This window comes from Oncorhynchus clarkii, chromosome 12 (assembly GCF_045791955.1).
Source record: "Oncorhynchus clarkii lewisi isolate Uvic-CL-2024 chromosome 12, UVic_Ocla_1.0, whole genome shotgun sequence".
NCBI classification, from domain to species: Eukaryota; Metazoa; Chordata; class Actinopteri; order Salmoniformes; family Salmonidae; genus Oncorhynchus; species Oncorhynchus clarkii.
In genome coordinates, this window is record NC_092158.1 from 73933132 (window position 1) to 74005220 (window position 72089).

The 72089-nt window shown below is 41.7% G+C and overlaps 1 protein-coding gene across 1 annotated transcript; it reads right to left on the bottom strand.

The window, feature by feature from the left end:
* Window positions 1-19001: 19001 nt before the first annotated feature.
* Window positions 19002-52706, bottom strand: LOC139422223 (protein shisa-9B-like). Its single transcript, XM_071173391.1, has 4 exons — window positions 51946-52706; window positions 49861-49973; window positions 30328-30486; window positions 19002-19420 (listed from the first exon to the last, which is right to left on the bottom strand). Exons 1-4 carry the CDS (start codon window positions 52464-52466, stop codon window positions 19002-19004), a joined length of 1212 nt encoding a protein of 403 aa, XP_071029492.1. The 5' UTR covers window positions 52467-52706.
* Between the last annotated feature and the right edge of the window lie 19383 nt (window positions 52707-72089).

The following is a 72089-nucleotide window of genomic DNA, read 5'->3' on the forward strand; positions in this document are numbered from 1 at the left end:
TGTCTGAGAGGACTGGTGAAATGCTGAGTGGTCTGATTGAATGTCCAGAGAGACCCCCCTGCCCAGATGGAATGAGCTAGCCTGTAATGAATGGGGAGTGGGGAGAAAAGTTACTGCCTCCCTTGGGGGGGGGGGGTCAATTAATAATAAGGACTTTGAAAGAATATTCTGACCCCCAGCCCTGCCACGTCTTAACATTTCTTCACATGTTGTCACTCCATTAGGTAGCAGTAATTTTGGATTTCACAGGGTCTTGCACTGTTATGCATTGGAGAACCCCCACCCCCCATGTTTGTACTTGTTTTGGCACATATCAACCCACAGTCTTTTTATAATTTGACTGTATTACACTGTCTTTCAGTGGGCAAAAACAAAGCATATTTATTTTGCAGTGTTAGCAGGGTCACTACAGATCTGGGTTCGATACCAGGCTGTGTTTCAGCTGGCCGCGACTGAATATCCGACTTATATATATATACAGTTGAAGTCGAAAGTTAACATACACCTTAGCCAAATACATTTAAAAATAGTTTTTCACAATTCTTGACATTTAATCCTAGTAAAAATTTCCTGTCTTAGGTCAGTTAGGATCACCACTTTATTTTAAGAATGTGAAATGTCAGAATAGTAGTACAGATAGTGATTTATTTCAGCTTTTATTTATTTGATCACATTCCCAGTGGGCCAGAAGTTTACATACACTCAATTAGTATTTGGTAGCATTGCTTTTAAATTGTTTAACTTGTGTCAAACGTTTTGGGTAGCCTTCCACAAGTTTCCCACAATACGTTGGGTGAATTTTGTCCCATTCCTCCTGACAGAGCTGCTGTAACTGAGTCAGGTTTGTAGGCCTCTTTTGCTTTCACACGCTTTTTCAGTTCTGCTCACAAATATTCTATAGGATTAAGGTCTGTGCTTTCTGATGGCCACTCCAATACCTTCACTTTGTTGTCCTTAGGCAATTTTGCCACAACTTTGGAAGTATGCTTGGGGTCATTGTCCATTTGGAAGACCCATTTGCGACCAAGCTTTAACTTCCTGACTGATGTCTTGAGATGTTGCTTCAATATATCCACATAAATTTCCTACCTCATGATGCCATCTATTATGTGAAGTGCACCATTCCCTCCTGCATCTTCACAAGGTCCTTAGCTGTTGTTCTGGGATTGATTTGCACTTTTCACGCCAAAGTACGTTCATCTCTAGAAGACAGAACGCGTCTCCTTCCTGAGCGGTATGACTGCTTCGTGGTCCCATAGTGATTGTCCTTGCGTACTATTGTTTTTACAGATGAATGTGGTACCTTCAGGCATTTGTAAATTCCTCCCAAGGGTGAACCAGACTTGTGGAGGTCTACAATTTTTCAATTGAGATATTGGCTGATTTCTTTTGATTTTTCCATGATGTCAAGCAAAGAGGCACTGAGTTTGAAGGTAGGCCTTGAAATACATCCACAGGTACACCTCCAATTGACTCAAATTATGTCAATTAGCCTATCGGAAGCTTCTAAAGCCATTACATAATTTTCTGGAATTTTCCAAGCTGTTTAAAGGCACAGTCAACTTAGTGTATGTAAACTTCTGACCCACTGGAATTGTGATACAGTGATTTATATGTGAAATAATCTGTCTTTAAACAATTGTTGGGAAAATGACTTGTGTCATGCACAAAGTAGATATCCTAACCGACTTGCCAAAACTATAGTTTGTTAACAAGACATTTGTGGAGTGGTTGAAAAAATAGTTTTAATGACTTCAACCTAAGTTTATGTAAACTTCCGACTTCAACTGTATATATATACTGTATATAAAATAACATATGATGGAAAAGTGACTTACGGTATGTTTCACGTCAGTCATTTAGCAGACGCTCTTATCCAGAGCGATGTACTGGAGCAATTAGAGTAAAGTGTCTTGCTCAAGGGCATATGGACAGATTTTTCACCTAATCGGCTTGGGGATTCGAACCAGCAACCTTTCGGTTACTGGCCCAACTCTCTTAACCGCTAGGCTACCTGCTGTGTGCGAACACCTTAAGCAATTCTAGCCATTAAAAGAAAATATACATAATGACATGTCACACACACAAACACACACATACACAGATGCACCTGGGCGATAAATTTATATTTTACAGGGCTTTGGATTACGCAAAACTACTGCTATATGTGACCCTATATACAGTGGGGCAAAAAAGTATTTAGTCAGCCACCAATTGTGCAAGTTCTCCCACTTAAAAAGATGAGAGAGGCCTGTAATTTTCATCATAGGTACACTTCAACTATGACAGACAAAATGAGGGGAAAACATCCAGAAAATCACATTGTAGGATTTTTAATGAATTTATTTGCAAATTATGGTGGAAAATAAGTATTTGGTCAATAACAAAAGTTTATCTCAATACTTTGTTATATACTCTTTGTTGGCAGTGACAGAGGTCAAACGTTTTCTGTAAGTCTTCACAAGGTTTTCACACACTGTTGCTGGTATTTTGGCCCATTCCTCCATGCAGATCTCCTCTAGAGCAGTGATGTTTTGGGGCTGTTGCTGGGCAACACGGACTTTCAACTCCCTCCAAAGATTTTCTATGGGGTTGAGATCTGGAGACTGGCTAGGCCACTCCAGGAACTTGAAATGCTTCTTACGAAGCCACTCCTTCGTTGCCCGGGCGGTGTGTTTTGGATCATTGTCATGCTGAAAGACCCAGCCACATTTCATCTTCAATGCCCTTGCTGATGGAAGGAGGTTTTCATTCAAAATCTCATGATACATGGCCCCATTCATTCTTTCCTTTACACGGATCAGTCGTCTTGGTCCCTTTGCAGAAATACATGATGTTTCCACCCCCATGCTTCACAGTAGGTATGGTGTTCTTTGGATGCAACTCAGCATTCTTTGTCCTCCAAACACGACGAGTTGAGTTTTTACCAAAAAGTTCTATTATGGTTTCATCTGACCATATGACATTCTCCCAAACTTCTTCGGGATCATCCAAATGCTCTCTAGCAAACCTCAGACGGGCCTGGACATGTATTGGCTTAAGCAGGGGGACACGTCTGGCACTGCAGGATTTGAGTCCCTGGCGCCGTAGTGTGTTACTGATGGTAGGCTTTGTTACTTTGGTTCCAGCTCTCTGCAGGTCATTCATGGTTCTGGGATTTTTGCTCACCGTTCTTGTGATCATTTTGACCTCACGGGGTGAGATCTTGCGTGGAGCCCCAGATCGAGGGAGATTATCAGTGGTCTTGTATGTCTTCCATTTCCTAATAATTGCTCCCACAGTTGATTTTTATTCAAACCAAGCTGCTTACCTATTGCAGATTCAGTCTTCTCAGCCTGGTGCAGGACTACAATTTTGTTTCTGGTGTCCTTTGACAGCTCTTTGGTCTTGGCCATAGTGGAGTTTGGAGTGTGACTGTTTGAGGTTGTGGACAGGTGTCTTTTATACTGATAACAAGTTCAAACAGGTGCCATTAATACAGGTAACGAGTGGAGGACAGAGGAGCCTCTTAAAGAAGAAGTTACAGGTCTGTGAGAGCCAGAAATCTTGCTTGTTTGTAGGTGACCAAATACTTATTTTCCACCATAATTTGCAAATAAATTCATTAGAAATCCTACAATGTGATTTTCTGGATTTTTTTTCTCATTTTGTCTGTCGATAGTTGAAGTGTACCTATGATGAAAATTGCAGGCCTCTCATCTTTTTAAGTGGGAGAACTTGCACAATTGGTGGCTGACTAAATACTTTTTTGCCAAACTGTAACAACACATTTCACTGCACTACATTATGTGACACTAAAACATATTTTTTGTTTTTTTTCTGTAAAGTGCTGTACATTTGTGAAATGTGTTTCTGCATGGCTGGGTAGTCAGTTGGCCTGAAAAATGAACAGTGTTCACACTGATGATAGCTCCATTATGGGAGCTCCTTGGAGAGGGACAGCAGAAACTCAGGTCCTCCTTGCTGGCTGCAGCTATTTATTACACTCCATCTAAATGGCTCTCTGGGGGAAGAGGATGATGAAGAGTACTAGAGGGGGAAGCAAATATTAAAATACAATACATAAGACTTGTGGGTAGACCTAACAGTTCAGGCAACCTCAACTTGGGATGCCTCAATGAGAGCATTAACGGGAGGGTTTCATCTCAAGTCCATTACAGGAATACCTTATATGAATGTGATCAAATAATGACCCTAGTAATGTCTGTTATTATAATGTCCTATTCAATCATACCACTCTCTCCACCACCAATCTTTAATGAGAACATGGAGCTTATATTCCCCAAAAGTTCTTCAGTCGATGATGAAACTATTTTTCCTAGTAATGGGGGTGAATCCTGAATCTAGAATGTCCAGTCAACAAGTTTCCAAAATAAATGTGAGCCTAGCGAAACATGGCTAAAGGGCTGAGAGCACATTTTTAATTCATTTAACCCAGAAGTAGCAGCTTGTCCTCCCACCCTGCCATCTGTGTGCTGGCCACCGGCCCGCTCCTCCAGGCAGACAGCAGGACCAGGTCGACCAGGCAGGTCCACAACACTACACTGTGTTCCTTCTCACAGAAACACTAGCTTTACATTGACGTGATGTATACTGTTCTCTTGATGTCATGCTGTTCTCTTGATGTCACTGTAAATACAGGGACTCTATGGTGGTGGACTCCCAAGGGGTCTTAACTGAGGATGAGGAAACTGTTGCTCCAAGCATTTAAAAAAAAATAGATATAGATTTTTAATTTAATATTAAAACATACAGTCTACCTGCTCAACATTTACATTACATTCAGTCATCTAGCAGACACTCCCATCCCGAGCAACCCGCAGGAGCAACCTGGATCCCCGCCCACTCTCCGCCCAAGTGAAATTGGGAACCCGGACCAGCGACCTGTTTTTTTTATGCGCCATATATCTTTCAACTAATGCTGTGATGTTTAACATACAATTTGCATCTATCTAATCGAATAGAATCCACAGATTGTGAGTTGAAGATAAATAATTTTACTAAGAGTATTAGTATATTAGTAATTGACTGACCAGGTCTCTTCAAATCTCCCAACAATGCTATTTCTAGGGTACATTTTAGATTAATGTTATGCTATTTCAGCCATTCCTGAACCTGAGACCAGAAACCTGAGGGCAATAACAGAATAAATGATCTATTCATTCTGTATCCTCACAATAAAATCTGCAGAGCTGCGATGATTGTATACCACTGATATTCAATATTGTTTTGGTGGCAAGAATTCTGTACAATAATTTTAGCTGAAAGGCACGAAGTCTTGAATCTTGTGTCATTTTATATATCAGCTCAAACACCCTGTGCCATGGAATCAGTACATCAAAAATCCATTACCAGCTATTTTGCACAGCTGCACAGCTGTCAACCTCCTGGTCCTTAAATGAAACTGGTATACGTTCCTATTTATGCTATTTTTGTTCCTCTGCCAGTTTTGGTCCTTTATATTGGGCAGACAGACCAGTATCCTACCTCCTCCCGCTGCCACCTGCCTCCTCCATTTTTGGGGTAATGCTGTAATCAATTGGTTGTAATATTGGATTGGATAGACCTTCCCATACAATTCCAATAGCTCCATAAAGGACATACCATTACCATTCCAATTTACAATATAATTTTAAAACAAAATACCCTTTTCTGTTACATAAATTCCAGTCTTTTATCAACCAGCACATTTGAGTTCAACCATAATATTTGTTGTAATATATTTTCTGGGGGATGAAATTGCAATTGTAACCAGCTCTGCAATGCTTGTTTGAAAAGAGAGATACTTTGAACAAGGTTTCATTTTCAATTAATTGAAAATGAGGCATGGCAATCTGCACAAAGGCAAAAATGCAATTTTTAACAAAGGATGAGCTTTTCTTAGTAATCTACTTGAGAACCATTTTGGGTTCAAGTAAAGCTATTGTATTCGTGAAGCTTTTAGAGAGCGGTTTAGTGCTTTGGTATTTAATAATCTCAGTCCAACCAGTTCATATCACTAAATAGATAGGCATGCTTTATCTTGTCTGGTTTAGCATCCCAGATAAAGCAAAATATGTAATTTTTCCATAAATAGACAGGTATTTACCTCTCCATGGGTGCTGGATCTTGTCAAATTTTTACTAGTTTTCTATTGGAATTCATTGTGGAGAGCTCATTTATATATTTTGTGATATGAATACTAAGTATGTCTACTTCACCGTCGGCCCATTTTATAGGTAAACTGCAGGGTACTGTAAAAGTTGTGTTTTTTAAAGATATATATGTCACTTATCATATTTTATGTTTCAGTTGAGAGACATTGCATGGATCTAGCTCGCAGACTTAATATAAAACTTGAGTCATTGGCATACATGGACGCCTTTGTTTTTGAGCCTTGGATTTCTAATCCTCTAATGTTGTTATTTGATCAAATGTTAATAGCTAACATTTCGATGGCCATTACGAATAGATATGGTGACAGCGGATACCCTTGTTTAACTCCTATTGACAGTTCAAAACTCTGAGAAGTAGCCGCTATTTACTATTTTACACCTGGGGTTGCTATACATTACTTTTCACCATTGAATAAGAGACTCACCAAAATGTATTTATATAAGAAATACAATCTTACTGCATCAAAGGCCTTTTCAAAATCTGCTATGAATAACAGGCCTGGCTTCTTAAATGTTTTGTGTTGTTCTATTCTGTATGTTTCCTAGTTGTGTTGTAAAGTTTTGACTAACTTAAGAGCAATCAGATCAGAACCAGAATATCAGTTGAATCCAGTGTATACAGTAAATTCCATTATTTTGGACAGACTTTCTGTTACTAACTATAACTTTCAGAACATTCCCAACTAAATGTACAAGAGTATAGTTACTCATCTAATGTGTGGCTGAGACATCTTACAAAATGAGAGGGAAAAAATCTTGTCAATAATGCATGCGTACTGACATTTCATGAAAGTAGGATGATCAAAGAAGACTGGCATCCACCAGGATGTTTACTTGTTTAACGGAAGGTCAGCAAATCAAAGCCCTGATGAGCTTCAATGCCATTGATCCTGTGGTGCAAATTCCACCCATCCCGGAACTTTAATGGCTTATCTCAATCAAGTGAACCTACACATACAATAATCATTTTGAAGTCACTCAGGTTTAAATTCAAGCACCTGCTGTCAGAGCATCAGCTTGTGAGCACATTGTCCAATGTTAACATAGTAGATATAACTACAACTGCTGCCATTCTGACAGACAGAAGGCTCACACTCCGATGTTCACCAAGTCCAAAGCACCATTATTTCTCAGTGTACATGATTGGACAGAACTAGCTTGCCAGGGGGATCATGCTCTCGATCTGAAAGCAACTCTCCATATAACCTGACCTGCACTCTCCCTCAAAATACCTGTTTGTTCCTCTCAGATACAGTACATCTTCCATTTTACTTCATTAGTCTGGATTTAGCTCTAATTGTGCAACTGCAGAAAATATTGGTTAAAAAATAGATGGATGAGAAAGTGACTTTCGGAAGGCAGGAAACTGCCAATTTTAGTCAATTTCAGGAAATCCACTTCCACGCAGTCTTTTTCTGTACATCATCCTGATCCGCAGAAGAAATTGCTTCTCATTTCAGGAATTAGGATGTTCCAATCAAATGAAATCTCCAAAGGCCCTGTGTGTGAGTGAGACAATAGAAATTATATAATTTCTAAATGGCTCCCCAGTAGAGTTCTTCATAAAATTGAAATTTTTCCATTGGGTACGGGTCGGATCTGGGTCTGATTATCCTCGGCTCTGTTCGAGTCCAGATCCAACTTTTTGGACCCGAGAAGACCTCTACTTCATGTAAACCACACAGTACATCCCCCAAGGAGGTGTCACACATTCATCTGCATCTTTATTCTGCTGCTATTCAACAATATCATATCTCAGTCATCTACATTATAGCACGTCAAATCAAATCAGATTGCATTTGTCACATGCGCCGAATACAACCTTACAGTGAAATGCTTACTTTCAAGTCCTTAACCAACAATGCAGTTTTAAGAAAATACCTAAAAAAGTAAGAGATAATAATAACAAATGATTCAAGAGCAGCAGTAAATAACAATAGCGGGGCTATATAAAGAGGGTGCGGGTACAGAGTCAATATGTGGGGGAACCGCTGTCGAGGTAATTAAGGTAATATGTACATGTAGGTAGAGTTATTAAAGTGACTATGCATAGATATTAATAGAGAGTAGCAGCATTTTAGAAGAGGGGGGGGAGCAATGCATATAGTCTGGGTAGCCATTTGATTAGATGTTCAGGAGTCTTATGGCTTGGGGGTAGAAGCTATTTAGAAGCCTCTTGGACCTAGACTTGGCACTCGCCGTGCAGTAGCAGAGAGAACAGTCTATGACTAGGGTGGCTGGAGTCTTTGACAATTTTTAGGGCCTTCCTCTGACACCGCCTGGTATGGAAGTCCTGGATGCAGGAAGCTTGGCCCCTGTGATGTACAGAGCCGTACGCACTACGGCACAGTACCTTGCGGTCGCAGGCCGAGTGCCTTGCGGGCGGAGGCCGAGCAGTTGCCATACCAGGCAGTGATGCAACCTGTCAGGATGCTCTCGATGGTGCAGCTGTAAAAACATTTGAGGATCTGAGGACCCTCGGACAATGTTAATTTGTTGGTGATGTGGACAACAAGGAACTTGAAACTCTCAACCTGCTCCACTACAGCCCCGTTGATGAGAATGGGGGTGTGCTCGGTCCTCCTTTTCCTGTAGTCCACAATTATCTCCTTTGTCTTGATCACGTTGAGGGAGAGGTTGTTGTCCTTGCACCAAACGGTCAGGTCTTTGACTTCCTCCCTATAGGCTGTCTCATCGTTGTCAGTGATCAGGCCAACCACTGTTGTATCATCGGCAAACTTAATGATGGACTTGGAGTTGTGCCTTGCTGTGCAGTCATGAGTGAACAGGGAGTACAGGAGGGGACTGAGCACGCACCACTGAGGGGCCCCCATGTTGAGGATCAGCGTGGTGGATGTGTTGTTACCTACCCTTACCACCTGGGGGCGGCCCGTCAGGAAGTCCAGGATCCAGTGGCAGAGGGAGGTGTTTAGTCCCAGGGACTTTAGCTTAGTGATGAGCTTTGAGGGCACTATGGTGTTGAACTCTGAGCTGTAGTCAATTAATAGCATTCTCAGATACAGTGGGGAGAACAAGTATTTGATACACTGACGATTTTGCAGGTTTTCCTACTTACAAAGCATGTAGAGGTCTGTCATTTTTATCATAGGTACACTTCAACTGTGAGAGACAGAATCTAAAACAAAAATCCAGAAAATCACATTGTCTGATTTTTAAGTAATTAATTTGCATTTTATTGCATGACATAAGTGTTTGATCACCTACCAACCAGTAAGAATCCCGGCTCTCACAGACCTGTTAGTTTTTCTTTAAGAAGCCCTCCTGTTCTCCACTCATTACCTGTATTAACTGCACCTGTTTGAACTCGTTACCTGTATAAAAGACACCTGTCCACACACTCAATCAAACAGACTCCAACCTCTCCACAATGGCCAAGACCAGAGGGCTGTGTGCAGGTCTACAATTTTATCCCTGATGTCCTTACAAGGCTGGGATGGGCTACAGGACAATAGGCAAGCAACTTGGTGAGAAGGCAACAACTGTTGGCTCAATTATTAGAAAATGGAAGAAGTTCAAGATGACGGTCAATCACCCTCAGTCTGGGGCTCCATGCAAGATCTCACCTCGTGGGGCATCAATGATCATGAGGAAGGTGAGGGATCAGCCCAGAACTACACGGCAGGACCTGGTCAATAACCTGAAAAGAGCTGGGATCACAGTCTCAAAGAAAACCATTAGTAACACACTACGCCATCATGGATTAAAATCATGCATTTTCGGTTCAAACTCTACTCGCCGTGTTTGGAGGAAGAAGAAGGATGAGTACAACCCCAACAACACCATCCCAACCGTGAAGCATGGAGGTGGAAACATCATTCTTTGGGGATGCTTTTCTGCAAAGGGAACAGGACGACTGCATCGTATTGAGGGGAGGATGAATGGGGCCATGTGTCGCGAGATCCTGGCCAACAACCTCCTTCCCTCAGTAAGAGCATTGAAGATGGGTCGTGGCTGGGTTTTCCAGCATGACAATGACCCGAAACACACAGCCAGGGCAACTAAGGAGTGGCCTAGCCAGTCTCCAGACCTGAACCCAATAGAAAATCTTTGGAGGGAGCTGAAAGTCCGTATTGCCCAGCGACAGCCCCGAAACCTGAAAGATCTGGAGAAGGTCTGTATGGAGGAGTGGGCCAAAATCCCTGCTGCGGGCTTGTGAATGTTGATCTGTTTAAAGGTCTTACTCACATCGGCTGTGAAGAGCGTGATCACACAGCTGAACAGCTGATGTGCTCATGTATGTTTCAGTGTTACTTGCCTCGAAGAGAGCATAGAAGTTATTTAGCTCGTCTGGTAGGCTCGTGTCACTGGACAGCTCTCAGCTGTGCTTCCCATTGTAGTCTGTAATAGTTTGCAAGTCCTGCCACATCCGACAAGCGTCGGAACCGGTGTAGTACGATCTTAGTCCTGTATTGACACTTTGCCTGTTTAATGGTTCGTTGAAGGGCATAGTGGAATTTTTGCTCCTTGAAAGCGGCAGCTCTACCCTTTAGCTCAGTGCGAATGTTGCCTGTAATCCATGGCTTCTGGTTGGGATATGTACGTACAGTCACTGTGGGGACAACGTCATCGATGCACTAATTGATGAAGCCAGTGACTGATGTGGTGTACTCCTCAATGCCATCGGAAGAATCCCGGAACATATTCCTGTCTGTGCAAGCAAAACAGTCCTGTAGTTTAGCATCTGCTTCATCTGACCACTTATTTATAGACATATAGACACTGATACTTCCTGCTTTAATTTTTGCTTGTAAGCAGGAATCAGGACGATAGAATTATGGTCAGATTTGCCAAATGGAGAGCGAGGGAGAGCTGCGTTCGCGTCTCTGTGTGTGGAGTACAGGTGGTCTAGAGTTGTTTTCCCTTTGGTTGCACATTTAACATGCTGACAGAAATTAGGTAAGTGATTTAAGTTTCCCTGCATTAAATTCCCCGGCCACTAGGAGAGTCGACTCTGGATAAACGTTTTCCTGTTTGCTTATGGCGGTATACAGCTCCTTGAGTGCGGTTTTAGTGCAAACATCGGTCTGTGGTGGTATATAGACAGCTACGAAAAATACAGATGAAAACTCTCTAGGTAGATAGTGTGGTCTACAGCTTATCATTTCATACTCTCAGGCGAGCAAAACCTTGAGACTTCCTTAGATATCGTGCACCAGCTGTTGTTTACAAATATACATAGGACCCCACCCCGTGTCTTACCAGAGGCTGCTGTTCTATCCTGCCGAAATAGTGTATAACCCGCCAGCTGTATGTTATTAACGTCGTCGTTCAGCCACGACTCGGTGAAACACAAGATATTACAGTTTTTAATGTCCCGTTGATAGGATATACGTGCTTTCAGTTCGTGCCATTTATTTTCCAGTGATTGAGCGTTAGCTAAAAGTACGGATGGCACAGAGAGATTAGCCACTCGTCGCCTGATCCTCGCAAGGCACCCCGATCTCCTTCCGCGAAATCTCAATTTCTTTCTCCAGCGAATGACGGGGATGAGGGCCTGTTCGTGTGTTTGGAGTATGTCCTTCCTGTCCAACTCATTAAATAAATATTATTTGTCCAATTTGAGGTGAGTAATCGCTGTTTTGATGTCCAGAAGCTCTTTTCGGTCATAGGAGACGATAGCAGCAACATTATGTACAAAATAAGTTACAAACAATGCAAAAAAACAAACACGGTTGGTTTAGTGCAAATAAAACGGCAGCCATTCTCTCCGGCGCCATCTTTCTAAGAGCAAACAGGGATTTGACTTTGAAGTCTGTAATCTTAAAACAACTCATGATGGAGAATGAGTTGCAGTGTAGCATCCAGTTGGACTTTCCCTCTGCGGACTAATTTTTGCCATACAATAGAAATGATGTTAAATGTTGGAAAGTGGAGTAAATTGCTTTTCTTTGACAGCCTACTGGGAGTGCAAACCTTAGACCGTTAGCTGTTATGAATTACATTGGCCTATTTAAATGAACTTTCTGTTGAATCCATCAGCACTTAGGTGCTTTTGTTTGAACATTTTTCTGTCCAAAATAGTGAGTGGCCCACTTCCTCTCACTGAAAGGTTGTCCTTTTATTAGACTGGACGTTCAGATCTGGAATGCTGCTTTGGCCTACATACAGTACATTCAAGCACACACACACACACACACACACACACACACACGCGTTTGTGCTGGGTCACTATATTATTTCAAGAATAGTTTTTCTTGGAAACACATGCCTTTCATCTATGTTCTTTCTCTCTCTCTCTCTCTCTCTCTCTCTGCAGTCAAATGAAACACGTCAGTCTTTCTTCCACTTCTGACGTGAGATGTCATGAAGGTTATCCTGCACCTGCAGAGCCTGAGATCAATGAACAAACAACCACAGAGATGCACTTCCTTTCTTTTTCCAGAACGACATATTTTTATTCTTTGGAGCAGATAGTTCTAGCAGAAAAAGTTGAATACTTTACCAAGATCAACAATAAGATGTCTGTGCTAAGGTTGTTGTTGGAATGTTATATCACAGAAGATATTTTAAACTATGAAGTTTAATCCAAAGTTGGAACCTCAGTTTTGGTCAGTGAACCTATAACCTACCCACTATACACAGACGTCAGTTCAACTTCTAGTTTTGATTTACATTTGGTTGAGTTGTTGAATTCAACGTGAAATCAACAACCATAAAATCACCATGTCATTGGATATAGGTTAAACGTTGAGTGAAAAAAAATACTAAATTCCCTTATGTTCATTACTTTTTTCAAATCCAATTAGTTTTCCATGTTTATTCAGCGTTATCACATTGACTTTTTTGTTTGAAATGAGGTGGACATAACGTTGATTCAACCAGTTTTTTCCCAGTATCTTCACTCCGAGGCTAGAAGATATGAAATACAATGGGAAGCCTGGGTGTCAGCATCACAACTGAAGCGGTACATTATAATACAGTAACACCTGCTTCAGTGTGGCCTTAATTACTAGAACATTAACTGTAGTAATTAAGCCAAGCCCACAGCAGGTGAGACAGGGGCAGTTTGAAGGTTGTCTGGTGTCACGTCATTGTCATTGTCATTAAAGAGGGTTTGTTTAAGAAATGATAACAGGCTGTCACACTGTTGATATACAATGTCTTACTGGGTTTCTAGGTTAATACTCAAGTGTTCTGCAAAATGAAACGAAAATAGCATGGCTTTAGAACAAAAACATCCTTTACATATGGAAAATCATATTTGAGGAAAGAGAGACTTCCAGCTCTATTTCATTTGCTTAGCTTTTGAGCGAGGTCGGTTCTTTGAATGTAGTTCCATGATAAATCAGTTTCACCTAATAAGAATCAATGACACAGCCTCATTACCCTTTATGACCCTTAACACCTCTCAGCGAATTACACTTGACCTTAGTGGGACGTTTGTCAGCAGCAGACATTTAAAGTAAAAGGGATGACAAGCAAATGTGCCAAATTCTAAAATTGAGCATAGATGTGTGGACATGAGTCACGGATGCCAAAGTAGTTCTGTGAACAGTGAAGTTTCATTGCGACATGATTAATCAGATGAGCCGTCTGGATTAGTCTGAGTCGGGTCTCTGTTGGCAGCATCTGTGGTCTTGCTGAGACCAGATAATGGTTCTTGAGCAGATGTCCTTGTTTCATAAGCACAGATAGCAAAACAAGGTATTCCAGATGGTCTCAGAACACAACCACTCATAGCATTAGAATGACTGTGCAACCACTTGCTAGTCTCAGCAAGCCTCTTCCAACATATGGGTGCTAAAGGGATGTTTCAGACAAATTATGAAATTTCATATTTGTTTCCTTACTTTGAAAGCAGTCTACGGACAAGGAGGGACTGCAAAAGAATCCACGCTATGGGTTTGTTTACCTAGCCACTGCCACCAACTGCTAATAGTTACTGGGAGTCCTGTCCTGCACAATGGCATCCCGTTAAAGATAAGACATGGAAAGATTTTCTTTGACTAATTTGACTAATTGCCGTCCAGGTGCCGACTACTCAAGACTGAAGTGCACTTGCGCTAGTCAGTCACACTCGGATCCAGCCATTTAAACAACTACATTGTGACATCCACAGGCTCATTGTCTGCTGGGAGCCACAGGAACGATTCCAGGTCTATATTTATCCAAGCTGAAGCAGGAGATTAGCTCGTACTGACCACTTCACATGAGAGTGACATAGGCACTTCAACAGCTGCCATCTCCATCTGTAATAAGACTGCAGTCAATATTGGCTAATCTCCTATACGACTGGCTGGATGGTGGAGAATTTAAGAGGCTCCTACAGTTTTAGCCAATGGTAATGACTCAGTCAGGGGAGTTAAGTCTGCAACTGTTTCGAAAATCATCAGTTAAACGTCTCAAAATGTTGCTCACTGTCTTAGAACATTTTTAAAAAGCAAAACTTTACTCCAAATAACTTTATTGTAAAAAGTCCAATTTAATCTGATTAGCTAGATAAACTGGGTTAAAATCGGTAGAAGAAAAACAATTCTAAACTTACCCCACTCAATGGCCAATTTGAAGATGGAAAAGAATGAAGCTGAGTGTCCTAATGGTACCTCTAAAGTACCTGTAAAGACCTTCTGTTTGAGCAAACATTTAATGTGTCGCTGACACCATCGCCTCGCTGCTGATGGATGGTGTCGAAGGAGAACAATCTCCATAGAAAGGTCAGCAGAGTTTTGTGTGTTAATAAAAACGTCCAGGGACAGATTGGGCTTTAATGAAGAGCCATCTCAACATGAAGAGAAAGGCAGGGCTCTTCTCCTGCTGATAGATGAGCTAACAGGGCTGCTAAATGATCACGCTAGACAGCCAGGTTAACTCTGACTACAGGGAACAAGGCGTGGCATAGGACGACTGGGGTTTTATTAGTTAAGTTGAATGCATGGGAACACAATCAGTCTACACTGAATGGTGCAAGTGGATGCTGTTCAAAGGAATTTCTGCAAGTTTACGATGATCTATGTTCTCTAGAAACGTTAACTGGATGAATGACCGATTGGGTTCTACGTGTTTAGCCCTCTAAGCTAAAGCCTAATCATAGTAAGATCAAGAGAAATGCAACATTCAAATAATGCAACCATGGATATACTGTACCTCACCACAAAAATCTTGTAAAGAAACAGATTTATTGTAAATATGATTTTAGATGTGTACAATACAATGGAGTTTCCTCTTCCCAACTTGCACATACATATATGACAAGTAATATTTCATTTTGTTAGAATACAAAATCAGTTGTGCTTCACGAATAACATGATCCACTGACAAAGAGCACCATCGTCTTCCCACTCCTAAAGGGTGGAACCAAGACCACTAGCTGCATCATGAATGCAATTCAGCCTCAGCCAGGGGCACAATTTAGTTCAATGCGGATTAGGTAAATAATGTTTTTATTTAGATTGAGAAATGAGCAAAGTTTGAATGTAAATAGTTAAATAATTTCATAGGGCATGATTTAGAATCAATGGCCATTGTGTTATTACTTTACAGTATGCCATTATGTAGCATGAGGACCAGTCAGCTGAAATGTTAATCTACACGTCATGTACATGTTTTATGCTATTATATCAGTGGAAGCTATTTGAGTGAGGGAGTTATACCTCACTACTACACATAGAAGTGTTACTGTAGGTTCCCTCCGTGACTAAAATTATGACAAAATATCTTATTCAATGCACTGTGGATGCATACAGTATAATAGGTGCACTCTATCTACAATCAATGGAGCTGTGGACTTCTGCACATGTTTTAACACTGAGAAACCAGATACATTATCTGGTGATTATAGTTTTTAAAACAATGAGCTCTTGTTGGATATGATATTGTTATTGAGAGGGTCCTCTGAAGTGGAACAGTGATTTCATATCATGCTATACAGTATAATATTATGCATCAATCTGTTCATAGACCAGTCAGTATTTGGACAATTAAATCAGGTGCACATTTAATTTGGACACAAGGCACAGACTTATTCTATGGCCCTACCAAAACATCACCTTAACTATGTACTGGACAGCCATACTAAATATGTCTCTATATTTATGACCTAAAGAACCAGCCCTTTTGCAGTCAATGCAAATTTGCAGTACTTTTCCTTGCCATTTTCATTGTCGGACATTGTTTTGTATAGACAAATGTCATACCCAAATACATGTGTACCTTTTTTTTGCATCACTTCACACACATTGGTATTCTGAAGTCTTCTGTCTTATTGGTGCAAATGTTGAACTGATATGCGTTGCATATATGCCAAAAACGGCATATATGACAAGTCTAGTCTAGACAATTCTACATACAAGTGGCTTGCGTGATGAAACAACAATACAACGTGTTGCAGTTTGTGTGACTGTGAGTTACGTCAAGCAATAACAAAATAAAGATTTGAACATATTCATTATGAGAAATGGTTGTTAGCATATAGCAGCAATCTATAGTATTGGTGCAATACGTTTCACTGACAATGTGATAACACACTCAAAACATATAGTTGTGTGCCTGACTATACAATACATATCTGGTTCAAATGTGTTTAAAAATACAAGCACTTATCGTATAGTAGGCCTTAGCAAATCAGTATTGAGGATTGTTCCCTTAGTCTAATCCAAAAATGTCGACTTTCATACTGTACCAACCACAAAATAAAAACTTTTTGTCCACCTCTAATGCTTTCCAAAGTTCTAAGAGTAGGGAATGTGACTCACGTCAATTCTGACCAGATCTCATGTGGTGAGTAAGAGAATGAACGTCAAGCTGCTGGCTGTCACTACTCCAGCCATTAGAGACACTTTGTCACTAGTAGACAGACAAATGGACAGTGGAAAGCTATGGAAAGTTGAGAGACATGATTAAGACATACGGACAACGTGTGGGCTGCTCTTGAATCAGTGGGCAGTGACAAACACAACACATGGCAAATTGCATCAGAAGCCCTTTATTTAAAACACTTTTTTTGGTAAGTGTGGCATGCTAATGCACTGTGCCGCTCGTGTGGGCTCCCAAGAATGGAGTGTTGGGAGAAAAATGTACTATTTTTCATCTGATGACGCACAACTAGCCCAATGGAAAAGACAGGCACATCTTGACCTGTGTGTTTGTTCATGTGTACTCTGAGATGTTTTAGTAGGCTACTCCAGATATTCAAAATGAACACATTTTATTTTTATGTGTATATCTTCTAAAGTTGATGAAAATTGATTTTCTTTTTTAAATAATAATAAGAAAAATAAGAAACAAAATAATACTTTTTTAAAAATCAATAATTTATACATAACGTATTGCAATTTCTCTTTTACAGATAGTTAAAGTTTGATTTGTGCATGCAATGACATCAACTCATGGTGATTTCAGAGGACCTTCTCTGTCTTAATCCAGGGGTTGATCTCATACTAAATGAAATCCATCCACTCTATTTACCCAGGCTTTACCTTTCATGGCTGTTTCAGGAACATCCACAACCCTTTATCAACTCTCTGGGTAGCCGTAAAGGAGCCCTCAGTAGTTTTCTACTGCCACAACAGTCTGAGCTTGGGGCCTGGCTCTAGGCCATGTAACGATTTGGTAGTATTGATGGAGGTGGGTGAGAAACAGGTACCACTGCACAATATTAATCCCATACTAATCAATTTTGGAATTATAGGCAATATATTCACTCATTTATTGGCAGTGACGTTACATGTATGGAAAGGACACAATTCCTTCTGTGTTTTCTCTATCATTGTTCTAAGGTACCAAGGTAAACACACACACGCACGCACACACACACACACACACACACACAATGCATTGTCGAATGGAAACAGAAATAAAGAATGTTAAGTGATAGATGCAACTCACCGTTTTCAACTGACCGCTGTGGACCTGTTTGCAAGATTAAGACATTTAAATAAATTCCACAACTTATGCAGTGGTTTATAAGACGAGCTCTTTGATTTGAACAGTATTTCATAGTTTTCTCAGAGAAAGGCACAGCCCTAACACTAGAGAGAGCAGAGTAGGGTGTGTATAACGTTGTGGCTACAGAACTGGTTTGGTGCAGTCTCATCCACCTCATGCTCTGTAGGCTATGAAGGAGAATATACAGTCCATATCTGAAATGGTTACTGTTTCCCTATAGATGTAATCATGAGCCTGAGGTTCCCGAGCATGAGCATTACCAACAAGTCCCCGCACAGTATATACACTACACAACATCTGAGGAAATGTCAATCAATGTTGAGGAGAACAATGTATCCCGTTACTATCGGCTGCTCCACTCATCTGCTCCACTGCGTCTAGTTCAAACCCACTGGCTTATCCAAGGCGGATTCAGTGGAAACTACATGAGATGATACACATTTTCAGGCCCTTTGAGATCTCAGTTAATACTGACAATAGGAAAAGTCTATTGCCACTGGGCTTTTGTCCAGTTCCAGTCTCTTCCACCGCTGCATGGCTCCAGACTCATCCTGGCTAATCTGTCCATCAGAGGTCAATCAATGCTATGCTCTGCTCATTGATGTTAGTCTGACTTGCAGTATATGATTTGTTTGTATTAGTTGCAATATAATCATCAATATAGTGATGACCGAAAACTTGGAGGTTTGGAGTATGTTGTTCGGGTCACTCTCCTCCCACTGGCAGGAGTCCCACACATGCCTGTCACATGCACAGTCAGCCACACGCATTAGTAGACACACAGCACCCATAGAGAGGTGCACTCAATCTAAGACCGCTGTCTTATTTCAGCCTCTCTCTCTCTCTCTCTCTCTCTCTCTCTCTCTCTCTCTCTCTCTCTCTCTCTCTCTCTTTCTTACAGCTGGGGTTATAGTGGTTATGGTGGTGGGGTGGGTTCTCAGATCAGACAGTCACTTCTGTCTTGCTGTTGCTGACAAAGTAGGGCTGCGGAGGCATGTAGTGCTGGCTGCGCGAGGTGCTGTGCATCTCGTTCACCTGCTCTATGGTGCAGTGTTTCTTAGTGCCGTGGCTCTGCCGGCGGCCCACCGTCTCTGAGCAGTCCCAGTTCTTCTGCATCCCCGGGTTGGCGATGGTGTTGGAGCCATAGGCCAGGGTATGGGAGCTGCTGCTGTGGCTGCTGTGGCCCTTGTTGCTTTTGGACTTGTGTCCGTTCTGCTTTAGGGAAGGCTGTAAGGGAGGGCTGTAGGGGTTGCTGGGCTCCTGCTCTATGCGATGCATCGGGTGCATAGGGAGACTGCCCTTGGCTGCCATCTCTACCATGTGCCGCCGGTTGGTGTAGAAGTTGTCATTAACCTTCTCCGCTGGAAACAGACATACACACATACACAAGAGCAAAAAAACATAAATTAAAAAATATTGGAATGACAGCCATTTTGTTAATGTCATGCACAGGCAATAGCAAATGTTCCGGTCTTTGCTTTGGTGAGATGTATTTAGATTAGTTGAGATATTGAAGTATTTGAGGATTTTGGACTGTTTCCAAATCTATATTTATGTAAATGCAATATTAATGCCATATTAACCCTAAACTGGGGTAGATTACATATTGGCATGTGGGGTGAAGAACAGTTGAGAAAATGGTAGCTAAAGGTTTTTTAAAGGATACCGAGGTGAATAATACATTTTGCCTGAGCTGTGTTGAATGTTGTTGATATGGACTGTATATCATCATGCCATTCGAATATAAATGTAAATGATTTTCCCAACATTGCCATTATCATCTGGAAACATGCAGGCTTTAGCTAATAGTAAACAACCCCCTCCAGATTGGTTGGGGAGTTTGCTCTTTTCAAAGCTGGTTGTGTGCACCGTTGTATTGTAATATGCAAATGAATATGTACCTGAGCATTCTGGAATGTTTACTTGATTGCTATAGTATATTTTATGCTATGTGTATAATATATAATTTAACTATCGGACATAATTTGCCCATAACAGCCACTGACATTGTTACATGGTGTCATTTGACATGTCCAATCTGGTGCAGACCTGTTCTGTAAACATTATCCCCTCACTAATTGTGGAGCAACACCATACTCTACAGCATTAGTCATTTCCCTGAGTGACATTTCAGACTTTCTAATTAAATGTCCTGCCGTTGACCTTTAATCTGTTATGATACCCCGGACGGGGCGGAGGCAGAGGCAGACGGCCTCAGCCTCAATGTTCTGGATCAGACACCGCCACATTAGAGTGAGACTCGTCTCAAACAAGGGAGGAGCAGTACAGAGCTCCCTCTGAACAATGTGCTTTCATAGCATACACATCAATGGCCCACAGCTTAATACATATCAGAGAATCAGAGAGGAGGGAGGGGACCACATTGGTTCACATAGACTCAACTCAAACAGTTTGATAAGTATCCCCACCGGCACTCATTCCTCTGTTCTCCCTCCCATCCCCTAGTCCCCGGGCAGCTCTCATTAGATACACTACCGTTCAAAAGTTTGGGGTCACTTAGAAATGTCCTTGTTTTTGAAAGAAAAACACATTTTTGTCCATTAAAATAACATAAAATTGATCAGAAATACAGTGTAGACATTGTTAATGTTTTAAATGACTATTGTAGCTGGAAGTGGGCAGATTTTTTATGGAATATCTGCATGGGAGTAGCTAATCCAAGTGTGTTAGCTAATCCAAGTTTATCATTTTAAAATGCTAATTGATCATTAGAAAACACTTTTGCAATTATGTTAGCACAGCTGAAAACTGTTGTCCTGATTAAAGAACCAATAAAACTGCAGTTTTTAGACTAGTTGAGTATCTGGAGCATCAGCATTTGTGGGTTCGATCACAGGCTCAAAACGGCCAGAAACAAAGAACTTTCTTCCGAAACTCGTCTGTCTATTCTTGTTCTGAGAAATGAAGGCTATTCCATGCGAGAAATTGCCAAGAAACTGATGATCTCGTACAACGCTGTGTACTACTCCCTTCACAGAACAGAGCAAACTGGCTCTAACCAGAATTAAAAGAAGAGTGGGATACCCCGGGGCACCACTGAGCAAGAGGACAAGTACAGTAGAGTGTCTAGTTTGAGAAACAGACGCCTCACAAGTTCTCAACTGGTAGCTTCATTAAATAGTACCCGCAAAACACCAGTCTCAACGTCAACAGTGAAGAGGCGACTCCTGGTTGCTGGCCTTCTAGGCAGAGATCCTCTGTCCAGTGTCTATGTTCTTTTGCCCATCTTAATCTTTTATTTTTATAGGCCAGTCTGAGATATGGCTTTTTCTTTGTAACTCTGTCTATAAGGCCAGCATCCCGGAGTCGCCTCTTCACTGTTGACGCTGAGATTGGTGTTTTGCGGGTACTATTTAATGATCACTTAGCTAATCCAAGTATATTATTTTAAAAGGCTAACACAACGTGCCATTGGAACACAGGAGGGATGGTTGCTGATAATGGGCCTCTGTACGCCTATGTAAATATTCCATGAAAGATCTGCCCGCTTCCAGCTACAATAGTCATTTACAACATTAACAATGTCTACACTGTATTTCTGATCGATTTGATGTTATTTTAATGGACAAAAAATGTGCTTTTCTTTCAAAAACAAGGACATTTCTGAGTGACCCCAAACTTTTGAATGGTAGAGTGTGTTTCCCCCCAGTCTTCATATCTCGTAATGATCAATCTGCAGCTTGACGCCTCTTCACTAGATTAGCAGCAGTCAGAGAGGTTTCATCTGATTGTCTATGATGTCACAGAGAGAATCAGGTGAATGTTCCACATGCCCGCCGCCACATCATCCTCTGTGGGATAGTGCCTCTGCAACTCTGACGGCTGCAATCTCATCCAGACCCATTTATGGCGAAGGGCTTTGAAGTTCCTTTAGTTGAATCAGGCAGAATCCATAAAGAGAACCCTGTTTAATTAGGGTGATAAACGCTATCAAATATGTCTCCTTCACTTCTTTTAATTCCCCATCAGAAGCAGAGCTGGTTTCTGATGCCTGTCTCTCTGGTTTATTAATCAGAGCGTTTATCAGCTCTGCTAGCTCACGCGCCTGTTTCTCCTATTGGTCTATGGAGAAAACGACTGACTGTTTGAGCATCAATCAGTGTAAAAAAAAAACAACTTAGAGATAAAGTCAACATGCTTAGACATTGCTTTCCTGTGAGCCTAATTAATCATTCCCTTTTTCTAAATTTAAGAGGCATTAGTTCAGCACCATGACATTTTGCTTCAAATGGAGAGCCGAAGATAACAGGGAAAGTCTCTGACATAACTACATGCCGAGGAAATCAGCAATATCCCCTGACACATGACAGCCATATATAAATTAGAATCCCAATCTAATTCACTGTCTATGGCATACACACAATACTGAAAATGCAGAGATCTTCATGTAGACTTGTATCCTAAATGAATGCATCAAAGAGAAGGCTGCTTGCAGAATTGTCATGTTCATCTCAATTATAATTACAGCTTTTTGGAGAATGGCATGAGAAATAATTAGCCTAGTGTTTACAGGCAGAAGAGCGGCAGGCAGATCCAAAATATATTCAGACCACTCCCCGATGGGGCTCCCGCTCCTTTATAAATTAGCCAGTTCAGATTGTAAACGTCTGTGAGAAATCCAGTTCTGTGACCTTAAAAAATCACTGGGTGGACAGCAGGAGAGAATAATTGATTTCTAGAGCTTGGTTTATCATTTCCCAAACCTTGGATTTAGCACTCAGGGAATTTAGAGGTGAGGCATTAGACACATTGCAGTAAATAATGGGTCAAGCTGGGATGTTTCATTTATTATACTTGCCCTCTCAAAATGTTGTAGAAAATTAATTTTACAATATATTGTTGAAGGATATTTGAAGAGACATGGTTTCTTGATCCTAATATTGGTTCTGTGGTCAATAAGAGCTGACTCTCAATGTAGATCATTAATAGCTGATTTAGGTACTGTAACAGTGAATGTCCAACATTTCACAGGGTTCTTCATATATGATGTGCAGCAGCAAAACTATAGGAGATATAGAACGTTTTTTTTATTTACGGTTATCATTGGCGCCTAAGAGCAACAAAGGCAAAACAATGGATAGCCTTGAGACATGAAATTTGAAAGACAAATCAATTACAGTAATTTTCCTAAAAGCTAGGCTATTTTCCTCCCTTTCTGAAAGGAAGAATTCTACATCTGTTATCCTGTCTAATCTGAAATGAACCGTTTACACAGTGTAAATATTTTTGTTGAGAGCCTCTCTTTCTTTGGGTTTTTTCTTTAAACGCAAAGTGTCACATAAACATAGTGTCTCTCAGTAAGTAACCATACAGCATGCTAGGATGGAGACGGAGACCAGGCTAACTGATAATTACAGCAGGCAGCAGAACATATCTACACTAGCTGCTTGGTGTTTTTGCTCGTCATTCGAGGTCTCCATTGTGTTAATTAGCCCACATTTAATCATGTCATTTGAGTGTGATTACATGGAAGTTCGACACTTCAGAGGCGTATGCTCATTTGTGATCTCGGCTGATATTCCAATCCTCACGTCCTCTTTTATGAGAAGAGATGCCTTCAATTTAACAGATGGCCAAATAAATACTGTACCATTCCCATCCATTTCAGTGGAATGGTTTCCCTTTCTCACATGCTATACGTACGTATGAATGATTGATATTGATATTGCATGGCATGTGCAGTAACAGTTTGGACACACCTATTCATTCAAGGGTTTTCTTTATTTTTACTATTTTCTACATTGTAGAATATTAGTGAATTCATCAAAACTATGAAATAACACATATGGAATCATGTAGTAACCAAAAAAATAAGAATGGCACAGGGGAGGATGGCTGCCTTTTTATTGGCTCTTAACCAACCGTGCTATTTTGTTTGTTTTTAAGTAAACTGGCCCCTCCGTCGTGACGTTACCTGAACGCCCATATGCGGCCCGCTAATCGTTAGCTGTCTTATCGGCTGCTATCTGAATAGGTCTATAGGACAATTTTTCTTGGGTCACTATAACTATATCTATTTTGACAATTGGATTGATCCCCTCTACCACACGGAACCCCACTAATCTACCGACGGAAACGCACGAGGTGGCTAAAAACAGACCTCCATCCTATGCTAGCTTGCTACCGATGGCCTGGCTAGCTGTCTGAATCGCCGTTACCCCAACCAACCTCACTACTCACTGGACCCTTATGATCACTTGACTAAGCATGCCTCTCCTTAATGTCAATATGCCCTGTCCATTGCTGTTCTGGATAGTGTTTATTGGCTTATTTCACTGTAGAGCCTCTAGCCCTGCTCATTATACCTTATCCAACCTTTCAGTTCCGCCACCCACACATGAGATGACATCCCCTGGTTTCAATTATGTTTCTAGAGACAATATCTCTCTCATCATCACTCAATACCTAGGTTTACCTCCACTGTATTCACATCCTACCATACCTTTGTCTGTTTTGTTTTTTTTATTTTTTATTTTAGCCCTTTTTTTTCCTCCCCAATTTCGTGGTATCCAATTGTTTAGTAGCTACTATCTTGTCTCATCGCTACAACTCCCGTACGGGCTCGGGAGAGACGAAGGTTGAAAGTCATGCGTCCTCCGATACACAACCCAACCAAGCCGCACTGCTTCTTAACACAGCGCCTTCCAACCCGGAAGCCAGCCGCACCAATGTGTCGGAGGAAACACCGTGCACCTGGCAACCTTGGTTAGCGCGCACTGCGCCCGGCCCGCCACAGGAGTCGCTGGTGCGCGATGAGACAAGGATTTCCCTACCAGCCAAATCCTCCCTAACCCGGACGACGCTAGGCCAATTGTGCGTCGCCCCACGGACCTCCCGGTCACGGCCGGTTACGACAGAGCCTGGGCGCGAACCCAGAGTCTCTGGTGGCATAGCTGGCGCTGCAGTACAGCGCCCTTAACCACTGCGCCACCCGGGAGGATTGTACATTATACCTTGAAGCTATTTTATCGCCCCCAGAAACCTGCTCCTTTTACTCTCTGTTCCGGACGTTCTAGACGACCAATTTTCATAGCTTTTAGCCGTACCCTTATCCTACTCTTCCTCTGTTCCTCTGGTGATGTAGAGGTGAATCCAGGCCCTGCAGTGCCTAGCTCCACTCCTATTCCCCAGGCGCTCTCTTTTGATGACTTCTGTAACCGTAATAGCCTTGGTTTCTTGCATGTTACCATTAGATGCCTCCTCCCTAAGTTTGTTTTATTCACTGCTTTAGCACACTCTGCCAACCCGGATGTTCTAGCCGTGTCTGAATCCTGGCTTAGGAAGACCACCAAAATTCTGAAATCTCCATCCCTAACTACAACATTTTCAGACAAGATAGAACGGCCAAAGGGGGCGGTGTTGCAATTTACTGCAGAGATAGCCTGCAGAGTTCTGTCCTACTATCCAGATCTGTACCCAAACAATTTGAACTTCTACTTTTAAGAATCCACCTCTCTAAAAACAAGTCTCTCACCGTTGCCGCCTGCAATAGACCACCCTCTGGCCCCAGCTGTGCTCTGGACACCATATGTGAACTGATTGCCCCCCATCTATCTTCAGAGCTCGTGCTGCTAGGCGACCTAAACTGGAACATGCTTAACACTCCAGCCATCCTACAATCTAAGCTTGATGCCCTCAATCTCACACAAATTATCAATGAACCTACCAGGTACCACCCCAAAACCGTAAACACGGGCATCCTCATAGATATCATCCTAACCAACTTGCCTTCTAAATACACCTCTGCTGTTTTCAACCAAGATCTCAGCGATCACTGCCTCATTGCCTGCATCCGTAATGGGTCAGAGGTCAAACGACCTCCACCCATCACTATCAAATGCTCCCTTCAGTGCAGGCCTTTCTAATTGACCTGGCCGGGGTATCCTGGAAGGATATTGATCTCATCCCGTCAGAAGAGGATCCAACACAAAAACATCCTATGGCGTTCTGCATTAGCATCGAACAGCCCCCGTGATATGCAACCTTTCAGGGAAGCTAGACACCAATATACACAGGCAGTTAGAAAAGCCAAGGCTAGCTTTTTCAAGCAGAAATTTGCTTCCTGCAACACAAACTCAAAAAAGTTATGGGACACTGTAAAGTCCATGGAGAATAAGAACACCTCCTCCCAGTTGCCCACTGCACTGAGGATAGGAAACACTGTCACCACCGATAAATCCACTATTGAGAATTTCAATAAGCATTTTTCTACGGCTGGCCATGCTTTACACCTGGCTACCCCTACACCGGTCAACAGCACTGCACCCCCCACAGCAACTTGCCCAAGCCTTCCCCATTTCTCCTTCTCCCAAATCCAGTCAGCTGATGTTCTGAAAGAGCTGCAAAATCTGGACCCCTACAAATCAGCCGGGCTAGACAATCTGGACCCTTTCTTTCTAAAACTATCTGCCGAAATTGTTGCAACCCCTATTACTAGCCTGTTCAACCTTTCTTTCGTGTCATATGAGGTTCCCAAAGATTGGAAAGCAGCTGCGGTCATCCCCCTCTTCAAAGGGAGGACACTCTTGACCCTTATCTATCCTACCCTGCCTTTCTAAGGTCTTTGAAAGCCAAGTCAACAAACAGATTACCGACCATTTCGAATCCCACCATACATTCTCCGCTATGCAATCTGGTTTCAGAGCTGGTCATGGGTGCACCTCAGCCACTCTCAAGGTCCTAAACGATATCTTAACCACCATTGATAAGAAACAATACTGTGCAGCCATATTCATTGACCTGGCCAAGGCTTTCGACTCTGTCAATCACCACATCCTCATCGGCAGACTCGATAGCCTTGGTTTCTCAAATTATTGCCTCGCCTGGTTCACCAACTACTTCTCTGATAGAATTCAGTGTGTCAAATCGGAGGGCCTGTTGTCCGGGCCTCTGGCAGTCTCTATGGGGGTGCCACAGGGATCAATTCTTGGACCGACTCTCTTCTCTGTATACATCAATGATGTCGCTCTTGCTGCTGGTGAGTCTCTGATCCACCTCTACGCAGACGACACCATTCTGTATACTTCTGGCCCTTCTTTGGACACTGTGTTAACAACCCTCCAGATGAGCTTCAATGCCATACAACTCTCCTTCCATGGCCTCCAATTGCTCTTAAATACAAGTAAAACTAAATGCATGCTCTTCAACCGATCGCTGCCTGCACCTTCCCGCCCGTCCAACATCACTACTCTGGACGGTTCTGAATTAGAATATGTGGACAACTACAAATACCTAGGTGTCTGGTTAGACTGTAAACTCTCCTTCCAGACTCACATCAAACATCTCCAATCCAAAGTTAAATCTAGAATTGGCTTCCTATTTCGCAACAAAGCATCCTTCACTCATGCTGCCAAACATGCCCTTGTAAAACTGACCATCCTACCGATCCTCAACATCGGCGATGTCATTTGCAAAATAGCCTCCAATACCCTACTCAATAATTGGATGCAGTCTATCACAGTGCCATCCGTTTTGTCACCAAAGCCCCATATACTACCCACCACTGCAACCTGTACGCTCTCGTTGGTTGGCCCTCGCTTCATACTCATCGCCAAACCCACTGTCTCCAGGTCATCTACAAGACCCTGCTAGGTAAAGTCCCCCCTTATCACAGCTCACTGGTCACCATAGCAGCACCCACCTGTAGCACGCGCACCAGCAGGTATATCTCTCTGGTCACCCCCAAAACCAATTCTTCCAATGGCCGCCTCTCCTTCCAGTTCTCTGCTGCCAATGACTGGAACGAACTACAAAAATCTCTGAAACTGGAGACACTTATCTCCCTCACTTGCTCCTTTACACCCCATTATTTTTATCTCTACTCTGCACATTCTTTCACTGCAAATCTACCATTCCAGTGTTTTACTTGCTATATTGTATTTACTTCACCACCATGGCCTTTTTTTGCCTTTACCTCCCTTACCTCACCTCATTTGCTCACATTGTATATAGACGTATTTTTCTACTCTATTATTGACTGTATGTTTGTTTTACTCCATGTGTAACTCTGTTGTAAGGGATTTCCTCCTCTTCTTCCGAAGAGGAGAGGCGAAAAGGACCAATATGCGGTGTGGTAAGTGTCCATGGTTCTTTTAATACGAAATAATACACATGAACGACTGAATACAAAAAAACAATAAACGTGGAATGAACGAAACCCAAAACAGTACCGTGTGGTGAAAAACACAGACACGGAAACAAACACCCACAAACACACAGTGAAACCCAGGCTACCTAAGTATGATTCTCAATCAGAGACAACTAATGACACCTGCCTCTGATTGAGAACCATACTGGGCCGAAACATAGAAATCCCCAAATCATAGAAAAACAAACATAGACTGCCCACCCCAACTCACGCCCTGACCATACTAAATAATGACAAAACAAAGGAAATAAAGGCCAGAACGTGACATCTGTGTTGTTGTATGTGTCGAACTGCTTTGCTTTATCTTGGCTAGGTCGCAATTGTAAATGAGAACTTGTTCTCAACTTGCCTACCTGGTTAAATAAAGGTGAAATAAATAAAATAAAATAAAAAATTCACTGTAAGGTGACCAATAAATCCAATACCTGTTGTATTTGGCGCATGTGACAAATAAAATTGGATTTGATTTGAAAATTGTTAAACAAATCCAAATATATGTTTATATGATTTTAGATTCTTCAAAGTATCCACCCTTTGCCTTGATGACAGCTTTACACACTCTTTGCATTCTCTCAACCAGCTTCATAATAAATGCTTTTCCAACAGTCTTGAAGAAGTTTCCACATATGCTGAGCATTCGTTGTCTGCTTTTCCTTCACTCTGCGGTCCAAGTCATCCCAAACCGTCTAAATTGGGTTGAGGTCGGGTGATTGTGGAGGCCTGGTCATCTGATGCAACACTCCATCACGCTCCTTGGTCAAATAGCCCTTACACAGCTGGAGGTCTGTTTTGGGTCATTGTCCTGTTGAAAAACAAATGATAGTCCCACTAAGCGCAAACCAGATGGGATGGCGTATCACTGCCAAATTCTGTGGTTGCCATGCTGGCTAAGTGTGCCGTGAATTGTTTTAATAAATCACAGACAATGTCACCAGCAAAGCACCCCACACCATCACACCTCCTCCTCCATGCTTCACGGTGGGAACCACACAGGCGGAGATCATCACCTACCCTACTCTTACAAAGACATGGCGGTTGGAACCAAAAATCTCAAATTTGGACTCATCAGACCAAAAGACAGATTTCCACTGGTCTAATGTCCATTGCTCGTGTTTCTTGGTCCAATAAAGTATTTTCTTCTTATTGGTGTCCTTTAGTAGTGGTTCCTTTGCAGCAATTTGAGCATGAAGGCCTGATTCACACAGTCTCCTCTGAATAGTTGATGTTAAGATGTGTCTGTTACTTGAACTCTGTGAAGCATTTATTTGGGCTGCAATCTGAGGTGCAGTTAAGTCTAATGAATTTATGCTCTGCAACAGAGGTAACTCTGGGTCTTCCTTTCCTGTGGCGGTCCTCATGAGAGCCAGTTTCATCATGCCACTTGATGGTTTTAGAGACTGCACTTGAGGAAACTTTCAAAGTTGTTGACATTTTCCGGATTGACTTACCTTCATGTCTTAAAGTAATGATGGACTGTCATTTCTCTTTGTTTACTTGAGCTGTTCATGCCATAATATGGTATTTTACCAATAGGGCTATATTCTGTATACCACCCCTACCTTGTTACAACACAACTGATTGGCTCAAACGCATTAAGAAGGAAAGAAATTCCACAAATTAACTTTAAACAAAGTCACACATGTTAATTGAAATGCATTCCAGGTGACTACCTCATGAAGCTGGTTGAGAGAATGCCAAGAGTGTGAAAAACTGTCATCAAGGCAAAGGGAGGCTACTTTGAAGAATCTCAAATATAAAATATATTTTGATTTGTTGAAAACCTTTTTGGTTACTACATGACTCCATATGTGTAACTTCCTAGTTTTGATGTCTTCAATATTCTACAATATAGTAAAAATAAAGAAAAATCCTGAAATCAGTAGGTGTCTCCAAACTTTTGACTGGTACTTATATTGTACTGTGTATATGCATTTAGTTAGATTTGAAATTATAATGAAATTATATATTACCCCTTTTGATTAGCTGATGAAATCTGATTAGCTATTTTGATTGTGAAGTTAATCAGAGAAGCAGCTCACCGCTTATTCCTGTATTCCCATATCCGCATATCTTAGAATGAGCAATAAGTGTGTCTCTTACCGACAGCCTTGAGGGAGGCGTACTTATTGAGCTCTTTCCCAGGTTGCTGTTGCTCATAGGGGCTAGTGATCTGTCCCAGGGAAGGGTAGGGGTGGGGAGGAGACCCTAAGCCTGGCATTAGTGATGATCCTGGACCCACACTGTTCATCTGGTTTGCCTCTGTAGGGAGAGAAAGAGAAAGATGGCAGGTATCAGTTTGGCAGAAAAAGTAAAAAAATGTCATTAAATATTGATGTTCCATCTGAGTGATTGAGATTATGGGCCCATATAAATGCTACAATGTATTTAGAAGTGAGTAAATTCGATTGTGCACTGTTGTATTGTTTTCCCACTTAAGTGAGGCAATATTTTTTACATTTTACTGCAGTGGGCTAAATCAGGGTCACACAGTGCTTCGGACTTAGAATGCCCAACCCAACTCACGCCCTGACCAAACTAAAACAGAGACATAAAAAAGGGAACTAAGGTCAGGACGTGACATATCAGCAGTATTTTTTAAATCAGTGATTCTTCCTTCCTGTCATTGGTGAGATGTAAGAGCTGGTGTCTCCCAGGAAAGCTGTGGAAGTCGAGACCTGCTAGACCCCATGTAGGCAGCTTACACTATCTCATTGACCTGCCAACACAATTGTTATAGTCTCTTCATGTTAGCCCTGGGATACAAATCATTAACCGTCCACCGCTCCAAGCTAGATGGCCCCTCTAGCCAGCTCACTGTGCTAATCCTCTCCCAATCGAATCTCTTTGGTTTCCTCCAAACAAGCCTCAGCCAAAACCAACAGCAGCGTAGCTCAGCCCCCAGCTGATATGTCTCTCAATAGGCCTGATAGAAATCAATTTGACGGATGGATAAGAATGGACAGAGGTAATTGCTTCAGATCCTTGGTAACATTGCACCCCCGTGCTGGTTGGCCCTCCCTGGGGACTCAGCTGGAGAGAGAGAGTGTGATGACTGCTCTTTATAAAATGGTACTAATACAGCATCCAGCATGCAGACATCTGCTTAATTGAGGAGTGCATGGAACCATGGCAAATTGACTGGCCCCCTGCCTGCTGGCATGGCAGAACAACCAGATGTTGTGGGCATCATTTTCAACTGGCCCCGCAGGACCCTAAGGAGGTCAGAAGACAGCAGACTGCACCCACGCCCAGGTGTCAGTTTGGGGGACGGTGAATGCCACCTTAATTACTCAGCAATACTACAGTAGCTATCTACAGTAGAATATCAATAACGTAAAGTTAACTAATTGCTCAATATTGATATTGTGTGTAATAGCAGAGTTCTATAAAATGCATTCCCCCAGTTTGGCTGTAGCAGTTACTGATTGGTCAAGGTAATACTGTACATTCATTCAGCCCATGTTGTTGTTGTATCCGTATTCATGTTGCACATGTAAACATAAGTCTCTTCCATTACTGATGTCCACAGCCCACTGTGAGGAACAATACCAGGACCTTGAGAGAGTAGAGTCATTGTATTAGACATTGTAAGTGCCCATAAACTGCTGCTTGGGCATGTTGAGAACACTAATGAGTTTTCAAAGTACAAGCAATCTGTTGAGCAGCAGATTTAACCTATGGCACGAAATGCTGTTAGTAACAACAGCTTCCTATGTATGACCACACATTCAACAAGTAAAATAGAATGGTCCAGCACTGCTTAAAGCTCTGGATTCATTCGAAGGCTACTACAAATTGTAAATATCATCTGTTATAAAATGGGAAAATAATGATCTGACTTCTTATGGGCCCTGTCCTACATTAGATATTCATTTGTCTACAATCGTTTTGATTTTCACAGCACCATCAATAAGTAACTGAGTAATATAAAAGCAATATTAAGTAACTGTTTATTATCATTATGATTAATCAAAAGACATAGGTTGTTCTATTATTATTTATAGTGAACAAGTATTCATTAAAAAGAGTAAATGAAAAGGAGTTACCTTGACTGTACCTTTGAGACTGAGATAAATGAAGAACTATAAACGTCTGCTTTAGAAAATAGAGATGACAACCTCCAGTTCATTACTCATCTCACAGATGTGAACGTTCAGTAGTAGAAGACCTGGCACCATTTACTCCAGTGTGAATGCTTTTTTAATATATAATTGTTGTGTTCTTACTACGACACAAACAGTAATAAATGATACTTGAAAGAGCGATAACGTTGACATGACTTTATCGTTCAAACTCAAGTTCAAGCACCGTGCATTAATGCGCAGGCGCAGTCCTCAATTAGTATCAATGCTCTAGGTTCCACAATAACAACATACAGTAGTGCCTATGATAAAAGCGGTATAATAGTATCACAATATATCATACTTAACAAGGATTCCAGAATTCAATCATATCTGCAGTGTGACCACCCTCTTTTCCCTAGTCATGATGATCAAAACAGGCTGTCAACTTGTAAGTTACACATAATAACTGGCCGTGATCGATGGCATATTTGCGGAGGCACACTGAGGCCAATTAACAACTTAACGACTCCTTTTGCAAGTCAACAAGTCAACATTTTCTGAGAGCAGATTTCTCTGGCAAGTTTACACTTCAGTAGATTGGGAGGAAAAAAGGTGAAAAAGGACATACAATCCCCCATTACTTATGCCCCAAATCTTACCAAGCAGTTCGCATAATAGGACTCACATCTTGTTTTAACTGTATGCTACTGTACACCTGCATCTCTCTGCTGCACTGATGGTATGAGGGGAGAATACAGACATGACGAACACTGAGTAGACAACATCAATGTTTGTAATGTTTGAAATGATAAAATACAAGTCAAATAAAATGTCTTATCTGTAAGATCTGTTGCATTATAATACCTCATTTTATTGTTGCCATGCAACATCTAATCAGGCACACACACCACAGTGTGAAAAGCCTATTTTGCTCGGTTTCATGTTAGTTAGTTGATAAGGAGGTCAGTGGACGTGGAACCCTGTTTGCCAGTGCTGCAACTAGTACAAAATATTCCATTCTAATTAGTTCCACAGCTAATATACTAAATACATTTGCATTTACACATTTAGCTGAACACTATCATCTGCTTTGGACAGTGGACAATGAGCCGTGAAAGAAATGGATAAAAAGAAAATCAAATCTAGGCTAAAATGGTTCTGTCTGTCTGTGAAAAGACTGATGCCAAGTGGACTGAAATAGATGTTCTGATTTGAAACAGGGTCTTGGTAGCAATGACCATTCGTCAGGGAAGAGATGTCAGCTATCGCTGAAATGTCACCAGAGCTTTTGTTCTCCTCGTCTTCCCGGCTGGCAGGCGATTTGATTGGATTCTAGTCTATTTTTCCCAGACAGTTACTTAATGAATATGCCAGCTTTAGTTACGCATGCTTCCTGGCTCATGACTCAGCAGCAGCCACTGGAAGGTTTCTCTTCTCCAGATGATGAACACAATCATCGCTGGATCTACAGGTCCGAAAGGCTGAAGGCAGCAGCGATGTAAGCAAAGATGTCTAATCTGACTTGTCTGATAGCCAGGCCAAGAGTGCTTTAGCCAACAGCAGGTGCACTAATCAATTTTGGTTGGAGAGGAAAGAAAAATATGTTTCATGATAAGAAAAGTTGCATGATCTTTCAGATGTGCAGAACCAAAATGTAGGAATGGATGGCTTGAAATCAATTTATCCCCAGAAAAATACAGCATCAACAGCAAAAAAATTGCAGTTCGAAATGAACTTTTGTTTACTAAAAATAAATTATGAAGTTCATCTTTTTGTGTTTAATTTCATGCTTATCCACAGGGGAATAAATATGAAGAATGGGAAAAGTTCATAGATACTACTCTAGCAACTTGCCCACCAGATTTGGACCTAAAGGTTCCCTGAGGGCTACTGACTATGATAATCAGAAACTTTGGAAATTCTTTTGAAATACTACACTGCCTCCTGGAAAAAATATTCCTCCTGCTGCACAGTGGTCCCAACAGGAGACGGTTCAGGAACAACAGGGGAGTAGAGCTTTCAACAGAGGTCTGGAGGGACCCCAGCATGAATGAATGATGATTGTTGAAACGTTCCAGTGTTTTCTGTGGAAAAGGACAAGGGTTTAAAGAGGAAGAGACCATTGCACAGAACTACAATGTACTTTAAAATGTACTTTTTTTTAAAAATGTACTTTAAAGAGAGGAGAAAATGCTTTTGAATGGAGAATAGGGAAGATGTTTATTTTCCTTAGCGAGTCCAATTAATATGAAAGAGGATAGTGTAGCAAGAGTTAAAAAGTGGGAGGAGGGCAGTGGGAGAATAAGGTCAGGGACAGGAGGCGTGAACCAAACATGAAACAACTGTCAGCACCACTTCAAAAGGACTACTGTACTCTCCTCTCCCACTGAAAAATAAAAGATGGTACAAGTATAACATTCTAACTTTTTTAACAAGTATAAACTTTTAGCTGTTCAGAGTCCACTATGCCATGGTGCAGCCTCTCCATGATAATAAAAATATAATAATAGTGAAATAGGCTAATTAGAGGCTAATTTCCCACCGGTCAAATAGATGTTTCCGTGCTGTGCTAATTACTTTGTAAAAGACCATGAAATGATCCGTGTTGCCTCATTAAAAGATATATAGAGGGAAGCTTTACAGCTCTTTCACTACACCTGCTAATAGTGGGTCAGGTATGGTTCTGTGACTAGGTGAAAACAATGAGTGCTTTTTAAGAATCATTCTTCTCTGAAATTACCCCACCTCTGGAAATCTGGAAATCTGAAGAACAAGCTGCTACTTTGGCATTGAGCTGCTAATTTAAGGAGTAATACATCTGTCAATCCATTGTCTGTGTACAATGGATACAATCCCATTTAATCTGCCAGGCATTGGTCCTCTTTACACACCATTCCTTCTAACTGACTGGAGTCCCACTTCAATTCACTTTCCATCTGTCTGCCACTGGTAAAAAAGTGGTACATTTGTGAAAACTTTTGTAAGGTTAAAGACTCAAAGGTTGTTGCAGGAGTAAGTGAATCAACACTACAGACACAGATACCTTTCAAGAACTCATAAAAAATGCAAGAGCGTATTTTGGGAGCTGGATGCCCCAAAGGGATGGATGGTACAATGGGAAGGACACTCTCATTCACAGGTTATTTACAATTGGGGAGTGAAAGTCTGCATAAGGTTCAGTCCTAAGACCTCCAATAACATATACAGTATAATTTATTAGCAATACTTCATCATATTTGATGCACGCTTGTAGTTTCATCAGCTGTTTTGGCATTGCTTTGTTGCATTGAAACATCTCAGATTCAATAAGCATGTACAGAAAATAACCTAATACAGTATTTGCATACTTCCAATATACCTACTGCAAGGAATGTGATTTCAATACTTTGCACAGTTTGTCAGTATTTTATGTTGATTTTCACAAATGAATTTGTCTAGAATAGTCAGTGTGACATTTAACATTGAGCCTCTCGCTGAAACCTACCTCTGCTAGACGGATTTACAGGGTATTAGACAGTGTGCAAGAAGAAAGTCAGTCAGTCACTCTTATTTGCCCTGATGGAAGAAGTCTATATTCCATGTAAATGTGTGTCTAGCCCCTGGCTTTTCTTCTTTATACTCATAAAGGTTGGACAAGCTGAGAGATTAATAGCCAGGCCTTGAAGATTGATGAGAAAAACATTTGACTCACCAGGGTAAATCATGACTTGACAGGTCATTTTATAAGTTGAATTTCCTCAGTTGTAATTTACATAAAATAGGCATATGCAGGGATGGAACATAACTGATCTGGGTGCAGATGATGGCATAAAAACAGTATCTGAATTCCTACAGACTGAGGAAAGCCATTGTCTGTGTAATCCAATCTGACAGGTGGAGCTCACTGTGAGTTAAAAGCAGCAGAAGAATCAATAACGCCTCCTCTCTTCTCCTCTCTCAGAGCATTGTTCACTCCTTCTCTGTGCTCTACCTGCTTCCATTACCTTAAATTCATACGCATTCATCAGCTCACCTCTGAAATGTAGCCTACGCTTCCAGACTCTGAGTGTTATTGAGGGCGACACTTCACTTTGTAAATGTTGATGTTTATGGCTTGATTGGCAAACTAGGTGAACAGGTTTCTCTCCAGAGGCAAGTTTGACTACGCCAACTAAGTAATGGAATCTCCAACTTGCAATGGCCTGTCTCCATAGTTCATACATTAACCAGTTGGCAACACCCACATGAGCAACAGTTCATACTCCCATTATTTATCTGCTGAGGGAGAACAGGCTCTGCTGCACTCACAAAAAGCCTGCATGAAATGAACATTTAATGAATTTATATGCTGGCACTACGTAAATCTAATGTATGAGCTTTGTCTTGTTGCGTTACTGAATGAAATTGACGTTCCCCTATGCTAAGAGTATATTGGATGGACAACACAGTTATTTTGTCAAACTTGTTCATTACAGTGACACCATTGTATGTGCTTTATGAATGGATAATTCAGTAAACAGTTAGGTAAAAATACAAGCACAGAATAACGATTTTCAAAAGGTACATTAAATATAGATAAAACATATTCACTATTTTGTGCATTAAGATGTATGTGCTGTGGTCTGGGTGAACTACTTAAAACCCTGTATGATGGTGGGTTTGTGTGCACTATTTGTGATAATGGTCATCTCCATGCCACCAGTTGGGTCAAAGTTGTCCATGCATGGAAGCGTGCGTTTCATTCGTCTATAGAACAGACACAAATGTGGCTTCTACACAATAAATAATATGCCCATAGCAATGCAAAAGCTAATCACTATCTGCTCATCCAAGTGCTTGCATATTGCCTTGTGCTACTTATGGTACATTAAATAAATTAGTTTAGAAAAGAGAGAACTTCATTTGTATTCCATTAGTTGGAGTAAACCCTCATCTCACTTTTCAACATTGTTGTATCCAGATTCTCTTCTCAGCCTGCGTGCTTGACAAGGTGTTATCATTCATGTCAGGTACCAACAAAGATATAGAACTACAGTTTTGGTATGCAGCACCAGTATTTTTAAAGGAGGTTTGGCCCTTAGGCGGAAGCTTAACTAAAGTGTCTCAAAATGATCACAGCATTCTTTTGTCTAAAACCATTCAACAAGGCAGATATAAAAAGGAAGAGGAGATACAAAATGCCCTGTTAAAAAACAGGCATGTAACTGGATATACAGCTGATGTTTTGTAACTGTTTTCCATTCATCGTTGTAGGTAGTAGTAACCCATTTAAATACAGTTTCCTGTGACACTGTCTTGTGGGGAAAGGGCCTGCCAGACAGTCCGGCCGTGTGTGTTGGCGGCAAGGGAGAACTTTCTTCTCTTCGGCTGGCTGCCTAGAGAGAAAAGAGGCCAAGTGGCCACAGGTGCCCCTTGCTCACACAGGCAGGCCTGGAGGAGAGAGACAGGACAGTGCGTGTGGCCAAGATGGCCCCAGCAGCACACAGGACAGAAGTTGAGTGTAGCCTAGACGCCAGCCAGCCACCCACCCAGAGGAGAGGCAACTAGAGGAGAGGAGAGGGAACTAGAACAAAGCCCTGTCTTTCTGAGAGGATTGTGTCATCTGTGACGGCTGACACGTGTGAGAACTCCCTCTGGACCATTTCACTCAGTGCCAACCAGGCACCCACAACCCCTACAATAGAGGCAGTATCCATCCTAGGGAGGCAGCCCTGGCATGGGTACACTTGGCAGTGCCAGACATGGCTAGGGGACGAGGAGGAGAACAGGCGCATGACTGTGTCCTCTAGATACACCACTCTACCCCCTGCCCAGAAGTTAGTCAAAGAGACAGAAGCAAAACGCCAGGGAGAAAATAACCATTTTAGTGGAGCTGTTGTGCAGTCAAAATAACTACAGTCCTCCCGACAATGTATTCTCAAGGCTATAATCTCAGGGATATAGCAGACTATATTCTGTGTACAGGGTACAGGATTTTGTCATGTGTTTCTGTTGGCTTTTTCTGTTGATTGGGAGAAAGGACACTTTGTATGCTAACAGGCTTTGTTGTTCTATTGTAATATCTGTCCGTTGTAGCTAGTTGATCTAATGTTACAAATCCATCTGTGCTGCCCTGTTTTCCTGAATCTCACATACTACTGCAGCTGAACAAGGGGATTCATCTCCTGAACGCTTACCAACCAACTGAAGAGGGCTCAGTCACATAGCTAGTGCTGCTGTTCCTGCCGGTGCAATTATTTACCTCTCATGTCCAGTTGACAAACAAAATTAGATCCTTGTGTGTGTGTGTGTGTGTGTGTGTGTGTGTGTGTGTGTGTGTGTGTGTGTGTGTGTGCGCGCGCGTGCGTGCGCATGCGCGCGTGTATATGAAAGCCATACCTTGATGTCCTCAAATACATCAAAACGACAGTGACGGTGATAGATTTTCCTGTGTGTGAAAACAGAGCACAACCTATTTTGTTGCAACCAGATGCAAAGCTGGCATAGAAAATGGAAATAACATGGGAGGTATGTTGTTGTAAAACTGAGGCATTATCTACAAAGAGAGAACTACCAGACCCAGTAGAGATGTAATGCTACTGTACTACTATGACTGAAGTATTACTATGCTGCTCCTGAACTCATGGTGCTGCTCCTGAACTCAAAGTGCTGCTCCTGAACTCATGGTCTCCTGGACTAATAAAGTCTGGTGGTTTTGAGGTTGTAAGATGCATGGTTGTGATTGTTTGGGTTTCTATTCTGACAATGACCATTTCTTTCCCAGAGCATCCATTTGTTACAAGAAACGTCTGGTCGTCTGTTGACATGAACTAACTCTGTCTTTGCTGACCTAGTAACAATTACAAAAGAGTAATGGAAGGACAGTCATTTTCACAAACACTATGACACGCATTGTATGGTCAAAAACAGCAATATATTTTTCAGAGGGATGTGTTTCCTATGGTATTGTAGATTGTGGATACTATGATGCCAATGATGCACTAATAATGCTCATGATCTAACATGGGCTGTGCTTCATCTACATTTAAATCTGTTTATAAATGTAGATATTCATCATTTAGCTGGGAGTAAACTTAAACACTTACCACTTAAGAGGGGCTTGCCAGCACTTACCAACAAAGAAAAGATGACCAAAGAACCCTCTTTAAAGAGTAAGTGAAGAAAGCCCCCTTTGAAGCTGTGACCATTCTCAGTGGACATTAATATTACATTACATCGGATGTGATAGAACACCCAACAGGGCCCTCGGTGTCATTTCCCAATCACCAGCCAGCATGGAAGCAGAGTATCCTGAGTGGTGTGAGGATGTTCAGAACAAGTGATCTAAGGTATCTGCAGTAACCCCCCATATTATTGAACTACTAAAAAATGCCATTAGGCAGTCCTAAAATAAATCCTTGTCATTGGTCATACATGAGGGCATTGGGTATTGGGGTCTGATCGGCAGCCTGGTATATGATAAACCTACAACTTACTTTTTTTTAAATTGTTGAACGTGGTGTGTTGTTTTAATGTACTGTACAGGGAGGGATTCATGTTAAGCTTTTTCTGATGACATTTTGCTGTGGGTTTAAATGTAGCTTACTAATAGCTATACTGTGACCCATCAGTGAGGCAGCCATAGGCCACAGTGCTGAAGCTCCCATCCTATCGCTAGCTGCTCCTGAACCTCTAATTTCCACCACCTACCTGTCAACATGTCGGCTGGCTGGTAATGAACGGATCATTATTCCAGGAGGGGGCACGGAAGAAAAAAAGGGGTCTCTGTTTAAAGAATGATTAATTATTCGCCTGACATGGCAGCACCAAGAACGCCTGAATTCATTAAAGTGAATAATAATCATTTCAGCTGAAGGAGAAAACTCATCTCGTAGGCATACCTTGAGGTACAGTAGGCTTGATGTTCAGGGTACTATATGCCTGTGACAACCAGGCAGACGTTTTCTGAAAGATACTACCTTGTCCACACATTTCCGTACTCTACTTTGGCGGGTTTAGATGTAAGAGGAGAAAGTGGAAGCGTTAACCCAAGAAAATGCTTATTCTACAGTTGATGTGTTGAAAACGAAGAACTATGCTGCCTATTAGGAATGTTCATTCATTATTAGTATTTCCCTCAAAGCATGATTATTATGATATTTAAGGGTGCCTCAAATGTCTATATGTATAGTTCTCCTCAGGGGAATTTCCCTAGATGAAAGTTAATTTTTATCAGTTCAATCTAAAGTTGTAAGGGGCAGATGAAAATCAGTGTCGGCACAAATGTGTGAGATTGCCATGGATACAGGCATGCACGATCCTATAGGAGTTGACAGTGGAACTGCAAACTGCAAGTGTATAATCAGGTCCTTTTTCCTCTGTGGGGAAATTAATTCAAAGTCAGATATAATGTATTCTGCATCTTAAGTTAGTGTAATTCAACAAGAATCACTTTTCTGCTCCTATCTATTTTACCTACAACAGCAAAAGTCCACGGACAGGCCATTTGGTCGTCATACCTTTGTTTCCATGGAGATGTCATGCATATTGGCACCATATGTATTAGTTCCATCATGTGACATAAGGGAATCAGAATGGAAACCACCTGAGCCATATACAGTGCCTTCTGAAAGTGTTCAGACCCCTTGACTTTATCCACGTTTTATTGTGTTACAGCCTGAATTTAAAGTTGATTAAATTCATATTTTATTTGATATATTAATTACACTTTGTATGGTGTATCAATACATCCAGGAACTACAAAGATACAGGTGTCCTTCCAAACTCAGTTGACGAAGAGGAAAGAAACCGCGCAGGGATTTCACTATGAGGCCAAGTGTGACTTTATAACAGTAACAGAGTTTATTGGCTGTGATAGGAGAAAACTGAGAATGGATCAACAACATTTCAGTTACTCCACAATGCTAACCTAAATAACAAAGAAGGAAGCCTGTACAGAATACAAATATTCCAAAACATGCATCCTGTTCGCATTAAGGAGCTAAAGTAAAACCGCAAATAATGTACTTTATGTCCTGAATTAAAAATGTTATGCTTGGGGAAAATCCAACACATCACTGAGTACCACTCTTCATATTTTCAAGCATGGTGAAGGCTGCATTATGTTATGGGTATGCTTGTAATCGGTAAAGACAATGGAGTTTTTGAGATAAAAATAAATAAATGGAATTGAACTAAGCACAGGCAAAGTCCTAGAGGAAAACCTGGTTCAGTCTGCTTTCCAAAAGACACGGGGAGACAAATTCACCTTTCAGCAAGACAATAACCTAAAACACAAGGCCAGATATACACTGGAGTTACTTACCAATATGACATTGAATGTTCCTTAGTGGCCTAGTTACAGTTTTGACTTTAATCGGCTTGAAAATCTATGGCAAGACTTGAAAATTGCAGTCTAGCCATGATCAACAACCAACTCAACAGAGCTTGAAGAACTTTAAAAAGAATAATGTGCAAATATTGTACAATCCTGGTGTGCAAAGTTCTTAGAGACTGACCCAGAAAGACCGACAGCTGTAATCGCTGCCAAAGGTCATTCCAACATGTATTGTGTCAGGGGTGTGAATACCTACAGTTGAAGTTGGAAGTTAGCATACTGTCACGTTCTGACCTTAGTTCTTTTGTTATGTCTTTGTTTTAGTATGGTCAGGGAGTGGGTTGGGTGGGTTGACAATGTTCCCTTTTCTATGTTGTGTTTTGCGTTTGGCCTGGTATGGTTCTCAATCAGAGGCAGGTGTCGTTAGTTGTCTCTGATTGAGAATCATACTTAGGTAGCCTTTTCCCACCTGTGTTTCGTGGGTGATTATTTTCTGTTATGTGTATGTCACCTTTCAGAACTGTTTCGTTTCTCCTTTGTTATTTTGTTTAGTGTTCTCGGTTTAATAAATATATGATGAACACTTACCACGCTGCGCGTTGGTCCTCACCTCATTCCAACGACGAGCGTCACAGAATCACCCACCAACCAAAAACCAAGCAGCGTGGTAACGGGCAGCGGCTGAAATCACAACACTCCTGGACATGGGAGGAGATTTTGGACGGCAAGGGACCCTGGATACAGGCTGGGGAATATCGCTGCCCCAAGGCAGAGCTGGAGGCAGCTAAAGCTGAGCAGCGGTGGTATGAGGAGGCAGCACGACAGCGCGGCTGGGATGAGAGGGGGGTGGCACACGGGGAGTGTGGTTAAGTCAGGTAGGAGACCTGCGCCAACTCCCCGTGCATACAGTGGAGAGAGGTGGACCGGGCAGGCACCGTGTTATGCCGTGAGGTGCACGGTGTCCCCGGTGCACAGGCATAGCCCGGTGCGCTACATAGCAGCGCCTCGTATCGGCCGGGCTAAAGTGGGCATCGAGCCAGGTGCCATGAAGCCGGCTCGCCGCATCTGGTCTCCAGTGCGTCTCCTCGGGCCGGGGTACATGGCATCAGCCCTGCGCATGGTGTCCCCGGTTCGCCAGCACAGTCCAGTGTGGTCAATTCCACCTCACCGCACTGGCCTGGCTACGGGGAGCATCCAGCCAGGTAGGGTTGGGCGGGCTCGATGCTCGAGACCTCCAGTGCGCCTCCATGGTCCGGTCTATCCAGTGCCTCCTCCACACACCAGGCCTCCGGTGGCAGGCCCCCACACCAGGCTGTCTCTCCGTCTCCTCCCTACAGGTGTTCCTTTTTCTATGTTGTGTTTTGCGTTTGGCCTGGTATGGTTCTCAATCAGAGGCAGGTGTCGTTAGTTTTCTCTGATTGAGAATCATACTTAGGTAGCCTTTCCCACTTGTGTTTCGTGGGTGATTATTTTATGTTCTGTGTTTTGCTTCACCGTTCAAGACTGTTCGTGTTTGTCGTTTTATTGTTTTTGTTCAAGTGTTCAGTATTAAATAATATATGGACACCTACCACGCTGCGCATTGGTCTGACATTTCTTACTCCTCGTCTGAGGAGAACGAAGACAAGCGTTACACATACACCTTAGACAAATACATTTAAACTCAGTTTTTCACAATTCCTGACATTTAATCCTAGTCAGTTAGGATCACCATTTTATTTTAAGAAGGTGAAATGTCCAAATAATAGTAGAGAGAATGATTTATTTCAGCTTTTATTTATTTGATCACATTCCCAGTGGGTCAGAAGTTTACATACACTCAATTAGTATTTGTTAGCATTGCCTTTAAATTGTTTAATGTGGGTCAAACGTTTTGGGTAGCCTTCCTCAAGCTTCCCACAATAAGTTGGGTGAATTTTGGCCCATTCCTCCTGACAGAGCTGGTGTAACTGAGTCAGATTTGTATGCCACCTTGCTCGCACACACTTTTTTCAGTTCTGCCCACAAATGTTCTATAAGATTGAGGTCTTGGCTTTGTGATGGCCACTCCAATACCTTGACTTTGTTGTCCTTAAGCCATTTTGCCACAACTTTGGAAGTATGCTTGTTGTCATTGTCCATTTGGAAGATCCATTTGTGACCAAGCTTTAACTTTCTGACTGATGTCTTGAGATGTTGCTTCAATACATCCACATAATGTTCCTACCTCATGACGCCATCTATTTTGTGAAGTGCACCAATCCTTCCTGCAGCAAAGCACACCCACAACATGATGCTGCCACCCCCGTGCTTCACGGTTGGGATGGTGTTCTTTGGCTTGCAAGCCTCTCCCTTTTTCCTCCAAACATAACGATGGTCATTATGGCTAAATAGTTCTATTTTTGTTTCATCAGACCAGAGGACATTTCTCCAAAAAGTACAATCTTTGTCCCCGTGTGCTGTTGCAAACCGTAGTCTGGCTTTTTTATGGCGGTTTTGGAGCAGTGGCTTCTTCCTTGCTGAGTGGCCTTTCAGGTTATGTCGATATAGGACTTGTTTTACTGTGGATATAGATACTTTTGCACCTGTTTCCTCCAGCACCTTCACAAGGTAATTTGCTGTTGTTCTGGGATTGATATACACTTTTCAAACCAAAGTACATTCATCTATAGGAGACAGAACACGTCTCCTTCCTGAGCGGTATGACGGCTGCATGGTCCCATGGTGTTTATACTTGCGTACTATTGTTTGTACAGATGAATGTGGTACCTTCAGTCATTTGGAAATTGCTCCCAAGGATGAACCAGACTTGTGGAGGTCTACAATTTTGTTTCTGAGGTTTTGGCTGATTTCTTTTGACTTTCCCATGATGTCAAGCAAAGAGGCACTGAGTTTGAATGTAGGCCTTGAAATACATCCACATGTACACCTCCAATTGACTCAAATGATGTAAATTAGCCTATCAGAAGCTTCTAAAGCTATGACTTCATTTTCTGGAATATTCCAAGCTGTTTAAAGGCACAGTCAACTTAGTGTATATAAAGTTCTGACCCACTTGAATTGTGATACAGTTAGTTATAAGTGAAATAATCTGTCTGTAAACAATTGTTGGAAAAATTAGATATAGATGTCCTAACCGACCAAAACTATAGTTTGTTATAAGAAATTTGTGGAGTGGTTGAAAAACTAGGTTTAATGACTCCAACCTAAGTGTATGTAAACTTCCGACTTCAGCTGTATGTAAATGAGATATTTCTGTATTTTACTTGAAATACATTTGCAACAATGTCTAAAAACATGTTTTCAGTTTGTCATTATGGGGTATTGTATGGGTGAGAAAAAATCTATTTAATCAATTTTGAATTTAGGCTGGAACACAACAAAATGTGGAATATGTCAAGGGGCATGAATTCTTTCTGGAAGCACTGTATAGCATGAATGATCTGAAGCACCGGAAACCACTGTCTCTTCTTGTATAAAAGAGTGGACTTTGTATTGTGAATGTCAAAGCCCTTTGAAAAAAATGAATAGCCATGATCTAATTCTAACACAGCTCTTTCATAATCAATTAAAGGTCTGACGAGGGTTAATGAAGGTTTCAAAATTGGTCTTTGAAACAAAGGCCTCATTACTTGAATGAACTTGAAGTCTACGGCCATAACAATGGGAGAAAGCTTTCCCACTGGGCACAATTTTGATTTACATTTGGTTTAGTTATCGAATAACTTGAATTCAACATGAAATCAACCAAAAATGTCCTCCTGACATTGGATTTAGGTTAAAAGTTAAGTGAAAAAAATACTAAATTCCCTTATGTTGATGACTTTTTGCAAATCAAATCAGTTTTCCACGTTGATTCAATGTCATTACATTTTAATTTTGGGGTTGAAATGACTTGGAAACAACGTTGAATCAACCCGTTTTTGCCCAGTGGGTTGCTTAAAATCATATTGTACAATTACAAAAAAGCACAATATGCAGATAAAAAAGGCCAAGAAAAAAACTATTATTTTTAATGATACCTTGATATTGACACAAGTAAGCCTTTCACCATGCTAATGAGTCTCTTTCAATTGAATCCTCAATGCAGCAAGTGTTCTGTGTAATATAACATCAGATTGAAAACCCAGGAGGAGATGTTACTCAAAAACATGCAGCCTCACATTAACCTAATTACTTGTCCTGCCACCTCTTCAGAGCGCTACTATCTCACAAGACACAGTTCACACACAGACAGTCCTCTTTGGTAGTCAATGCATCCCATGGGGTGTCACATATACCGTGGGGCAAAGAAGTATTTAGTCAGCCACCAATTGTGCAAGTTCTCCCACTTAAAAAGATGAGAGAGGCCTGTAATTTTCATCATAGGTACACTTCAACTATGACAGACAAAATTAGGGGAAAAAAATCCAGAAAATCACATTGTAGGATTTTTAATGAATTTATTTGCAAATGATGGTGGAAAATAAGTATTTGGTCACCTACAAACAAGCAAGATTTCTGGCTCTCACAGACCTGTAACTTCTTCTTTAAGAGGCTCCTCTGTCCTCCACTCGTTACCTGTATTAATGGCACCTGTTTGAACTTGTTATCAGTATAAAAGACACATGGGGGGACCTAGTGAATGACCTGCAGAGCTGGGACCAAAGTAACAAAGCCTACCCTCAGTAACACACTACGCCGCCAGGGACTCAAATCCTGCAGTGCCAGACGTGTCCTCCTGCTTAAGCCAGTACATGTCCAGGCCCGTCTGAAGTTTGCTAGAGAGCATTTGGATGATCCAGAAGAAGATTGGGAGAATGTCATATGATCAGATGAAACCAAAATTGAACTTTTTTGTAAAAACTCAACTCGTCGTGTTTGGAGGACAAAGAATGCTGAGTTGCATCCAAAGAACACCATTACCTACTGTGAAGCATGGGGGTGGAAACATCACGCTCTGGGGCTGTTTTTCTGCAAAAGGACCAGGACGACTGATCCGTGTAAAGGAAAGAATGAATGGGGCCATGTATCGTGAGATTTTGAGTGAAAACCTCCTTCCATCAGCAAGGGCATTGAAGATGAAACGTGGCTTGGTCTTTCAGCATGACAATGATCCGAAACACCGCCCGGGCAACGAAGGAGTGGCTTCGTAAAAAGCATTTCAAGGTCCTGGAGTGGCCTAGCCAGTCTCCTGATCTCAACCCCATAGAAAATCTTTGGAGGGAGTTGAAAGTCCGTGTTGCCCAGCAACAGCCCCAAAACATCACTGCTCTAGAGGAGATCATCATGGAGGAATGGGCCAAAATACCAGCAACAGTGTGTGAAAACCTTGTGAAGACTTACAGAAAACGTTTGACCTCTGTCATTGCCAACAAAGGGTATATAACAAAGTATTGAGATAAACTTTTGTTATTGACCAAATACTTATTTTCCACCATCATTTGCAAATAAATTCATAAAAAATCCTACAATGTAATTCTCTGGATTTTTTTTTCTAATTTTGTCTGTCATAGTTGAAGTGTACCTATGATGAAAATTACAGGCCTCTCTCATCTTTAAGTGGGAGAACTTGCACAATTGGTGGGTGACTAAATACTCTTTTGCCCCACTGTATGGACATAAGCCTCAGACTAGATTAGATACCCTGCATAATTCACATCCAGTGGAATAGCCTGTCTAAGTGAGAGCTTCGGCTAGCGCAGTGTGCTTGCTTTACATGTGTGATAATGAGATTCATTCACCAGAATAACACTCTTCAGGCGCTTCAGCCCAAAGGGTTTTATTCCATTCCGATTGTATTGATGCTGCATGAGGCAAATTTGAAAATCTATTTGAATTAAATTATTTCCCTTGTTCTGATTGTATCTTTTCTTTTTTTTCCACCACTATGGCAACCCTGATTATGCTCTCTAGTCTAGTGGCTGAGGTTTCTTACTAGTCTTGCTGAGATACCATGCTACCATAAAAAGCTCTGTCAATTTCCTGACTTGATGTCTGTCTACTAAGCTGCACACAGTGGGTTACCTCATTCAAAACAATCACACACTGTGTTGCTGCCTGAGAGTATGTGCCTGCCACCAGTCAGACTCAGCACTCGCGACTTTAAGCACTTTAATGGTATTTCAGATTGGAGAACCTCAGTAATGTAAAGTTTTTTTTAGTCCCAGTGCTCTATGAAATGGCCCTGCTCCCAGCACAGTCACACACCCCACTTTCTGGGTTATTACCGCTCAGCCTGCATGGAGATGGAGTCAGCTCTTTAACAGCACAACACCTGGGTGTCTCCCCTCACACACCTCCCTGCACCTCTCCACATCTTCAACAGGGAGCTCACTGGGTGAGGCTATTCACACTGATACAATAACCCATCACATCTTCTCATGAAACAGCAAGACACTGCTCTGCCTGTGAGATATTTTACAAGAGAACAGTCAGTGTGGGAACAGGTGTGAATAGCTACTCAAAGAAACCTGTGCTGTCATCCCACTTTATTGAATATGGGTCCCAGTTAGCATAACTAAACAACACTACCTCTGTTCCAATACAGTGCACACCTTAATAGTGATCAACTGCTCCTTCTGATTCCATAATGCCCACATTATGCCAAACCAATCAAAAACAGTGTTTTGAATTCTAGTGGAATCACACACTGCTTTCACCCAATCCCTGGCCTTCTAAGGACACCTGAAAAGCTCTGTCACACTAAATGACACATCCCTTTTGTGTGCCAACACAGTGGAGATTGAAGAGGTCCTTGTTGCTTCAACTTGTTGTGATGGACTAAGAGATATAGTGTTGTGCTAGGAGGAGGTGGGAGGGCCACTGACAAAGGAAGAGATTACCCAGAACCCACCTCTCCACTCATCTACCCTCTCCAATCCACAGTGCTATTGTGTGAAAACGTATGGATCCTTCCCAATACTGTGAGGAGAGACAATGCCAATGTGTGTCCATGCAGCCCACCTGATTGCAGAACTGGGTCTCCAATCCCTTTGGTAATTCCTACCCAGGGGATGGGAGAGAAATATGCCAGCTCTTCACGTGAATACAAGCTACAAGCTTCAATTATCAGTGGAAGCTACATTCAGCTACACTCAAGAATCTAAGTGGAGGCTCTTGACCCAGAGCTGCCTCATCCACTTCAGTTTTTGACAACAAACAAAAAAAACACACTGCTGCCATATGCTTATGACGTCAACATAAAACTAGTATTCCCATTATCATTCTCTCCAAGTCCAATTTGTCCGTCTCACACAAACAAACAGCTTGTTTTTCATGTCATACATTGACACTCCTTTTCAGCATGAAAAATGCACTACCACAAGTAAACATGTCATTTTACTTCTCTCCAACAACAGACGGCATGCGTTACAATCACTTCCAAACAAGCAAATGGGGAAAAGTCTGTCCATTGCCATTAGTGACTAAAGCCTAGCCTGTGTGATTGCAACTGGCAGCCTGAGACATGCAATCCATAATAAAATAATACATCCTGCATCATGTGTGTGTGTGTGTGTGTGTGTGTGTGTGTGTGTGTGTGTGTGTGTGTGTGTGTGTGTGTGTGTGTGTGTGTGTGTGTGTGTGTGTGTGTGAGTGAGTGAATTCTTGCGGGTCTGTGTATAGATGTGTGCCTGCCTGTTTGGGAGAGACTAAAAAGAGAGGGATGAGAAAGAAAGAGCCAGTTGTAAGAGATGGAGAGCAGCACAAGACTTATACTACTGTTAGTCAGCGGCGGATGATGATGATAATTATCCCAGTGTGTTAAATGATTACTGAGGCTGTGAGTAATTGCTTCAGCAGCTCACAGGACTCTCCAAAATGGACTTCTTTCACAACTCTCTTATCTGGAGCAGCTAAATCAGGCGAGCCAGGAAGGCAAAGGGTGGTGGTGAAGAAAGCCTTTTGAATTTCACAGCTGCCTCACTACAACCACAAAGACCAATCGGAGACTGTTGGGCACTCCAATAGGACTCCAGCATAGAATTGATGAAAATAAAAATGTCAACGTTCTCTTGCGTGATAAGGTTTACTGGTGGTGGCTGTTTGAAACATTGTGTGTGTGTGTGTGTGTACTGAGGTAAAGACTGTGCATGATTTGTCTGATCACAGCAGTCAGACCCTCAGGCATCTGCAGATGGCATCCTGTTTATACCATCTCTGTATCTCAATCATGACCATACCCAATTCATTGCAGAACTTCACATAATACACTATGCATCTTACCATTAGTTGTACTTTCCAATGTGTATCAAACTATTGTTATAGTGGCTATTCTCTATGAAATGAGACATTGGATGGAAGAGGCCGACTTACGGAGACTGTTCGCAGGTACCCTGTTGGCTTGCATGTTGTCATAGTGCTGTCCATGCACTCCGTCTTCTGAGTGTTCTCCTGGACCAGGCTGGCGCATCACCTGAGCTAGAGCCCTGGCAAAACACAAACACCTCAATCAGCTGGTTCACTCAATAATAAAGCATGACATGGAAATCAAAATAGCTACGAAATCTAGCAAAATTACAGCAGCTCAAACGCTGTAAACCTCAATATATATCTGATATTTATCGGAAATCCTTACAGGTCTTAATGTTTGAATATGGAGATTAAATCAAATCAATTACTCTCATGCTTGTAGATGAACTACCAATGACCAATTATCATATGCTCAAAGGGTTTTCATTGATATGCACAACACCATTTATGTTATATTGGGTTAGTGGGATCACCTTCCTTTGTGCATTGATAATATAGTTGAGAAATATGACAAATCACAATGGGGATCACAAGGCATGTTGAGACAAAGGCAGCCCACTGAGCACAGACGTCAGTTCAACGTCTAATTTTGATTTACTTTTGGTTGAGTTGTCAATTAACGTAAGTTAAACGTGAAATTAAAGTCCTCACATTGAATCTTTTTGTTGAAATGACATGGAAACAACATTGAATCAACCAGTTTTTTTGGGGAAGTGAACCTTAAGTTCGCTTCCCCCCAAAAAGAACAATGAAGCTAATTAAAATGCTGAAATCTAGGGCAGTGAGATAATTAAAAACAATTGCAGGTGTAATGGAGTAAAAAAGTGGCTTTTAATGGCACCGTGTTGGTAGATGACATCAAAGGAGATGAGAGCATGGCTCATCACACACTATTACCTACAACACATCTGGTTTTACCAGGACGTAGTGAGCATGGCTCATCACACACTACTACCTACAACACATCTGGTTTTACCAGGACGTAGTGAGCATGGCTCATCACACACTATTACCTACAACACATCTGGTTTTACCAGGACGTAGTGAGCATGGCTAATCACACACTACTATCTACAACACATCTGGTTTTACCAGGACGTAGTGAGCATGGCTCATCACACACTACTACCTACAACACATCTGGTTTTACCAGGACGCAGTGAGCAATGCTCATCACACACTATTACCTACAACACATCTGGTTTTACCAGGACGTAGTGAGCATGGCTCATCACACACTATTACCTACAACACATCTAGTTTTACCAGGACGTAGTGAGCATGGCTCATCAGACTACTACCTACAACGCATCTGGTTTTACCAGGACGTAGTGAGCATGGCTCATCACACACTACTCCCTACAACACATCTGGTTTTACCAGGACGTAGTGAGCATGGCTCATCACACACTACTCCCTACAACACATCTGGTTTTACCAGGACGTAGTGAGCATGGCTCATCACACACTACTTCCTACAACACATCTGGTTTTACCAGGACATAGTGAGCTCATTATTATTCAGTATAGAGTTCTCAATCCTTCAGAATGAAAAGTATGGCATTTTGATGGAATCTCAAGACATCAGCGCAATTGGACAGGTATTCACAGTCACTCACAAATAAAATATAGTAGGCTGCATAGGTATTGCCTATGATTGCCAATCAAATTGTGGTCAGAAGAACTGACTGATCATGCATATTTATTCTATATTTTAACACCTCACTAGGCAAAAACTGATTGGATCATGAATCAATGTTGTTTCCATGTGTATGTGACCAATACAATTTGATTTGATTTGATTTCAACCAACAAATCTATGTGATGTGGGAAAAATGACTGGATTTGAAAAAAGTCATCAAGGTAAGGAAATTTTGTATTTATTTCACCCAACTTTTCACCGAAATGTTTTGTTGATTTTTGTTGTTGATTTCAACCAAATGTAAATCGAAACTAGAAGTTGAACTGACGTCTGTGTCCAGTGGGTTATCATCTATTATAACAAAACAGCATCTTTAATGCATCTAAATATTTTAAAGAAACTTCTGACACCCAAATAAAAGTTAAATTCCTGCATTCATTTAGGCTATCCAAAGTTGTTACTGCATTGCGCACAGGGACTGCTGATGTTGTTTACTGTACACACACCTTGACATGTTTTCTCTGTGTGGACGGTGCGCCTTTTCAAGTCCAAGTTTTGTGAAAATCCCAACGAGGGCCATTATGGCAACAACTCCACATATTATATACACAATTAAGTTTGTTTTATCTTTTGTGGGGTCGTGAGTGGGGTCTTTTTTCTTAGGCGGGGGTCTGCCTGTCATCATCCACGGCGGGGTGTCATAGTTTTTGCAGGTGGTCTGGTCCAGCCGCGAGCTTGTAAACTCACAGCAGAATCTGAAGCCACAGGTCCCGCAACAGTACAGGTAACTGCCCGTCTGGCACACAAACGGCGGATCCCACTGGCCCATCACATCGTAATAACCCCGGCACCTGTCCTCTGTATGCGGACTCTCCGAAACGCTATTCTTTCCGTTCAATTTTGACTCGTTGGTACCCGTTTGTACCATAATAAAGCCGTCTAGCTTCTTCCCTGGCTCCCCCTCCGCGTCGCATACAAGAACTTTCACCAAAAAGTAGCCAAGCAACAACCCCGCGCTTCTCATCATGTGCGTCCCTTTGTTACTTTTCTTCTCCACTGTAGACGAAGGAAAGGCGATGACCAGGTATCATAACAAGCTTGTACGCATAATCCAAGAACATGAAACACAGCCATCCGCGATGATTATCATGATTACGCAACGCAACTTCTGCGCGTAATTGTCCATCAGCGCACGGTGATGTTGTATGGGAATGTGTGTAAATGTTATATCTGTTCCAATTGCTTATAACAACAAAAAAAAGATGAGATCTTTACACCGATGCGACAACAACACTTTTACAGTTGCTACAGGTATCTTGAATAGGTTTAGACAATTTCTCTGCGCTGCGCCACAGACATCCTCCGTTGATAGTCGGAGTCCTTCTGGTAGTTCACTCCAGGCAGTAGGAATATTACCGAACCAATTACCGAGAGAGTGGGAGAGTGGGGAAGGAAAAGGAGGTGGAGACACTTGTGGTAGGTGGGAGAGAGACAGGCAGAAAGAGAGAGATCTGATGTATGCAATCTGTTGTTTATATACAGAACAACATGCTCGTGCTCAGATTTCATTTTTTTCATAGTAGCCTACTGCAGGCTACAGAAAAATATATACTGTATTCAGACAATACAATACTGTCCGAATATTTATTTATTTATATGCCTAAGAAGTCGCGGGGTGCATTTAAATGATAGAGTTGCAATGCTGCTGTTGTCTGTCAAGTCAAATGTGATTTCATGCATGTTGTATTTGACTGCTATTTGTGGCCGATATATTGCACCTTATTTGTATCATTATGTATTGTTCAATAGGCCACAACTATGAAAAAAGGATATAGCCCAAGCAAACAAGGTGTGATTAGTATTGTTGTGACCTTTGTCATTGTAGTGCTGTAACTGTATTGTCATTTGAGGTGATAAAATATGCATAATCAATACAATTCGTCTGACTAATGCATTTGATTTGTATACCTGTACATTTTGGAATTTGAATGTATATCCCTTGATTGTACCACACACAAAAGGGTGTGGTACATATAATTATTTCTGTAAGACTTGATTATTGAGAACAACTCCCCGTGCTCCTACACCTGCATTGCTTGCTGTTTGGGGTTTTACGCTGGGTTTCTGTACAGCACTTTGAGATATCAGCTGATGTACGAAGGGCTATATAAATACATTTGATTTGATTTGATTTAGTCAAAAAATCCTAAAGGTTTCCAATAGAAAAATCCTATTACAATCCAAAAGTAAATCCTAGCAGATTTTAGAACCTATCCTATAGGATTGTATTCCCATAGAATCCTATAGGGGTCCATTTGGACTGGTTCCAATAGTTTTTATTTGATTGGAATCCAATATGAGTTTTAGACTAGGGAGATGTTCTCAACATTAAAGTGCTTCAGAGGTTTCAACACTCACAGTAAAAGTCCAAAATAAATAATTGCATGATCATGCTATTTTGTGTGTGGTACAATCATGGGAGATACAATACATTCAGAATTTCAAAATGCAGTGGTGTAAAGTACTTAAGTAAAAATACTTGAAATACTTAAGTAGTTTTTGCTGGTATCTGTACCTTACTTTACTATTTATATTTTTTGACAACTTTTACTTTTACTTCATTTCATTCCTAAAGAAAATAATGCACTTTTTTACTTCATGCATTTTCCCTGACACCAAAAAGTATTTCTTACATTTTGCACGCTCAGCAGGACAGGAAAATGGTCAAATTCACAGACTTATTAAGAGAACTGCATCTAATCTGGCAGACTCACTAAACACAAGCTTCATTTGTAAATGATGTCTGAGTGTTGGAGTGTGCCCCTGGCTATCCTTCAACGAAAAAAAGAAAGAAAATGGTACGGTCTGGTTTGATTAACCCTTCTTAAGGGTAAACAATGGCCCGCCACCATGTATAACAGCAGAGAAAACCCCCTAAATTATTTTTTTTCAACTGGAAATTGGATGAATCTTCCTAGAGTGACCCCAACATTAGAAAAAGTGAAACATCGCCTCTGTCCATATTCCCATGAGAGCTGTACACCACCAGGGTACAAAGATTGTCTTAGGGTCATTTTTGACCTGGTAGTTCTAAAACCATTTACACACCACAAAAACCACACACACACACACACACACACACACACACACACACACACACACACACACACACACATGTGCAGCATCTCCCCTCCACGACCCCACACATGACTGAAGTTTACAGACAAAGTAAAAATATTTTCAGACAAAATAAACAAAATTTCAGACAAAATAAGCATTTCTTGAAAGCATTGTTTACTAATGGTGGGTCGATAAAGGTGCTGCAGATGACAGTCCCCCCAGTTCTCTCTGCTGAAGCCATGAGTGCACGTTTCAGTGGCCAACAGGTCATATATCTGATTTTTTCAGATGTCCAGGAGGAACAAGAGAACAATGATTTAGAAAAGGAGGAGGTATATGAAGAAGAAGACGGGGAATAATACAACCCAGAGCACGATGCATCATCTTCAGATGAAGAAGAAATCACCCAAGCTGAAAGAGAGACATTTTTGTCAAAGAACAGCAAAATAATATGGTCCTTGTCATCATATGACAACCAGGGCAGGATGGGAGCACAACATGTCATAAGGACAACCCCAGGGCCCACAAGACATGCAGTTGCCCATGTCCATAACATCGCCTCAACATTCTACATGTTCATCACACCAGCCATCGAAAAAATCATCCTGGAGATGACACATTTGGAGAGTTTCATGGAGACAACTAGAAAAGGATGGAAGAGATTGACCTGCCTGCTTACATAGGGTTGCTAATCTTAGCGGGTGTGTATAGGTCCCGAGGCGAGGCTACATGTAGTCTCTGGGATACAGAGAGTGGAAGGGCAATTTTCCGTGCCACGATGCCACAGAAAGTCTTTCACACTTTCTCAAGAATGCTACGATTTGATAACCGTGTGTCAAGACCTCCAAGATGTGTGAGAGGCAAACTGGCGGCCTTAACAGAGGTCTGGGAGAAGTGGGTGGAGCATCTGCCATACCTCTGTTTTCTGTGACACTGATACTAATTACTGATAGTAATCTCTTTTGTCCAAAGGTTGCTGCCCTTTCCGGCAGTATATGCTCAGCAAGCCAGCAAAGTATGGCATCAAGATATGGGTGGCCTGTGACGCACAATCCAGCTATGCTTGGAAGATGCAAGTCTACACAGGGAAGCCGACCAGTGGAGGCCCGGAGAAGAACCAGAGAATGAGGGTTGTGCTTGATGTGACAGATGGACTGAGGGGGCACAATGTCATGTGACAATTTCTTCACCTCTTATGAACTCAGCCAGCAGCTCCTGAAGAGGAAGATCACCCTCAGCTCCCCTCTGCACTCCTCGAAACAAGGGGGAGAGAGGCCTTCTCATCAAAGTTTGCCTTCACCCCCACCACCACTCTAGTTTCTTACCTCCCGAAGAGGAACAAGAGTGTGGTCCTCCTGAGCACACTGCACAAAACGGCTGAGTTCAGTGATCGTGAGGACAGGAAGCCAGCCATCATCCTGGGCTACAACCACAACAAAGGAGGCGTGGACAACCTGGACAACGTGATTGGAACTTACAGCTGCAGGAGGATGACTGCCCGCTGGCCCCTGGTCATCTTCCATAACATCATTGATGTGTCCTCATACAATGCCTTTGTTATATGGAACAAGATCAACCCTACCTGGATGCCTGATAAGCAGAACAAGAGGAGGGTGTTCCTGGAGCAGCTGGGAAAGGCACTTGTAAACCCACACATTCAAAGAAGGGAGTGTCTCCCCCGCACAGCAGCCTCTGCAGCACTTGTGAAAGCTGTTCAGGGGGCTGAATCTTGTCCTGATCCACCTGAGGCTGCAGCTGGGGCAGGCAAGAGGAGGAGATGCCAATTCTGCCCCCAAAGAAGGACTGTAAAACAAACACCTTGTTCTGCACATGTGAGAAATACAGTGGGGCAAAAAAGTATTTAGTCAGCCACCAACTGTGCAAGTTCTCGCACTTAAAAAGATGAGAGAGGCCTGTAATTTTCATCATAGGTACACTTCAACTATGACAGATAAAATGAGAAAAGAAAATCCAAAAAAATCACATTGTAGGATTTTTTATGAATTTATTTGCAAATTATGGTGGAAAATAAGTATTTGGTCAATAACAAAAGTTTATCTCAATACTTTGTTATATACCCTTTGTTGGCAATGACAGAGGTCAAACGTTTTCTGTAAGTCTTCACAAGGTTTTCACACACTGTTGTTGGTATTTTGGCCCATTCCTCCATGCAGATCTCCTCTAGAGCAGTGATGCTTTGGGGCTGTTGCTGGGCAACACGGACTTTCAACTCCCTCCAAAGATTTTCTATGGGGTTGAGATCTGGAGACTGGCTAGGCCACTCCAGGACCTTGAAATGCTTCTTACGAAGCCACTCCTTCGTTGCCCGGGCGGTGTGTTTGGGATCATTGTCATGCTGAAAGACCCAGCCACGTTTCATCTTCAATGCCCTTGCTGATGGAAGGAGGTTTTCACTCAAAATCTCACGATACATGGCCCCATTCATTCTTTCCTTTACACGGATCAGTCGTCCTGGTCCCTTTGCAGAAAAACAGCCCCAAAGCATGATGTTTCCACAGTAGGTATGGTGTTCTTTGGATGCAACTCAGCATTCTTTGTCCTCCAAACACGACGAGTTGAGTTATTACCAAAAAGTTAAATTTTGGTTTCATCTGACCATATGACATTCTCCCAATCTTCTTCGGGATCATCCAAATGCTCTCTAGCAAACTTCAGACGGGCCTGGACATGTACTGGCTTAAGCAGGGGGACACATCTGGCACTGCAGGATTTGAGTCCCTGGCGGCGTAGTGTGTTACTGATGGTAGGCCTTGTTAATAATTTGGTCCCAGCTCTCTGCAGGTCATTCACTAGGTCCCCCCGTGTGGTTCTGGGATTTTTGCTCACCGTTCTTGTGATCATTTTGACCCCACGGGGTGAGATCTTGTGTGGAGCCCCAGATCGAGGGACGTTATCAGTGTCTTCCATTTCCTAATAATTGCTCCCACAGTTGATTTCTTCAAACCAAGCTGCTTACCTATTGCAGATTCAGTCTTCTCAGCCTGGTGCAGGTCTACAATTTTGTTTCTGGTGTCCTTTGACAGCTCTTTGGTCTTGGCCATAGTGGAGTTTGGAGTGTGACTGTTTGAGGTTGTGGACAGGTGTCTTTTATACTGATAACAAGTTCAAACAGGTGCCATTAATACAGGTAACAAGTGGAGGACAGAGGAGCCTCTTAAAGAAGAAGTTACAGGTCTGTGAGAGCCAGAAATCTTGCTTGTTTGTAGGTGACCAAATACTTATTTTCCACCATAATTTGCCAATAAATTCATAAAAAATCCTACAATGTGATTTTCTGGATTTTATTTTCTCATTTTGTCTGTCATAGTTGAAGTGTACCTATGATGAAAATTACAGGCCACTCTCATCTTTTTAAGTGGGAGAACTTGCACAATTGGTGGCTGACTAAATACTGTTTTGCCCCACTGTACATCTGTAAAGTCCATGCACACACACTGCATACTGTCCTACATGTGCTAATTAGAGTTGATTGATTTATGTTCTTCACGTTTTAGTTTTGTATCTATTATCTTATTTTAATATTATTTATTGTTGTTGTTTATACACCTTGTCGGTGGGGGAAATGGTTAATAAAATGGGAGAAGACTAGTATTTTGTAGTTGATTTCCTGATTGTACAGTATATAAGAACATGTTGCTCAAAAAGTTCAAGACTGTTATTGTTTCCCTTCAATAAAATGCATTCAAAACTACTTTTTAAACATTTCTGCTACTTTCTTAGGCTATAGAAGTGCTATCGCTCGCTAATTTTTTTTTATGTTTACACCTATGCAGTACCTTTAGCAATAATAATAATAATAAACCTCTACTTGAGTAAAGAAAGCAATTATGACAGGTGTGTTGTAATACAAATTTGTGGTGTCCACTGATTAAATACAGTCTTTCTGCATTGTGAAGAGGGAAAACCAAGATATTCACAAAGTTTGGGACGAATGACAGGTTGTTTCTTCATGCAAAATAGGGGGTTTAAAATTCAATTAAGCTTCTTTATTTTAGGGGTTTAGTTAAGGTGGGTCATTTTTTACCCTTAGGACAAGGGGAGTAGACAGAATGTTAAGACTACACAAGGGTTAATATAAGGAATTTTTAATTATTTATACTTTTAATTTGACTTTTGATACGTAAGTATAGTAGAGCAATTACATTTACTTTTGATACTTAAGTATATTTAAAACCAAATACTTTTAGACTTTTACTCAAGTACTATTTTACTGGGTGACTTTCACTTTTACTTGAGTCATTTTCTATTAATGTATCATTACTTTTACTCAAGTATATGTTGTGACATTGTGTTAGTTAATGTGACGACTGTTGTTCATCGAATGATTAAAGTTTCTAATTGCGTGATTAACTGAATCAAGCAATTATTAACTCATTAACCTGGGGCACCATGGGAAAACTAGTTTTTATTGAGTTTCTATTTCCCAAATGAACTCAAAGAATATCAGAATATCAATTTTAGAAGAGCCGCTAATTGACCAGTTACCTCTACAATCTCGTTCTGAACGTCGTATAGCCCGTGAATCTGCACGGACCCGGGTCTCACCAATGAATTCGTACCACACCAATCTTAGTTGAATATTTATTTACTAAAAATCTAAAATGATGATAAAAGATACACATAGACAAAACACATTATAGGCTATTGATTAGAACTTAGTATAATGGGCCAACACACTATGGCGCGTGTTATCCACAATGAGGATTTCAAAAGAGAGAGAATTTGTCAACTATGCTATTCTAACTCTAGCCTTGCCCCAAACTGCCGCTCTTTATGGGTCAGAATATAATGATGTAATTACGTGGGGATGATCTCCGAGGATTCTCTGCGTAGGCCTTCAGCTGTTCGATGACGCACTACTCCGGCGCACCTCCCTGATCGTCCTGATTGTCCTTTTGGGCTGAGGAGTCTGTTCCCCCACCCTTTGCTCTGAAAGGGGTCTTCTGAGGACAGACAGCTCTGTAGCTCAGAGCTCACAGCATAGGAATGAAACCCTTTAGATACCACGATTCGATGGGAGATGGAGGCTAGGTGGTTCGACTTGAATTCACCTGCTTAGACACAGCTACTCATCCGTAGCTTGGGTAGAAAAGGATTTCTTTGTCTCCAAACTTGCATTGCGTTCTGGGTTCGTTGACTTTTTAGACCTTGCTGCAGCTGGGGTCACATAGTCTTCCTGTAAATTCTATACTCACAGGTTTTATACCCTTGGGTCAGAAGTGGGCGTAACTGCCTTTTGGGCAATTCTCTGGGCCTACCAAGTTAATGAGGCAAGGTCTAGATAATATTAAAATCCAATTTTAGACAACTAACTTAACATTTCATCTTCCCCAAAACATTCTCTTTGATTTGGATATTTTCCATACAACGTACAATGTATAAACATCAAACATCTAATAGGAAAACTCTTCACATTACAATGTTTTCGTAATAACGTCATCTATTAACCTTTAATAACAAAACAAAAATGACATACATTTTCATATTCCATCTAGCGTCATGACCACCATTGTGGCTGACGGAAACCATTGTTCCAAAGTCCCTTTATTTCATGTTTAATGATCTGAGGCTGGTTCTCCATAGTAACAGGACCAAGGAATTTGTCTGTGGACCTGAGATTTAACAGGGACGTGAGGGGTCATAAAACCCCCCACATCTTCAGACCCCTAGATCTCTCCTCCTCTGTTGGGGTTGAGAGATAATCTGTAGGGTTGTGGTCTCCTGTAACCTGACCTGATCAGGACAGTCATGACATATAACAATTTGGTACTTTTTCCACCCCTGCCAAAATGTACAGTCATTCAAATCAAATGCATTCACAAAAGTGTGCCCCTAACCGATAGGATTCTATTTTAGAATCCTATAGGAGTACAATAGGACTAGTTCCAAAATCTGATAAGATTTCTTTAGGGGGGGAATCCTATACTGTAGGTCAAATGTAAAAAAAAATGTAACATATTTTTTTTAGGAGATGAGAGTTATTATTTTTTTTACAGGACAGATGTAAGTAGAGGTGTGGAGACAGATATAGAGAAGGGTACAGAAAGTGCTTAAGGGCACAGACAGTCAGCCGAGCCTTGGCTCAAACCCCTGTCGCCGAGGGGGCATGTGGTCCAGAGTCGGGAGCTTGGACCGCTACAGCAGCACGCTGATAGGACTTATCAGTGAGATTATGATCCATTAAGAATTCAATGTTTTTTTTCTCCTGTAGGATTTCTATTGATTTTGTCGATTGCAATTGTATAGATATTTACATTACATTCGAGAGGATTTATCCTCAAACCATGGCTATACACTCTAGTTAACTTCACTGCTTAATATGAGGAGCACCCACCCTCCAAACCTTTTATAAAAGTACCTACAGTATGAATGTGGCCAGTAACACATGTGAACTACTGTATAATAACATCATAATCAACGAATATTGAACTACCACCATTGCCTCTTTAGATGGTGACCTTATAGTGGGGAACCGCGGCAATATCCCCTCTACCCAGTAGCTGTCTCGTGCAGCCCATCCCCCCCCCCCCCATGGTCCAAGGGGCATAATGTGAGTAAACATTTGCATCTGGTGCATCTGCATCTCACGTTCAAGTTATTGTGCCAACAAGTAACAACAATAGCTGTGTAACTTATTGAGATTGTCTGCAATGTTCTTCACATTTGTGTCAAAATGGTGTACTATGGGGGATTACAGCCAAACAGCATTGAACTTGATTAACAATTTGATGTAATCTTAATGTGGCACAGGTCATCATATTTACATTTTTCACAATATCTGTGTCAGGTGTGTCACTAGATTGGAAATGGTAGTTACCTCCAGGGAGATAGGGAAGCTGGGGAGAGAGCGCCTTCTAGGGATGGAGGGAGGGTGGGGGACAGGTAGGGAGGGAGGGAGATGAGTGGTACAACCCTGGGAGGAAGGAGTTGGGGGGGTCTCATTATCTTCAGGTTTTTCTTTTCCTCCACTTATCCCAACATAAAGAAGGGAAAGGGAACATTCTGGTTTTTGTATGCATAGCTGACTATTATATATTAAATGACAGAAATGCTCTTATCTTTGTGTTACTGTACCTAAAAATGTAATTTCCTTCTAGTTTTTATTTGCATGTAAGCACTGTACAGATACTGTGCATTCAAAATGTTGTGTTATTATAACATTGTATGTAGCATTGTATGTTATATTGTAATGTCTAAATCAAAGACAAGAAGTTGCCTGAACAAGAATCGAATCAAATAACTTAAGTCTACCTATAGGATTGCAAGAATCCTATAGGATCCAATGGGATCACTTTTGATTTCCAATAAGAAAAATGTAGTCCAATAGGATTCCGATAGGATTCTGATAGTTACACTATCATTGTGTAATTATCAGAATCTAGTGCTTTTGGGTGTAACTATCATTGCAAAGACTTTGGGTGTATCGTCATCGTAGCAGTTGGACACCAAAGGATATTTTAGGAAGGTTTCATTACTTGGACTTTGTAATTGATTTGTAAACTACTGCTGTGGAGCTGTGACATGACTTCCCAAGATAACAGTAGGCTACTATAGCACTTTATAATTCAGGTTGAATTGAGGGTTGTCATGGGCAACGGCCGGGTCAATGAGACACTTCAAGTGGTACTTGAGAGTCACTATGAGGGATCATTGGGTACAGATATTGCCATAGAAACCAGGTGAATAATAGAAATTAGCAAGTTCTTCTCCAGGCTCTGTCCATTACTACATTTTTCCAGCGGGGAACCGTGAGGGCCTTCTAGGCCTTCAGAGGTCTAAGGATTTATAAAAGAAAAAGAAAATGGTATTTATATTTCATCTTTACAATAATTGCAATGAACTTCTGATTTCATTTCTTCAGTTTGTGTTGGAAAGAGAAGGGTTAATAGTGAAGAGATAGTGGTCTTTGGGTAGAAAACTCTAGATAGCTCAGCCAGCCATTGACTAGGCCTTCAGAAGCTGGAAAGAAGGCCTCTGCCATTCAACACTGACAGCGCAAGATAAAATAATCAGTGGCGCGAGCGGTAGATTTCCTGAGCTAGTAACTTTAGCTAGCTTGTGTTGTAGTGTGACAATGTTAGCTAGCTTGTGTTGTAGTAGTGTAACAATGGTGATGGAGGCTGCAGCAGCTGTTATCAACTTCAAGGTGGATGCTGTTGCTAATTTGTTAGCATCACCATTTCAAGATTAACTTTCAAACTTCTTTCAAATTTAGTTTACAAATGATCATCATCTGGTGAGTGGCACTGTTTTTTTTGTTGCAGTTCGCTTGCTGTTAGCTATCCTTTTGAAAATAATGACTGAATACATTCGCAATGGGAAGTAACAGCTGATTTGTTCATTTCATTTTGACCTACTAGAGTGAATGGGCTGCTTATTCTTTAACATTATTTGATGCTGTGTGTGACTGCTGTCGCCTGTTTATCGGCCCGGTCTATGTGTTTGACCAAAACTCTCTCTCTCCTTCAGTGCCATGGAGAGCACAGGTATTACGGTCGCTGTCTTTTCAGCACCATGAGCCTGTCACCTTCGAGGTGACACGGCTGTTTAAACAGTGTGTTCTTTGTTTTGCTGGTCACACAATTTCATGCTTTGTGTCCATGCTGGTTCTGTCTCTGTGTGCGCTTGGACTGCATTGCCAACTACAGCATACATTCCTTGCTATTAGATTGCAGGATTTCATGACATGGTTTTCTTAGCACTAAGTAAATGGACCGTCTTGGGTCGTTGAAATGAATGCCCTGGTTCTGGGTCTGTCCTATCAGATACTGAACAGATGGTGCTAAAGAGCAAATTGAACTTGTAAATAAATAAATCATGACAGTCATTGGGAGCCTTGGACTTGAACCGAACATCCACATCCATCAACAGTTGAAGGACAGAGGGATACACTATCTAGAACCTTCTTGTGGATCTGGTAGGACAACAATTCATGTCTCTGTGGCTATGCCCAATTCACAATGCTGTTTTTTGTTCCCCCTGCCATTAGATGCTAGTTAGTGGGCACTACAGTTGTGGACAGAAATATTGGCAACCTTGCACTTTTTTCAAGTAACTCACAATTTTCCCTAAAAATAAGTTGAAATTGACCAAAGTATTTGGTCTCCATAATTCTTTATTTCAGTGTTAATATTAAAAAAACATTGTTTTTGATTTAGAACTTAATATATCCATTTAAATCAGAAATGGCATTGACAGAATTATTGACACCCTAGACTTAATGTTTGGTGGCACAGCCTTTGGTCAAATAACTGCAATCAAGCGCTTCCTATTGCCATTGATGAGCTTTGTCCACCTCTGTACTGGCAGTTTGTCCCTCTCCTCTTGTGCAAACTGCTCCAGTCCTTCCATATTTGAAAGGTGCCTTCTCCTAACTGCTGTTTTCAGATCTTTCCACAAGTTTTCAATGGGAGTTAGATCTGGACTCATTGCTGACCACTTCAGAACAGTCCAGTGTTTTGTATTGAACCATTCCTGAGGGCTTTTTTAAGTGTGTCATTGTCCTGGTCATTGTCCTGCTGAAAGACCCTTGACCTTCGATGGAGACCCGGCTTTCTGACACTGGGTACGACATTGCATTCCTGATTTCATGATGCAATGCGCACGTTCAGAGGCAGCGAAGCAACCCCAAAACATCACTGAACCTCCTCCTTGACTGACTGTCGGGAAGGTGTTATTTTCTTTGAAGTCTTCATTTTGTTTTCTATAAACATAGAGATGGTGTGCTTTACCGAAAAGCTCTAATTTGGTCTTCAATGTCCAGAGGACATTCTCCCAGAAGGATTTTGGCATGTTCAGGTGTGTTTTGGCAAATTGCCGTCAGGCTTTCTTATGTCTCTCTCTCAGCAGTGGGGTCCTCCTGGGTCTCTCACCATTTTACCCCCTTTCATTGAGTTGGCAACAGATGCTGTGAGTTGAAACCATCGTACCTTGTGTCCGAAGGTCAGCTTGAATCTGTGTGGCAGTGTATTATGGTTCTTTCTCCACCAATCGAACAATTCTTCTCTGCAATCTTCCATCAAGTTTTCTCTTGTGTCCACGTCCAGTGAGTTTGGCTACAGTGGCGTGGGCCTTAAATTTCTTGATAACATTACGTACGGTGGAAACAAGAACATTAAGGTCTCTGGTGATTGGACTTGTAGCCTTCAGATAGTCTATACTTGGCTACAATCTTGTGTCTGACCTACTCAGATAATTCTCTTGTTTTGTTTATTTTCTCCATGCTCATTGCAGTGACACACAACAGGAGAATGAGTCATTTTCTCTATTCCATCTGGTTGAATTAGTCATTTTTATATTGCAGGCACCTTCAACTCTCCACAGGTGAGTTCAATTCCAAAGTAAAGCAGAATCACCTGCTCAAAATCTAATAATTTCTATCTGTAACGATGTGCGCTGAGAGTTGAGAAGCAAGTTCAGGGAGTGAGAGTTTTAGTAAATAAACACAACATAATACAAAACAAGAAACACGGACAAGGCACAGACATGACACAGGAACAGAAACAATGACGACTGGAGAAGAAAACAAAGGGAGTGACATATAAAGGGCAGGTAATCAAGGAGGTGATGGAGCCCAGGTGAGTGTCATTATGCACTAATGAGCGTAGTGCTGGTGAGAGGTGTGCGCCATAAACGAGCAGCCTGGTGACCTAGAGGCCGGAGAGGGACAGTACCCCTTCTCCGATGCGGTGGACCGGTCACCTCTGCTAAGGTGCGGGAACCTGTCGATTCGGCTAAGGCACGGGAGCATGACGACCTAGAGTGCCGGAGAGAGCGCATACGTGACAGTAGCCTCTCCCTGGAGCGTTCGGCTCCAGCCGCAGGGCGCCATCCACAGAGACGTTCCCGGGGATGAGCGGATCAGTTGCCTCTGCTGAGGCGCAGAAACATGATGAACCGGCTGAGGAGTAAGAGCCTGATGAGCCTGCTGAGATCTCCCCGGTTGCCTCGGCTGAGGCACGGGAACCTGTTCATCCAGCTTAGGCATGGGAGCCTATCCAACACGCTGAGGAATGGGAGCCTACACACCGGCTGAGGCCTCCCAAGTAGCTCCGCTCCAACACCCGGACCCTACATCACCCCAACACCATTTGTTTTTTAAAAACCTCCCTGATGCTTCCCTTTGTTGAGTCGTCATTCTGTAACGATGTGCGCTGAGAGTTGAGAAGGCAGTTCAGGCAGTGAGTGTTTTAATAAATAAACACAACATAATACAAAATAAGAAACACATACAAGGCACAGACATGACACAGGAACAGAAACAATGACGACTGGGAAAGAAACCAAAGGGAGTGACATATAAACATACTACCCACCATTGCGACCTGTATGATCTCGTTGGCTGGTCCTCGCTACATATTCGTCCCAAAACCCACTGGCTCCAGGTCATCTATAAGTCTTTGCTAGGTAAAGCTCCGCCTTATCTCAGCTCACTGGTCACCATAGCAACACCCACCCATAGCACGTGCTCCAGCAGGTATATTTCACTGGTCATCCCCAAATCCAACACCTCCTTTGGCCGCCTTTTATTCCAGTTCGCTGCTGCCAATGACTGGAACGAATTGCAAAAATCACTGACGTTGGAGACTTATATCTCCCTCACTAACTTCAAGTATCGGCTGTCAGAGCAGCTTACCGATCGCTGCAGCTGTACGCAGCCCATCTGTAAATAGCCCATCCAACCAACTACCTACCTCATCCCCATATTTTTTTTCTGCTCTTTTGCACACCAGTATTTCTACTTACCCATCCTCATCTGCACATCTATCACTCCCGTGTTAATTGCTAAATTGTAATTACTTCGCCACTATGGCCTATTTATTGCCTTTCCTCCTTACTTCATTTGCACGCACTGTATACAGATTTTCTATTGTGTTATTGACTGTATGTTTGTTTATTCCATGTGTAACTCTGTGTTATTGTTTTTGTCGCACTGCTTTGCTTTATCTTGGCCAGGTCGCAGTTGTAAATGAGAACTTGTTCTTAACTGGCCTACCTGGATAAATAAATGAAGGTTAAATAAAAAAAAATAACATAAATAAATGGCAGGTAATCAAGGAGGTGATGGAGCCCAGGTGAGTGTCATAATGCGCAAATGTGTGTAAAGCTGGTGACAGGTGTGCACCATAAACAAGCAGCCTGGTGACCTAGAGGCCGGAAAGGGAGCACACGTGACACTAACTACTTCTAGAAGTTGCCAATAAAAATGTCCGGGCCATTTTAGTAGGGGTTCAACTGCAAACCAAAAACATACATATGCATACGTGGATACCAAATATATTTTTATTTCAACAGTTTTCTGTAAGAAATGTGCATTATTAGAAAAAAGTTAGAGTGCCAATATTTTTGGCCACAACTGCATCGGCATGCCAATTTCAAGTCTAACAAACGTTACTGGTGAGCTCATCATGCTTGTGACATTGTGCTAGCCAGCTATCCCCAGTTAGCTTGTTAATTGGTTTTCACTTGTCACATCTGTGCTTGTCACATCGACGGTTCTGTAGTGGAGTGGGTTGAGAGCTTCAAGTTCCTCAGTGTCCAAATCACTAAGGACATATTATGATCCAAACACACCAACACTGTCGTAAAGAAGGCACGACAATGCCTCTAACACCTCAGGAGGCTGAAAAGATTTGGCATTGGCCTTCAAATCTTCAAAAAGTTAAACAGCTGCAGCACTGAGAGCTGGCTACATCACCGCTTGGTTTGCATCGAACCATAAGCCATTACAGAGCAGTAGTGTGTACAGCAGTGTGTACAGCCCAGTACATCACTGGGGTCGAGCTCCCTGCCATCCAGGACCTTTATACTAGGGGGTGTCAGAGGAAGGCCCTGAAAATTGTCAAAGATTCCAGCCACCCAAGTCATAAACTGTTCTCTCTGCTGAACAGTTAGTTTATCAAATGGCTTCCTGGACTATTTGCATTTTTGTACTGACGCTTTTGCACTGGCTCTATGCACACTCACTGACACTCCAGCACACACATACATATGCTCACACACACAAAACACACACACATACATGCATATTGACACCACACACACACTCACACATACACACACTTTCACACTGTTTCACACTCTTCACATATGCTGCTGGTACTCTGCTTATTATCTATCCTGATTGCCTAGACACTTTTACCCCTACCTACATGTACATATTACCTCAACTAACTTGTATCCCTGCACATTGACTCGGTACCGGTACTCATTGTACATAGCCTTGTTATTGTTATTTTATTTTGTTTGTGTAATTTTTCTTACTTTTAACTCTGCATTGTTGGGAAAGGGCTTGTATGTAAGTATTTCACGGTAGCCTACACCTATTGTATTCAGTGCATGTGACATAACATTTTATTTGATGCGTTTTCCCTGTGCTTATGAGTGTGATCGATGCACTGTTAAGCTAGCTAGCTGCTCTCTGCTTGTTCTAAATATAGAAAACATTGGCAGCATGGGCAGTCGTGGTGATTCTGTTTACACGCAAAAGTGAAATACAGTATACAGTAAATACAAAGTATGTGGACAACCCTTCAAATTAGTGTATTTGGCCATTTCAGCCAGACCCGTTTCTGACAGGTGTATAAAATCAATCACACCACCATGCAATCTCCATAGACAAACATTGGCAGTAGATTGGCCTGTACTAAAGAGCTCAATGACTTTCAACGTGGCATTGTCATAGGATGCCACCTTTCCAAAAAGTCAGTTTGTCAAACTAGAGCTGCCCCAGTCAACTGTAAGTGCTGTTATTATGAAGTGGAAACGTCTAGGAGCAACAACGGCTCATCTGCGAAGTGGTTGGCCACACAAGCTCACAGAATGGGGCTTCCAAGTGCTGTAGCACGTAGCGCATACAAATTGTCTACCGAGCTCCAAACTGCCTCTGGAAGCAACGTCAGCACAAGTACTGTTAGTCGGGAGCTTCATGAAATGGGTTTCCATGGCCGAGCAGCCACACACAAGCCTAAGATCAATATATGCAATGCCAAGCGTTGGCTGGAGTGGTGTAAAGCTTGCCGGCATTGGACTCTGGAACAGTGGAAACGTGTTCTCTGGAGTGACTAATCACTCTTCACCATCTGGCAGTCTGACGGACGAATCTGGGTTTGGTGGATACCAGGAGAACGCTACCTGCCCAAATGCATAGTGCCAACTGTGAAGTTTGGTGGAGGAGGAATAATGGTCTGGGGCTGTTTTTCATGGTTTGAGCTAGGCCCCTTAGTTCAAGTGAAGTGAAATCTTAACGCTTCAGCATACAATTACATTCTAGACAATTCTGTGCTTCCAACTTTGTGGCAACAGTTTGGGGAAGGCCCTTTCCTCTTTCATCAAGACAATGCCCCCAGGCACAAAGCAAGGTCCATACAGAAATGGTTTGTCGAGATCGGTGTGGAAGAACTTGACAGGCCTGCACAGAGCCCTGACCTCAACCCTATCAAACACCTTTGGGATGAATTGGAACGCCGACTGCGAGCCAGGCCTAATCAACCCAACATCAGTGCCCAACTCACTGTTCTTGTAGCTGAATGGAAGCAAGTCCCCACAACAATGTTCCAACATCTAGTGGAAAGCCTTCCCAGAAGAGTGGAGGTTGTTTAGGCCGCAAAGACGGGACCAACTCCATATTAATGCCCATGATCTTGGAATGTGATGTTCGACGAGCAGGTGTCCACATAATTTTGGCAATGTAGTGTATGGGTGTATATTTTCTGTTGTTCAAATGCACAGATCACTTTATATATCTTCTCAAAAAACAACCGTTAATTTGTAAACTTGCCATGATTATTCTTTTGTGCTTTGCTGACAATATGACAATCCCCCCTACCCCGGGTATTCAGCCAATTACGAGCTGCCAGTGATTGCAAGCTTAGCAGGCAAGTAAGTATTTTGTGCAAATGGGGGATTTGACTTATTCATTAAAAAAGTACAACAAAAACAGAACACATAAAGATGCAGCTATTTGCCATTATTGAGAAGAGTGAACATCTAGGCCTATGTGTATTATTTTTGGAATCTAAAATAATTAGAAATTAGAATATTTTACCTGATTATTTTCATAACCATTGTATAATAAATTCCTCATCTTTTCTGGCTGTGATCAGTTCATATTCCTGAAGTAGCCACATAACACATTTCTATGCGCATCTCTCATTTAACTGGGCATAGTAGCCTAGTAAATAGGCTATGTACAGTGCCTTGCGAAAGTATTCGGCCCCCTTGAACTTTGCGACCTTTTGCCACATTTCAGGCTTCAAACATAAAGATATAAAACTGTATTTTTTTGTGAAGAATCAACAACAAGTGGGACACAATCATGAAGTGGAACGACATTTATTGGATATTTCAAACTTTTTTAACAAATCAAAGACTGAAAAATTGGGCGTGCAAAATTATTCAGCCCCCTTAAGTTAATACTTTGTAGCGCCACCTTTTGCTGCGATTACAGCTGTAAGTCGCTTGGGGTATGTCTCTATCAGTTTTGCACATCGAGAGACTGACATTTTTTCCCATTCCTCCTTGCAAAACAGCTCGAGCTCAGTGAGGTTGGATGGAGAGCATTTGTGAACAGCAGTTTTCAGTTCTTTCCACAGATTCTCGATTGGATTCAGGTCTGGACTTTGACTTGGCCATTCTAACACCTGGATATGTTTATTTTTGAACCATTCCATTGTAGATTTTGCTTTATGTTTTGGATCATTGTCTTGTTGGAAGACAAATCTCCGTCCCAGTCTCAGGTCTTTTACAGACTCCATCAGGTTTTCTTCCAGAATGATCCTGTATTTGGCTCCATCCATCTTCCCATCAATTTTAACCATCTTCCCTGTCCCTGCTGAAGAAAAGCAGGCCCAAACCATGATGCTGCCACCACCATGTTTGACATTGGGGATGGTGTGTTCAGGGTGATGAGCTGTGTTGCTTTTACGCCAAACATAACGTTTTGCATTGTTGCCAAAAAGTTCAATTTTGGTTTCATCTGACCAGAGCACCTTCTTCCACATGTTTGGTGTGTCTCCCAGGTGGCTTGTGGCAAACTTTAAACAACACTTTTTATGGATATATTTAAGAAATGGCTTTCTTCTTGCCACTCTTCCATAAAGGCCAGATTTGTGCAATATACGACTGATTGTTGTCCTATGGACAGAGTCTCCCACCTCAGCTGTAGATCTCTGCAGTTCATCCAGAGTGATCATGGGCCTCTTGGCTGCATCTCTGATCAGTCTTCTCCTTGTATGAGCTGAAAGTTTAGAGGGACGGCCAGGTCTTGGTAGATTTGCAGTGGTCTGATTCTCCTTCCATTTCAATATTATCGCTTGCACAGTGCTCCTTGGGATGTTTAAAACTTGGGAAATCTTTTTGTATCCAAATCTGGCTTTAAACTTCTACACAACAGTATCTCGGACCTGCCTGGTGTGTTCCTTGTTCTTCATGATGCTCTCTGCGCTTTTAACGGACCTCTGAGACTATCACAGTGCAGGTGCATTTATACGGAGACTTGATTACACACAGGTGGATTGTATTTATCATCATTAGTCATTTAGGTCAACATTGGATCATTCAGAGATCCTCACTGAACTTCTGGAGAGAGTTTGCTGCACTGAAAGTAAAGGGGCTGAATAATTTGCACGCCCAATTTTTCAGTTTTTGATTTGTTAAAAAAGTTTGAAATATCCAATAAATGTCGTTCCACTTCATGATTGTGTCCCACTTGTTGTTGATTCTTCACAAAAAATACAGTTTTATATCTTTATGTTTGAAGCCTGAAATGTGGCAAAAAGTCGCAAAGTTCAAGGGGGCCGAATACTTTCGTAAGGCACTGTATTTAAGGTTTTGCTGTATGCTATCCCATAGAGCAACGCTTATAATACACAGTCAAATTTAACTGGTGAACAGACAGTTGATATTTTACATTGAAGTATGTAGGCTGCAGCTAGCTACTACTGTAAGTGCTGTCATTTCCATTTTTCTGAGTAGCCTAGACAATGTTTCAGAATTTGCGAGCAGTCCACCATATTTAGGTTGGTGGAAAAGTCAACGGAAAACATTAAATTCTAACGTTCTGCTGACAGGTACACAAGAATTTGCCATTGCTTTTTCTTTCAGAAACTGTCACAGTCCTTTGCCACATACAACATAAGTTAGTGCAAATTATAAAAAGGTTATGCCAACACCTCCAAAAACATTTGATCAAATTTGCCATTGCTCTTTCTTTTAGAAACTACTGTGGCCCAACTCCAATAGTTCCAAATTATACAGCGTTATTGTCACCATAAAAGGTGAATGGAGGACGTTTTCCAGGCGGACTGTTGATGCTTGTTCACATGAGCACAGTTTTACGACAGGTCTGATTTATAACGGGAGACATACGTGTGTGTAGTATGCGCCGAATGTATCATTCTCAATATGTGCATTCTAACACAGGCTATTCATTTTCAAAAATGGCATGCGCAGATATTTAGTGGGAAATTTAAGCAACGGTTATAAATTAGGTCCCAGGCGTGTAGTGTCG

Excerpts from the sequence above, each read along its gene's own strand:
- LOC139422223 (XM_071173391.1), bottom strand. The coding sequence starts at position 52,466 with ATGATGAGAAGCGCGGGGTTGTTGCTTGGCTACTTTTTGGTGAAAGTT. Across the intron at positions 49,974-51,945 it reads CACAGAGAAAACATGTCAAG|GGCTCTAGCTCAGGTGATGC; the intron begins GTGTGTGTACAG and ends GTGTTTTGCCAG. Across the intron at positions 19,421-30,327 it reads CGCCTCCCTCAAGGCTGTCG|CGGAGAAGGTTAATGACAAC; the intron begins GTAAGAGACACA and ends GTCTGTTTCCAG.